At 57.6% G+C, this 69,154-nt stretch overlaps 1 protein-coding gene across 1 annotated transcript; it reads right to left on the bottom strand.

Moving 5' to 3' along the window:
• Positions 1 to 23,062: 23,062 nt before the first annotated feature.
• PKP1 (plakophilin 1) lies at positions 23,063 to 68,423 on the bottom strand. Its single transcript, XM_055144801.1, has 14 exons — positions 68,109 to 68,423; positions 57,586 to 57,689; positions 40,300 to 40,694; positions 37,505 to 37,649; positions 36,704 to 36,911; positions 34,901 to 35,078; positions 33,552 to 33,666; positions 32,233 to 32,388; positions 31,093 to 31,269; positions 30,125 to 30,278; positions 28,804 to 28,990; positions 28,030 to 28,114; positions 25,593 to 25,696; positions 23,063 to 23,221 (listed from the first exon to the last, which is right to left on the bottom strand). The coding sequence occupies exons 1-13, from the start codon at positions 68,308 to 68,310 to the stop codon at positions 25,622 to 25,624; spliced, it is 2,181 nt and encodes a 726-aa protein (XP_055000776.1). The 5' UTR covers positions 68,311 to 68,423; the 3' UTR covers positions 23,063 to 23,221; positions 25,593 to 25,621.
• Between the last annotated feature and the right edge of the window lie 731 nt (positions 68,424 to 69,154).

Genomic DNA, 69,154 nt, shown 5'->3' with positions numbered 1-69,154 from the left:
ACAGACACACACACACACACACACACACACACACACACACACAGCCACATCTCCCCAGGGATTCAGCAGGTGGGGATGGTGGGGCAATATGGGTGACCCTGTGACCCCTACCTCCCATCGCCCCCTCTGTAGCGGTGGGGTAGCTGGGCTCTCCCTAAAAGTTCCCCCTTAAACTGGCCCCCAACGGATTCTTCCTAAGGTCCCAGTGTCCAGGCCACACCTGTCTGCAGCACACACTGCCACTGTAGAGGCCGAAGGTGCTCTGGCCGGGTCACCAACCCAGCTTGGGTCCCTCGAGAGACCCCCGCGGGTGCTGTCCACCCTGACTGCTCAGCCCCATGTGGTTGGTGCACAAGCAGCTCCTTGGCTGGTGGCCTGTCCTGCCCCTCCCCCATCCCGTCCTGCTCTCCAAGGAGACAGGTCGAGAGCCGCAGGTGTGGGGGCACTGGGTGCTCAGCCCAGGGCAGGGGATTCTTTCCAAGCAGGCGGCCTGTCCCCTTCCCTTGTGGCCACTGTCCTGGGCAGAACACACATGAGTGCTCAGAAGGGCACAGTGACAGTTCCTGGGCAGCGGGGCGCCCGGCCAGCGGCTCCCAGAAACTCCGTCTCTTCCCTGAAACTGCCACTGACCATGGGCCAGGATGGCCAGAGCTGGCCTGGGCCTCCCCTGAGCAGGAACAGTGACACATTTGCCCTCACACCCCCGGGACTCCACCTACCCCTGCCCCCCATCACCTCAGGGGTCCCTCCTGGGCAAGCACGGCTGGGCACTGAGTCCTCAGACCATCCCCCAAAGGAGCCCCAGCCTGGCTCAGCTCACAGCTCTGCCGCCCGCTGGGGAGGAAGCAGCGACTCCGGATGCAGTGCTCAGGGAGCCACGCCCTCCAGTGTGGACGCCTGCCCCTCCCACGGCCCTGGGGTCCCCATCTCACTGTGCCCCAGCCTGTGCGGGCCCACTGGTTCCTCCCGGAAAGCCCCCTCCCGGGGTTTCAGTGCAAGTACGCGGGCCTGCACTGGCCCAGGTTCGAGCCCCGGCAGACCAGGTGGTAGAACCTGCTCTCGGGGCGGCCACCCCGACACCCCTGTCTGGTTTCTGGGAAGGGCGGGGCAGGACCCGCCCCGGGTGGGAACCCCAACGGGCTGGGCTCAGGGCTGGGGATCCCATGAGCCCCTGCCTTGGGGCTGGGGCCGGCCAGGAGAGCGCGGCAGAACCAGCTGGAGTGTGGCCCCGGCCCCCCGCCCCCCGTCTCTCTGGGGTCAAGGACCCCCAGGAGGGCTGTAGCTGGGCGGAGATGAGGCTGGCAGCCCCCAGGTGCTGCCCATGGACCCCTGGGCCATGCCCAGGTGGTGTTGGCCATCTGGCATGCTTCCATCTCAACCCCGTCCCCCCGCCACCTTCCACGCCACCCCTGATCCCAGGTCACCCCATGCTGCAGGGGAGTAAACTGAGGCTCTGAGCCATGTCAGTGAGCAGCAAGCTGAGACGTGAGCCCAGGCTGGAGGGTGCAGAGCAAGGACTGACCCACATGGGGCTCTGGGGTCCTCTGAGCCCCCCGCAGGTCGGGCTGTGCTGTGCCCACTCTGTTCTGGGCAGCCCCAGTGCAGCCGGCAAGGAGCCGCCGGGTGTTGGGGGGCCAGGGGTGAGGGTGCTCCGAGAGGAGCACCGGGGAAGTGGGGTGCGGACGGGCACAGCCAGGATGGAAGGGCGCAGTGAGACTGTTCCCGCTTTTCAGGAGCGATGGCAGCCTGAGCCGGGGTTTGGGGGACTTTGGGAGGCCCAGTGGGTCACGGACGCACGGGTCGCTGCCTTGCCAGTGGAGCACCCCACAAACCCAGGGGGTGCAGTGCCCATGGCTGGACAGACCCTGTGGTTGCAGGGGTGAGGCACAACCCCAGGTTGCTTCAAGAGCCCCGTGCCCCAGGTGGCTTGTCCACCCCCCAGCCCTGTCCAGCGCAGGGTCAGTTCTCCTGGCGCCTGGAAGTCGCTCGGCTTGGTGTCCGCCCCGTCCCCGTGCAGCCCGAGGCCATGGCCATTCCGTGGCGTCCAGGCCCACCCAACCGGGAGAACCGCGTTGGGATTGGGGTGTGCCGAGGCATGGCGGCAGCACCCAGGCCTGAGCGGGCAAGGCTGCGCCCCTGGGCCTGGCCCAGTGTGGGGTGGAACCTCGGTTTCCCTCTGGTCTCCGCTGCCAGCAGCTTGGATGGCCCTGGAAATCGGGGTGGGGGCTGAGATGGGCTGGGCAGGGCGTGAGGCTGCGGGTGGTGCCAGGGGAGCGGGCGGGGCAGGCCTGGTTTCTGTGAATCAGCCCAAGGGGTGGGTCCCGGGCAGGCCCCCGAGGAGCGGGAAGGAGGCTGCAGAGAGGGGCTGGACCTCGCCCAGGGGCAGTGGACAAGGAGCGCTCCCCCATGAACTTGATCCTCGGACCTGCGTGCGGGGATCCTTGGGAGAGCCGGCCCTGTGCTGGACAGGGCTGGTGGTGGACAGGCCACCTGGAGCACCACTGTGAACAATCACGTCTTTCTTCTTTTAAAATGCTGCCTGTTTTTGAGCCACACCCGGCTGTGCTCAGGGCTTACTCCTGGCTCTGCACTCGGGGATCATTCCTGGCGGTGCTCGGGGGACCATGTGAGATGCCGGGGATCGAACCATGTCAGACACATGCAAAACAAGTGCCCTCCCTACTGTGCTGTGGCTCCTGTCCATGTGGGATCCTAACCTCTCTCACCGCCTGCTGAGAGTCAGAACCTACCCAAGAGCTCCAGCCAAGCCCAGGGCATGGGGGGTGGGGGGAGGCCCAGGGTCACCGAGACTGAGCCAGCAGTATGTAGCACAGGACAGTTGTCATTTGATTCTGATTGATTGTATTTCCCCCCAATTTCCCTAGCGCACTTTCAACCGTGCTAAATTGGGTGTCCTAGGTGAAAGGAACCGAGTCTGGCTTTTTAGCCAACAGATGTGTCTGGGATTCTCTCTCTCTCTCTCTCTCTCTTTCTCTCTCTTCTTTTTTTTCTTCTTTTTTTGGCTTTTTGGGTCACACCTGATGATGCACAAGGCTTACTCCTGGCTCTGTACTCAGGAATTACTCTTGGCGGTGCTTGGGGGACCATATGGGATGCTGGGAATCAAACCCTGGTCAGCCGCGTGCAAGGCAAATGCCCTACCCACTATACTAACACTCCAGCCCCCATTTCCAGGATTTTTGACTATAGTGCATATGTGTCCATTCTTGTCACAGAAAATGAGGAGGGATCGTGGGCACTCCCAGACATTCCTGGCTGATGAGTGGGCCTGTGGTGAGGGGGGGTTCCCGTTGTTCCTTGCTCAGATTAAATGACTGAGGAATGAACATGGGCCTCACCCCACACACCTGAGGTGGCAACTTCCCTGTCTCTCTCCCACCCTCTGGGCTGGGTATTCCTGGCACCCCGGAGAATCTGCTTCTTCCTCCATATACCTCAGAGTCTCCCCAAACAGGCTGAGTGAAGAAAAGGGGAACCTATTCTCTCTCGGTGTGTCTGGCACTGATTCTGAGCATTGGAATATCAAATGTTAGCTGGGGGGTTGGGGGTTATGGCAAAAGCAGGCCAACCTTGCTGTGCTATGTTCTAGAGTTGTCAAAAATAAAGAAGAAAAAGCAGAGCAGTTCTGCTCTGGAACGTGGCCAATGTTAATCTCTCCCAAGAACACAAAAATATGAATTTGAAAAGATTGCCCAGACCTGTCTATGTTCACCGCAGTGCTCGGCACAGAGCTGGGGTCTGGGGACAGCCTAGCGTCCACCCACAGATGGACAGAGAAGCTCTAGGATAGAGACGCATGTAGGAAGAGATGGAATCTTGCCGTTTGGAGCAACGTGGCTGGAACTGGCCGGTGCCACGTTAAGTGGGAATGTGTCAGAGGAAGAACAAATAGCAGATGATCTCACTCACCTGTCATCCTTAGAGGCAGAAACAAGGGAATGAGCAGTATTGGATGGTGACAATGCCTTGGCTTTCAAGTACAAAACTGAGTTTGCTCGGTGGGAAAGGGGCCAGGAGGGCTGGGTGGGGAGAGGGGTGGGGGAAGGATGGACTAGAAGGGACGTAGGGACACGCACGTGGAGGGTCTCGGGCACTTTAGTGGTGATGAAGATGCAGTGACTTTGTCCATGAAAATATAAACTCAGAAGCCTGTGTGCAGGGGAAGTGCCCCTGACCACTGGGCTATCTCTCTGGCCCCCTTGTTTCTTAGCAAATGTTTTCCATCAAAGCCCACTCTGTCTGCCGCACCCCCAGGTCTCTGCAGCGGGTCTCTCTGTGTGTTTCCTTCCATTCTTTGCTTCGTCTTTCTCATCTCTCTGGCTTCCCCCTAAAAGCCGAGAGCTCGGGGTTGCTCTGCCCGGCTCCCTGCTGGCAGCCTGTGTCCCGCACTCACTGTTTGCGGAACGAATGAATGAATGAATGAATGAGTGAGTGGGTTGCCCTTTCTCCCTGTGCGACGTTCTGCCTGGCATAGAATCGCAGGTGCTTGCTGCACAGAAAGGGAAAGAGAGATTTGGAGGCCTTGGGCAGGAGCTGGGGTCTGGTGGGGAGTCGAGAGTGTGGAAGCACATCTGCAGCTGGGGGAGATGGAGCGGCCACCCCACAGGGTCCTGAGTGAACAGCTGGAGTCGGGGACCACGGAAAAAATTTTGCTCAGGCCTCCTGGCCCTGCCCGAGAGTGGGGTGGAGTTGGCCCTGAGCAAGGGGGAACAGTCTGCCCTGAGCAATGGGGCACAGCCTGTTCTCAGTAGTGGGGTGCAGACCGCTCTCAGCAGTGGGGTATAGCCCACTCTCAGCAGCGGGGACCGTCACTCTCTGAGCAAGGGGGTCCAGTCCCCTCTCAGCAGCACGAGCTGCACCCTGCTTGTCCAGGGAGCGGGGGGGGGGGCCTGGAATCGCTGGTTTAAGGGCACCCCCTGAATCAGTCCGAGGTTCTCTCTCAATGCTGGGGGCCCCAGAGCCCTGCCCGTGTCCCCGGAGGTGCCCACTCCATCCGCCCTGCTTCCCCTCGGGTGCCCTGGCGTGGCCCAGGGCTGGTCCAGCTGAGCCTCCAGCCCTGAGACCAGCGGGGGCCTGGCCGGTCACGGGAAGCTGCATGTGGCTGCCGACTCAGCTCCGCCCGCCTTACCCTGTGGTGCCAGCCGCCACCCCCAGGACGCCAGAGGTCTCTGTGGAGCAGGAGGGACCCACCACGCCCCTCTCCAGAGGGATCAGGCTCCCTGCAGTGTGACCTGGGCTCTGCACCAGAATCAGCTCCGGGAACCATGGCCGCAGATCCACCCCTGGTCCAGCTTCACCTGGGCCTTCCCCATCTTGAACCTGAGTGCCCGGGTGATGCCCCCAGCTTCCTCCCTGTCCCCAGGCCCTCCAGACCCCTCTCTGGCACATCCTCCTCTCACAGCCTCGCTGTTCTGTGACTCATGCTGGCTTTCTGGCTCTTGGCTGCAGTCTCCCCTTGCTGATGTCTCCGTCCCCAGGAAGCCCTCCTGGCCTGACTCTGACCCTGCTCCCTCCAATTGGCAGAAACGTTCCCCAGGACGACCTGCTATTTAGTTATTGGGGTTCCCTCCCCTTTGGGCCACACACAGTGGTGCTCAGAACTTACTCCTGGTTCTGTGCAGTGCCGGGATTCGAACCTAGGTCTGCTATAGGCAAGGCAGATGCCCGACCCCTGAGCTCCCTGCCAGGAGCTGGCACGCACTGCAGTTTGAGAGCTACTGTGAGGCCGCCCAGACCCGGCATTCCAGACCGGCCCTGGGCCGGCCAGCACCCAGCACTGCTGCAGACAGGAGGGGCATTTTCCATACTGTTCCCAGAGGCCTTCCCGAGAGCCTGTCCCGAGAGCCTGTCCAGCCTCTCCCCCTGACTGAGCTTGCGCCCTCCCTGCAGAGGCCCCGAGCCAGCTGTGGTCAGCGGTCAGCTGCCTCCTCACTGACCGTGACCCGAGAGGGCTCTGCCAGGACTCCAGACTCTCCCTTCACGAGTGAGTTTAAACAAGAAACGTTGCCCAGAGAGGCTTTCTGGGTGCGGGTTTTGAATCACCACGGGCCTCTCACTGTCACGGTGGGCACCCCCTTTCCGACCACACGCAGCACAGGACAGGGCAGCAAATCCCTCACTGAGCCGGAGCTTCAAAAATTGGCTGAGGGGCCGGAGTGATAGCACAGCGGGTAGAGCGTTTGCCTTGAACGCGGCCAACCTGGGTTCAATCCCCGGGATCCCATATGGTCCCCCAAGCACATCAGGAGTAATTCCTGAGTGCAGAGCCAGGAGTAAGCCCTGAACAATGCTGGGTGTGACCCCCCCAAAAAAATCAAGAAAAAAAACTGGCTGGCTCTGTTGGAGAACAGTTTGTGTGAACTTCCTCTAACTCCCTGTACCACGCACAATCTCACATACACATGGTGTTCCACACATGCAAACACGTACGCACATGCCTGTAACATCGCAGACTCACACATACACACATTCACATACATATTCGGTCTCACACACATACAGAAACATGCATACACGCAGACTTAGTCCCACACTCACACATATACACATGTACCCACTCACACATATAGATATGTACACATGTACACAGACTCAAACATACAACACTCACCTACAGAGATTCACACGCACTCTCCCACATACAGACACACATGCTCGCAGACTCACACATCTACACACTCACACACATACATACACAGACTCACACCTCACATGTTCGCTCACACACACACACACACACATGTCCCCACAGACTCACTCAGTATACACATGCATATTCTCACACACCTTCTTATATGTACACACTCACATTCTCTCCCCCATATACACATGTGCTGTCCACACGTGCACACACGCACACACACAGACACTGTCGCTCAGGGTTCTGCGTGCGCCCCTGCGCTGGGCCTGGCGTGGGCGGCTCCCCTGCACTCAGGCCCTGGGCTGCACCAGGGGCGCGTCCCCCGCGTCTAGGCTGCCTTCACCAGCCATGACTTGTGTCTCCAGTGCTCCCCGCGCCACCAGCTGGGCCGGCGTCCCTGCAGGGGGAGCTGTCGAAGGTGCCCAGCCGGCTCACGGGACTGCGCGGGGTGGAGGGAGGACTGGCCGGGCCAGCCTGACAGCTGACTCACTGGCTTCCAGCCGCCGGGCTGTGTGCGCCAGCCCTGCCTGGGAGCGCGGGAAGGAGCTGCCGGAGAATCGCGGGCGTCAGCAGAGCAGGAAGGGGGAGGGCCAGGCTCCCCTCCCTTGGGCGGAAAGGAGGCTGGCGGGGCCCACCCGGCACAGCTGCCCAAGGGGTTCTGCCTCTCTCCAGAGACACCCAAAGGGGCCCGTCCACACTCGAGAATCCTGGTTGTGAATACCAACGAGTGCTGGCTGAGCTCCAGCTGCAGAGTGTGTGTGTGTGTGTTTGTGTGTGTGTGTGTACAGTGTGTGTGAGTGTGTGTGTTGTGTGTGGGGTGTGTGATGTATGTGTGTGTATGTGGTGTGTGTGGTATGAATGTGAGTGTGATGTGAGTGTGTGGTTATTAGTGTGTGTGTGGTGTGTGGGGTGTGTGATGGTGTGATGTATGAGTCTGTGATGTGCGTGGGGTGTGTGTGTGGTCTGAGTGTGTGTGTGTTGTGTTTGGTGTGTGTATGTGTGTGAGTATGGTGTGAGGGGTGTGGAATGTATGTGTGTGTATGTGGTGTGTGTGTCTTGTATGAATGTGTGTGTTATGTATGAGTGTTTGAGTGTATGGTATGAGTATACACGTGTGATGTATGTGTATGTATGTGGTGTGAGTGGTGTGTGTGTGTGTGGTATGAGTGTGTGAGTGGGTGTGCGTGCTGTGTGCATGTGTGTGTGGTGTGTGTGGGTGTGGAGTGTGAGCGTGTGTGTGAACAGGATCCATACGCGGCTGGCGGCCCTGCAGTCACAGGCCCTGCACGGGCTCTGCCACTCCAGGCGCCCCGTGCTTCCCGACTCGGGTGGCCTGAAAGGGGCTCCCAGCCCCGGCCCCGGAGAGACAAGCGGCTCTGCTGGGCGCGAGGACGCTCGGGGCCCCTGGGGCTCGGGAGGGCTGTCCTGGGGCCTGGACACCTTCTCCATGGCCACAGGGGTGGAGACCGAGCGGGGCCATAAGGAGACTGTGTAGCGGCACTGAGATGCATCTGAGGGGGCCTCTGGGGGGCTCAGGGGGCCGGGGGGACGGGAGGCCTGAGGACTTTGGGGGCCCACTGTGGTGGGAGGGCCTGTGAGTCAGCACCCGCAGGGTTTCCAATTCCAGTCCCGTGGAATGTGATGTGCAGTTCACATTCACATTGAAATCCGTTTTCAACTGCAGCTGCGTTCAGGCTCGGGAAGGCCGGAGTGGCCCTGTCCTGGGTGGTGCTTCCAGTGGGGGCGCCTTCTGGTGGTCGGGAGGCCCGCTAGGGGGCGCTGTCTCCAGCAAGGGCCAGGTAGATCCTGAGTCCTCAGCAATCTCATTTCCGCGCGGTTTCCTGGCTTTCCCCAATCATCTGGCGCTCCCCTTGCAGTCCACCAGTCTCCCCCACCCCCCATTTTTTGTAAGTAGTGCCGGGGACCCAACCTAGGGCCCCACACACGCCAGCAGGTGCCCCACGCCCACTTTCAGTCCTATGCCCATGCGTGTTGGGGCCCCGTTCCGGGCTGGACACGGTGCTGCTGGTGAGAAAGGACACGGCGAGAGTGGATCACGGCTCCTGCCGCCGGGACATCCACATTCCTCAGGGAGGGGGTGTGTGTGTGGGACAAGTCGAGACCCGACCAGGGCCTCCGCACAGGTGCCAGTGGGCGGGTCTCGTGTGTGGCCTCCGAGGACAGACAGGGCTTGGACAGGCAGAGCCAGGCCCGGACACACTGGGCAGGGGAAACAAAGCTGTGATAGTGCGACTCAATGGGCGCGTTGTCTTTGGGGAGGTGCCTTGGGTGGGTGGGTGGGGCACCAGGAGGGCGGGAGTGGACAGAACATATGGAGAGGGTGGACTGCGGCCAGCCTGGGAGAGCCTTGGGGGTGGCCGGGGAATTCTGGGAGGTGGCAGCTGCCTGCAGACTCGGGAAGGCCAGAGTGGGCCTTGTCCTGGGTGGTGCTTCTAGTGGGGCCGCCTTCTGGTGGCCGGGTGGCAGCCAGGGTCGGGAGGCCCGCTAGGGGGCGCTAGCACCAGCAACGGCCAAAGCCAGGTTCCAAGAGGCCGTGGCCAGGGAGGCGAGGAGATGTTTCCAGAACCTGGTGGCCTGGATGGAAGAGGAAAACTTGAAGCTGAGGCCAGAGGTCCTTGCTTGGGCGAAGAGGTGGACGGGATCTTCCTGAACCTTCCATTTTGTTTCTCAAAAGCAAACGCACCCTAGCCATGTGGCGGGTTTTCAACTCGAGGGCAGCAAAGCAGGGAAGGCCCGGGGAGCTGGGGGGAGATGGGGGGAGCAGGGGGGTGTCTCTGAGGCCGGGCACCCCGATCTGAAGGGGGCGGGGTGAGTTTCCCCGGAGGAGCAGCCGAGATGAGCACAGTGTCTGAGTTTTAAGCCAAGCCCCGGGCCCTGGCCTTTGCCTCCTTCCCAGCCGCCTGCCTTGCTGCTTCCAACCCACACGCCCCTCTGAACCTTGGCAACTCTTCTCCGCCCGGCTGGAAGATGCCAGGGATTGTCTGCAGTGCCCTTTGGCAGCCTCACCCCACGCCGCCCTGCCCGTGAGCTCACCACCCGCCGGGCGCTGTGCTTGCTTGGCTCGGGCCCAGTGGGCCTGGAGGATGGAGGCGGCTCTCACTCCACGCTCCAACAGTGCCTGGTTCTTGGGCTCTCTTGGAGTCCCAGGGCCGGGCTCACCCTGGTCACTGGTGTCGTGGAAGTGGAGGTGAATCTAGGGAAGAAGAAAGTCTGGGACTTTAAGGAGAGAAAGAGAGAGAAAGGAGGAAAGTGCCCGCCCTAGAGATAGGCAGGGGCAGCGGGTCACAGGAGGGAGATGGGACATTGGTGGTGGAGGGACGGGTGTTGGAACTTTGTATGACTGAAACCCAATCCTGAACAGCCTTGTAACTGTGCATCTCACAATGAATCAATAAAAATATAAAAAATATTTTAAAATTTATTGAAAAGGTCTGGGACTTCCCTGAAACTCAACTTCCGCATCATGAAACTGAGAGAGATTTAATGCATCCTGCTGGACCACCACTACCCCTTGGGGAAGCCCAGCTTTCTTGCCTCATTCCCTGGAGACTTAAAAATAAATTTTTTTTTTGATGTTTGGGCCACAGCCAGTGATGCTCAGGGGTTACTCCTGGCTCTGTGCCCAGGAATCACTCCTGGAAGGCTTGGGGGACCATATGGGGTGTCAGGCATCAAAATTGGGTCAACTGCATGCAATGCAAATGCCCTCCCCACTGTCCTATCGCTCCAGTCCCTTCCTTGAAGACTCTAGTTCCAGACTGCTATCACTTGCTCAGCGCTAGTTTTGTTTCCACGCCTCATTTCCACGTCCACAAGCCTGTTCCTTCCAATTTTCAAGCCCCTGGACACCTCGAGCTCCTCTCTTTCAGTGGTTTTTATTCTCAGTCCCATCCTAGCTGTTCACTCCCACATCAGCTCACCTTCGGACCCAAGAGGACAATTACTCCATAATTTCCATTTCAAGTAACATACACTCTGACTACACTTCTTAAAAACACTTTTTGGGGGAGCACACCTAGCAATGCTCAGGGATTACTCCTGGCTCTGTGCTCAGGGATCACTCCTGGCGGGGCTCAGGGGACCATATGGCATAGCAGGGATTGAACCTGGGTGGGCTGCATGCAAGGCAAACACGCCCTCCTTGCTGTACTATCCCTCCGGGCCTCTGACTACTACTTCTAAACTCACAACCTGCCTCTCTGAGCACCCGAGCACATTGCAGCCCGTTCATTTGTGGCCACCTAGTTGCAGCCAGCTCTCCCCGTCACGTCCGCGCCTTCCTTTCCCAGGGTACAGCCTCTGCTTTGGAGTCCACACTCTCACTCCCTCGCCTTCACCCCTGCCACTCGCCTCATTGTGCCCACCTGGAAAATTCCATCCGTGCTTTCATGGTCCCCACACCTGCACCTGCATGAGAGTCACGGGTGGGCGGAGAGGACGCCAAACCCAGGCCAGTGCTCTGTTTAACCCACCTTGCCGACCCCAAGAGGGCCCCCAGCACTGCCAGCATGTCCATGGCCTGGCTCACTCTCTCAGTCCCCTGCATTCCTGGAAAGATATTTCCTACCCGCCCCTGCCCCCCGCAACACACCTCCCCAGCATCTCCCATACCCCCTCTCATCCTCACTGCAAACAATCACATTTCTTATCTCACCGAGAACATGGAAGCAAAACAAAAACCCAAATGCCGACAAACGGGCTCCCTGGCCTCTGCCCACGTCCCTGCTGGAGACTGTGGATGGGTTTGTTGACATGGTTCACAGCTGGCTGGCAGCACACAGCCCACTGCCTCCTCCCCTCACAGCATCTCTCTCTCGGCCATCTCAGCATCGCCCTCTCTGCTGGACCCGAGCCCTCCCTGCTTCCCTCTGGCCGAATGGCCTCTCCTGAGGTCTCATCCACTTCTAGACACAACTCGCTCCTTTCATCCTTCTCAGTAGAATTTCTTAGAAAACTGTTCAGACTTTCCCTTTATCCCTTCTATATTCTCTCTCTCTCTTTTTTTTCTTTGTTTCTGGTTTGGGGGCCACACCCAGCAGTTCTCAGAGATTACTCATGTGCTCTGTGCTCAGGGATCACTACTGGTGGCCTCTGGGAACCCTATAGGGTGCCAGGAATCGAACCTGGGTTGACCGTGTGCAAGGCAAATGCCCTACTCATTCTACTTTTGCTCTGGCCCCTCTTTTTACTTTCCCTCAGATGCTCTCAAATCAAGTCCCTGCTGCTCTCATGTACTTTGTCAGGGCATCCGTGAGTCTCACGTCACATTTGATGGTCAGAATGTTTTGTTCTCAGTTATGATGGACTTACTCAAATCGCCTTTCCCCTAGATCAAAACTACAAACCTGTCATGAAATAATAACTTAGAAGATATAATGGAGTGGCCCAAAGCCACAGATCTTGAAGCCGTGTTGACACTCAGAAAAATAAACTTGTGCTGGGAGGCTTTTCTGTATTTATAGATTATTTGTTTGTTTGGGGGCCATACCCAGCGATGCTTGGGGGTAACTCCTGGCTCTGCACTCAGGAACCACTCCTGAAGGTGCTGGGGTGGGGGGCCGCTATGGGATGCCAGGGATTGAACCTGGGTCAGTCAAATGCAAGGCAAACGCCCAGCCTACTGTACTATATCTCTGTATGCATCTAGATTTTTTTTTTTTTTTGCTCCAAACAGGTTGCATATTGTGTCATGAAGACAGGGAAGCTCAAATGGAAATGCATGCCTCTGTTGTACTATAGAACAAGAGGTAAGGGTTTAAGGAAATCAGCAGAGGGAAAATGTTAGAAAGTTGCAGACAATCCCTTGCATTCTGAATAGAAACCCGGCCCAAATCTCTAAAATTATCCATGCGTGGAGAATTCACTCAATCCAACTAAAAGTAAATGAACTACATAGGGATTTTGGCTGTTTCTCATTCCGAAGTTTGAATTCTGCAAGGTAAATAAATGCCTATTTCAAGACATAGTGTTCTTCAAGGAATATAACAGAATCCAGGAGCTATTCAGTACATTACTCACAGTGGTGCAGGTGAGGCAGAAGCTTCGGTGGCGGGCCTTTGTGTTCCTTTGTGATTCCCAGGTACTTCAATATTTCAAGGATGAAAATATGGAATATTAAAGACCCTCAGGCTCAGCGCAGGAAAGTCGTAAAGTTCATTGAAAAATACACTGTAGCACTGTCACTGTAGCAGTGCTACAGTGATATTTCTCAGTAAGAGAAAGAAAAAGTAACTTCCCATGTGGAGAGGAACCTAGTATCAGACTTCAATTAAAAGTAAGGGTTTTGTGAATAGGTCTTTTTAAAGGCCCTTTGCATTTCTTATCAAACAAGTACTACAGAGAATGCAGGAACCTACGTTAACAATTGTTTACTGTTTCCCTGTTTATCAGGAAAGCCCAGGACTTTGCAGGAGGGGCTCTGAGGACCCCTCAGGGGAAGCGGGGTGGGGGTGGGGGTCTTCTGCTTCCCCCCTGCTGCCTGGGAGCAGCTGCCCACAGTTCCATCTATTCTACTCAAAGATGCTGGGGCTCCGAAGGGGACAAAGGCAGCTGGCAGGAGACATCTTCGGCTGACCCAGCTCTCAGTCTGTGGCCAGCTCTCGGCTCCCAGATGCCTCCTAGTGGCTCCCATGGCAGTCCCTGGGCCCTCCCATCAAGGGGCTCTGGTTTGATGGGGTCAAGAACAAAGGCTCGGGCTGGAGCGATAGTACAGCAGGTAGGGCATTTGCCTTGCACGCGGCCAACCCGGGTTCAATTCCCAGCATTCCATATGGTCCCTTGAGCACCACCAGGAGTAATTCCTGAGCGCATGAGACAGGAGTAACCCCTGTGCATTGCTGGGTGTGACCCAAAAAGCAAAAAAAAAATAAAAAAGAACAAAGGCTCTGACCCCAGGCTCAGACAGACGTGGAGAACGTGTGGGGCAACTCTGAGCTGGCAGGGGAAAAGGAGAACTTGGGTTATGAGCGCCCCCATCCCTGCTACTCCTCTCTGTCGGGGTCCTGGCCAGCCGACCCTGGCACACTGGAGTATGATCCCCCGGAGTTGGCGAACTTACTCCCTATAGGAGAGGGAGTGGGTAGGAGAGAAGCCTCTGCCTGACCCCCACAGAGGACTCCTGCCGCCTCAGAGAAAGAACCACGCGGAGGGGGGAAAGCTGGTGGTCAATCAGCAATCCGTTTATTAGCGCTCACACAGGGGTTTTTATACATACATCTCAGGGGGCCGCTCTCAGGGCCAGTTGTATCAGCTCAGGCAAATGGTAACTGTCACATCCCACATCTTCAGCCAGAGTGCCTATGTGTGTCTGTGGGGGGGGGGGGGGCTGGAGCGAGCCCCTGGGGTCCTGTAAACAGGGCTGGCTCTTGCTTTCAGGGGCATGGGATTTGGTCAAAGTCTCAGGCTGGCTGCTGAGATCCCCAACGCCCCTCCCCCACCCCCTGTCGGACCAGTCACTTGTCTCAGAAAAGGGCTTTCTCTGTCCACAGGAGCCAGTAAGGGAGGAGGGGGCATGGGCTGGGTTCTAATTCTGTTTTTTTTTTTTTCTGCTTTTTGGGTCACACCCGGCTGTGCACAGGGGTCACTCCTGGCTCATGCACTCAGGAATCACCCCTGGCAGTACTCAGGGGACCATATGGGATGCTGGGATTCGAACCCGGGTCGGCCGCATGCAAGGCAAACGCCCTACCCCCTGTGCTATCGATCCAGCCCCTCTAATTCTGTTTTGAGTGACTTTTTGGAGGACCGAAGCTCTTTCCCTCCCCAGAAGGTCTCTTAAATTCACAAAACAAGAGAGGGTCCAGGGAACAGTGCAACATTTTAGAGCCTTGTCTTTTACTCTGTTTGTTTTGTTTGGGGGCTACACCTGACTGTATTTAGGGCTTACTCCTGGCTCTGTGCTCAGATATTACTCCCGGCAGGGCTCGGAGGGCCATATGGGGTGCCGGGGTTCGAGCCTGTTCAGTCGCATGCAAGGCAAAGAGCCCTACCCACTGAAGTGCTCTGGCCCCCAGCCTTGCTTCTCAAACTGTGAATCCTCACTCCACCTGGGGTCACAGAACCAAGTGTGGGGGGTGGTGAAAAGCCTGAAAAATCAGTTTTAAGATGCACTTCTCTGTGGCTAATTATCAGTAAGTGTTTGATCTGTCTAGCTATTTTATCTGATCTGTCTAAACATTTCTGGGGTGAAAAAAAGTCAGGAGTGGGCAAAGCTTAAGGAACCCTGACTTAGAGACACACGAACGAATCTCGGAACCGAGCAGCTCGCTGCAGAGATGCCTCTAGACTTTGCAATAGGCCACTCCGCCGGGCCACTCCAGACGGGAGCAGGTGCCGTCCCTCTGCCTGCCCCTAGGAATCCCGGTGGCCGCCATCTCCCAGAATGCAGTGAAGAGCCCAGGTACGGGGAAGCAGTAACGGTAAACGCCAGGCCTCACAGGATAGGGGAGGAGCCGGTCCCGCTGCCCCCATGGGGTCTTGAGATAATGCCCACGAACTGCCTCTGGCTACTTATTAAGCGCCTTCATGGCCTTCACGGCCACGATCCAGAGACACACAAAGGAATCTCGGAACTGAGCAGCTCACTGCAGAGATCTCTCCAGGCCCTAATGATTAAAATGTTAGAATTCCAGGAGCGACCTCATACGCTATTCATAATAAGGAATACAAAACAAATTGTCTAGCATTGCCTTTTTGGCAGGTTTGAGTGGTGGTGGGAAAATTCCAAATAATAATGGTGGGACTGGTGTCGAAATACTGAATGTAATCAAAGTAGAGAGAGAGAGAGTATTGTGGAAGCTGTCTGCCACACAGGCAGAGGAGGAGTTGGGGTGGGAGCGGGGAATCCTGGGGACAGTGGTGGTGGAGAATGTGCACTGGTGGAGGGATGGGTGGTTGATCATTGTAGGACCAAAACTCAAACATGAAAGCTTTGTAACTGTATCTCATGGTGACTCAATAAAAAAACAAATGTAGCACTGCACTGTCGCACTGTCGTCCTGTTGTTCATCAATTTGCTCAAGCAGGCACCAGTAACATCGCTATTGTGAGATTTGTTGTTACTGGTTTTGGCATATTGAATACGCCATGGGTAGCTTGTCAAGCTCTGCTGTGTGGGTGGGATACACTCGGTAGCTTGCTGGGCTCCCCGAGATGGATGGAGGAATCAAACCCAGGTCGATCGAGTGCAAGGCAAGTGCTCTACCCGCTGTGCAATCGCTCCAGCCCACAATTTTTAAAAATCCAGTTGAGCCTCTCTCGACTCTGACCTTCTGTGGAGTCTGTTCCTGCCCTGGCACACTCGTCCTTGTTCTCCCAGTCACTGACCACAGTCATTGCTGAGGCTTCAGTCAGGCTGCACCTTGTCCCCAGGAGACCTGTGGGTCCTTCTAGCACGCACATCCTCCCAAACTCCCACTATACCTGTGGGTCCCCTGCTCTCTCCTGCAAGCCAGTCACTCTCTCCCAGCCCGCCTGCGTCCTAACACCATGACTAAATAAATAAATAAATCAATAAATCACTGTCACTGTCATACTGTTGCGCATCGCTTTGCTTGAGCAGGCACCAGTAATGTCTCTCATTGTGAGACTTATTGTTACTGTTTTTTTCCTTTTTTCTTTTTTTGCTTTTTGGGTCACACCTGGCAATGCACAGGGGTTACTCCTGGCTCTGCACTCAGGAATCACTCTTGGCGGTGCTCAGGGGACCATATGGGATGCTGGGAATCGAACCCAGGTCAGACGCGTGCAAGGCAAACACCCTACCCTCTGTGCTATCGCTCCAGCCCCAACTTATTGTTACTGTTTTTGGCATATTGATTACATCACAGGTAGCTTGCCAGGCTCTGCCGTACAGGCGCGATACTCTCTGTAGCTTGCTGGGCTCTCTGAGAGGGGTGGAGGAGTCGAACCCGGGTTGGCCGCGTACAAGGTGAATGCCCTACCTGCTGTGCTATCGCTCCAGTCCCAAATAAATAAATAAAAATTAAAAAAGAAACCCTGACTTGAGTGTCTGCGTTGTAAGCATTGGCAAGTTCAGGCCCCACGCCCTGCACTGCGAGGGCTGCCGGCTGTCTGAGCCTGGCGGCTCTCCTGTCAGTGCTCCCCCATGATGCTGGCTGTTTCCAGTCACACTCCACCGGGAGGGTGAGCAGGCACCGCCAAAAGGGTTGTGAGGCCTACAAGCAGCAGAGCTGAAAAGCTGTGTGAGCACACCGTGGCCAGGGAGCACAGACCCCGGGAGAACGTGTGCGAGCATCACCTCTAAAGAGCGAGTGAGCCCCCGAGCCTGAGGGGTGAGCACCGCAGGCAGCTGTGGGTGCAGCCCATGTCTCCGCCTGCAAGCTGTGTGATCCGGAGCTAATGACTCAACCTCTCGGAACCAGGCGCTCACCTGAGAAATGGGAATGGTGGGATCTACGTGGGGGCACCCGCACGAGGAGGGAGGTCACGAGCAGGGGCCCACGTCCTAGCGGTCACGACTATCTCGGTCTCCCTCTGTGCCGCACCATCTTACTGTCTTTCAGAACATGTTCGGGCCCCAGAGTGCAGGAGGTTGAGTCTGAGAGGGTCCAGAACCACAGGCTGGGGCTCATGGGGCCTGTGGCCTCGAGGCCTGGGGGGACAGTCCTTCCCGAGAGAGCAGGATGTTAGGGGCCCTATGTGGAGATGCTGGAGTTTATGGCCCTAAGATTCTGAGCCACTTGATGAATGTCCTAATGCCTTGTAGCTAATTCACCAGGCATGAGCTTTCTTCTTATTTTGGGGACCCCATCTAGTGGCACCTGGGGTCTACTCCCAGCTCAGTGCTTGGGGAACCGTGCATGCAGTGCTGGGAATGAACCTGGACCACCTACGTGCAAAGCTGTGCCCTGCCTCCTGGGTTCTCTTCAGCTCCACGAAACTTCTTCAGAGACAACTATAGGATTGGGGGTGTTGGGGGCATGAAGAACATTTTTCCTTCTCAGACATACAGAGAAAGTATTTACGTCATTTTTTTTTTCCCTTTTTGGCTCTTCGGCCATAAGTGGCAAGTGTTCAGGGCATACTCTTGGCTCTGAGCTCAAGGATCACTCCTGGCAAGGCTCCTGGGACCATGTGGGATGCCAGGGATTGACCTGGGCTGGCTGTATGCAAGCCAAGCATCCTACTCGCTGTACTCTCTCTCCCACCCCATGGAAGTGATAAATTTTACTCTTCTTGTAATTTCCCAGGAACTACTTTGACGTCTATTATTATATTATTATTGTCACTGTCACTGTCATCCCATTGCTCACCGATTTGTTCGAGTGGGCACCAGTAACATCTCTCATTGAGAGACTTATTGTTATTGTTTTTGGCATATCCAATACGCACGGGTAGCTTGCCAGGCTCTGCTGCGCAGGCTCGATACTCTCGGTAGCTTGCTGGGCTCTCCGAGAGGGGCGGAGGAATCGAACTCGGGTTGGCCGCGAGAAAGGTGAATGCCCAACTGCTGTGCTATCGCTCCAGCCCATATTATTATTATTATTATTATTATTAATTTTAGAATCTTGATTGCAAAAATCTTTCAAAGATTTCCAAGTAATAAAGCTCAGTTATGGGTAACAAAAGTAAGTGGAATTCAGCAGGAAAATTTCATGAAAGGAGCAAATCCATAGCACTGGGAATTAGGTTTGTGATCTGATTCTTGCTCTGGGTGCTTCTTTGTTTTGTTTTGTTTTGTTTTTGGGTCACATCCAGTGATACTCAGGGGTTACTCCTGGCTCTGCACTCAGGAATTACTCCTAGGGGACCAGATGGGATGCTGGGACCGAACCCAGGTTGGCTGTGTGCAAGACCAATGCCCTGCCCACTGTACTATCACTCCAACCCCTATTTATGCCTTTAAATGAATTTAGTTTAGTTGATATTTATTATGCAAAGGATCAAGCTATGGCCTTATGCCTGCCCAGGGCTCCAGAAAGTCCCAATCTTTGTGGCTCTGGCTTCGCCTTCCTGACCTGCACTTGCTGATCTGCTCAGTGATGGCCAGAGTCCCTGCATCAGTGGCAGAGGCCTGTGGATGATCCGGCAAGGTGGGGGATGCCCACTGGGCAGGTTTTCGTCCTGTGGCTTTGTTCTGAGCTCGATCCTCTGGACCCAGCCTAGAGGACCACCCGGTGTCTGCCCGTATGTGGAGTCCCTGAGTCAGAACTGCCCGTTTCCTGGTGTATCTGCATAGAGCATCCGTTTGCAGCCCTGGGCTGCCTGAGGGTTGCATGAGCTTCTGATGCCAGGGATTGGTGGTGCCCAGCAGCTGATCCTGGCCAGGCCTATCTTCTCTTGCTCAGGCTGCTGGGCAGCCCCCCCGCCCCCCGCCCTCCGTGAGTGCTCAGAACACACTCGGGCTGCATATAGCAAGTTTGGGTCCCGCCTGGCTCTGCCCCAAACTTGCTATAATGATGCTCTGGGCAAGTAACTTTCTCCCTTGGTGTCTCAGTTGCTTCATCTATAAATTGAAATTTATTTATTATCATTTATTTTATTATTATTGGTTTTGGGGCACACCTGGCAGTGCTCAGAGCTTACCCCTGGCTCTGAGCTCTAGGACCCCTCCTGGTGGGGCTCAGAGTATCGTATGGGGTGCTGGAGATCGAACCCAGATCAGCCACACCCAAGGCATGTGCCCTACCCACTGTACTGTCACTCTGGTTCCTCAGAGGGACACCCTTGACTCTATTTATATCATAATATCAAACATTAGTTGATGACCTTGGATAGTCACATTGGGAGAGTTGGGGGAGACACTGAGGCACCTGGGGAGCAGACAGTGCTCTGTTCTTTGTTGGGGTTCTGGTGTACCTGTGTACATTTCCCTGGAGCTGCCTGCTTTTGAACTGACATGATCCCACATGTCTGCTTCATTGAACCACAGATTTACGATGAAACACAGGAAGACTTAAGTGTTCCTAATTGTGTCTTGTTTTTTGTGGTCAAACTATTTTTCAGGTCTCAAAAAAATTTTGGAGGCCCCTAGACCATTGAAGGTGGTCCTGTAGCCTCAAGCCTTCAACCTTCAACCTTCCTCCCTCTAGGAGTCCCCACTGGCCTCTAATCTGACCAAACTGCCAGGAAAAGACAAAGGCAAAGATGACAGAAACACGGAAGCTTTTAGATCACCAGTTCCACCCAAAAGGAGAGAGAGATATCAAATTGGAATGCCCTGCCACAGAGGCGGGGGGGATGGGATCAGGGGGTGGGAGGGATACTGGGTTTATTGGTGGTGGAGAATGGACACTGGTGGAGGGATGGGCTCCCGAACACTGCATGAGGGAAAAACAAGCACGGAATGTTTGAATCTGTAACTGCACTCTCACTGTGACTCACTAATTAAAAAATTAAAAAAAAAAATAAACTAAAAAAATAAAAATAAATCACCAGTTCTGGGCCAGGCAATAGCACAGCAGGGAGGGTGCACTTGCTTCGTGCACCCGACCCAAGTTCCATCCCCTGCATCCCATGTGGTCCCCTGAGCCTGCCAGAAGTAGTTCCTGAGTGCAGAGCCAGGAGTAACCCCTGAGCCTTGAGCATTGTCGGGTGTGACCATACCCCAAAAATCAAAAAACTAAATCACCAGTTCTCAGATGCCACATTGGAACAGTGGCGTCCCCCTCCCGGACCCTTCCCCACCGTCCGCACAGCTGAGCTCAAGTCTTTCCCGCCATGAGTCCAGTTGGCTTCTAGCAAACGGAATGGGAAAGCAGTTCTGCCTCTCAGCCAGTGGCCCCAACTGCAGGGGTCAGCCCAGCCACTGCTCGGATCTTCTGTCCCAGAAGTGCCCATGAGCACTTTGTCCCTTACGAGCCTTTTGGGGCCGGGCCATGACCTGCTTTTCTGGCAGTTCCTCTGGGAGGACACAGGGGCAACTACATTCGGGAAAGGGAGGACACAGGGGCAACTGCATTCAGGAAAGGGAGGACACAGGGGCAACTGCATTCAGGAAAGGGAGGACCAGGGGCAACCACATTCGGGAAAGGGAGGACCAGGGGCAACTGCATTTGGGAAAGGGAGGACACAGGGGCAACTGCATTTGGAAAAGGGAGTTCACAGGGGCAACTGCATTCGGGAAAGGGAGGACCAAGGGCAACTTCATTCAGGAAAGGAAGGACCAGGGGCAACTGCATTTGGGAAAGGGAGGACACAAGGGCAACTGCATTTGGAAAAGGGAGTTCACAGGGGCAACTGCATTCGGGAAAGGGAGGACCAGGGGCAACTGCATTCGGGAAAGGGAGGACCAGGGGCAACCGAATTCAGGAAAGGGAGAACCAGGGCAACCGAATTCGGAAAAGGGAGCTGCAGTTCCCCCGTGGAGGGCTCCTGTGGGGATTCTGAGTTCCGCTTCAGGCTTGCTCAGTTGGTCCCTCACATGTCACCACCCAGTTGTTGCCTCTTCATAGCTGCTTGACTCAGTGCGCTGGTTTTTTCTCCAAGCCTCACATGACTTACTGGTACGATGGCAAAGGTGACAATGCTGGCCGGCAACACAGAGCGTCCATCGGTGGATCAAGGCTTCCAACACAAACATGTATGCAAGGTTCTGCCCCCTCCTGCCCTCACCACCCTCCCGGCCTCCTCTGGTGGTGCTCTGAGCCTGGCTCGGCCCCCGGAGTCCCTGGCCTCGGAGCCGCCTTTGCACCTTCATAGGGACCCACAAGAATCCATTTCTTGCAAAAGCTCAAAGAAACGCCAGCAATTTATTGATTTCTTCCATTTCCATAAAAAGCAAATACACAGTGTATCCCGCACGGAGTCTGGGCCTGGCCAGCATGAGGTTCTTGTACAATTCGGGAGTGAGTGGGTTGTACAGTTAGGAAGTGAGGGCGCCCTTCCCCGCTCACCCTGCAGTCCTGCCTGGGCCGTCCTGGCCCCTTCCCTTCTCAGTCAGGTCTTGAGGTGGACAAGGCAGCGTCGCCCCCTCCCCAGTCCCCAGGAGAAGTGTGGGGAGCTGTGGCCAGGTGGGGGCTTATGTAGGAGCCCAGGGGTCAGGGCAGGGAGAGGGGGCAGGGCTGCATCCTTCCCCAGAGGGTACCAAAATGGTGTATCTTGTTGGGGGTCTCCACCCTGCCTCAGATACATAGAGATGATGCCCCCTACCTATCCCTAGCCTCTAGACTCCTCCGCTAGTGACCGTCCTGTGTCCAAGACAGGGAACATCCTGCCTCCGTGTCACCCACTCCCTTGTTGCTACTATTCCCTTTTGCCCTGATTAGATGGGACTGATTTTGGTGGGACCCCCAAAGTCCCTGAGTCCGGGTGCCCACTTTCCTCCAGGAGAAGGAGATCCTATGAGGACAGAGGTCAGGGGACCTGAGCAGGGGGCTGGGGGAGGATGGGAGACCCCGCTGGCACAGATAGGGACCCCAAACACTCTTGGAGAATAAGCAAGTTCTGCGTCAGTGGCCACTGCACAGCCCACATCAGCAGACAGCGGGCCACACCTCTGACTGTGGTGTGGCCTTGTGGGTGCCCTAGGCTGACAGTTCCCGCCCTGCCTACCTGAACCCCCCCTCCAAGTCTCTGCAGGTTATACTGGTGGGGGGTGTATTGATCTGATTGTCCAAATGGCCTTAGTTATCCCACTGGGAGCTGTTGCAGGCCCCGCCAGCACCACCTGGGTGTCCAGGGAAGGCGGGCTTGGGACAGCCGAGCCAGATGGCTTTGGCTTTCACTGGCCCCCTTTCTCAGTGCCCAGTGAGTCAGGACACACCCCGTGCAGGCAGGCGCTTTCCAGCCTGAACTGCTCTGATGGGAACTTCGGGGGCTGGTGAGTCCCGCCCCGGGACTGACGTGATCTAGCAAAGCCAGCCAGACTGCCCCCTTTCGGAGGACTCACCACCCCCTGTGCCCTGCTGCCTGCCAGCCTCCGTCCACGCACGGAGGGGGCTGTATTAGAAAGTTAGCTGTTTCCAGAGAGATACACTGACGCCCATGCTGACCTCCCTTCCGGCAGGTGTGCCTCTGAAGGCCACGGCCGCCTGCTGCCGGCGTCTGGCGCTCCTCCCCCCTCGGGGGCTCGGGGAGGAGGTGGCCGGAAGCCCACCATCCTTGGCCTCTATGGGTAGCTAAGAGAAAGATTCGCCGTACTTGCCCGGGATTAAGAAAGGTGGGGAGGGGGGGGCCCGCCAGTCCCACCTGCCCTGTCCCATGTGCTATGGCGAGCTGCTGCCCTCCGGTGCTCCATACACGCATGCACACGTCCTCACACTCACGTCACACGCGCGCACACACACACACACACACACACACACACACATATTTACCGGTTCTCAGCGAAAGAAGTATTGACATCAGACACAAGCCCCTTTAACTCAAGAAAGCCCCCCCTGCCCCCCACTCACCCTCCCACCCCCATCGCTTGCCAGTTCCCACTAAGGAAAAAAAATATAGAATCTAAAAATATTTCCATCAGCCACAGTCTTCAGCGTTGCTCTGGGTGCATTTGAATTCTCCAAATACTGCACAGGGTCGACACAAAAACTCCTCCAGTGAGGCCCGAGGGCCCTCCAGGGGGCGGTGTTATTTCTAGAAAAAGAGAAATCCTTCAGTGAGCACTTTTAGGGAGACATGGCTGTTCCTAGGAGGCTGGCCAATACCTTTGCCCCTTTCCCACCTCCAGAACTAACATCTTTTTGCTTATTTGAGACACCCAGCAGCGTTCAGCGCTTACTCCTAACTTGCTGTTTACGAATCACTCCTCGAGGGGCTCAGAGGACCATATGGGTACTGAGTACCAAACCCCAGTCGGCCGCATGTAGGAGGCAAGTGCCTCGCCTGCACTATCTCTCAGCACATACATCTTTTGGTTTGTTTTATGTTTGGGGGCCACACCCGGCAGTGCTCAGGGGCCGGTCCTGGTTGTATGTGTGGGATTATGTGTGGCGCTGTCAATCAAACCTGCATGCAAGTTTCTTGATCCTAGAATACACATCTTAACAATCATGGACTCAGCCTGACCCAGCTTTCAGGTTTGCCCCAAGCACCTTCCCAGAGGAGTCCCATGGATTCAGTATCTTGTCTCCTGTGTCTCCCCAGTGCTGTGTCTGCCCTGTGTCCCCAACATAGAGCCTGGCACAGGACTGAGCACCCAGGCTGTGCTCCAAACCCCACTGGAGTCAGATGGGCGTGCTGAGAAGCCCCTTGTACCCAGAAGGTCTCATCTTGGCCATCTGCAGATGGACCATGTGACCCTGTCTCTGCAGAGTCCAGGTTTGATGATGTCCAGGTGTACTATCAAATTGTGGCCATGTCTTCCCTATATCTGAATTATTTTGGAGACTTGTTTTAAAAATGCACTTTCCAGGGGCCAGAGAGACAGTATAGCGCATAGAGCACTTGCCTTGCAGACGGCTGACCCAGGTTCAATCCCTAGCATCTCATATACCCACTGAGCATCACCAGGAATGATCCCTGAATGCAGAGCAAGGAGTAAACCCTGAGCATCCAAGTTTCCCCCATCAAATAAATGCACTTTCTTCAGGCTGGAGAGACAGAGGAGGGAGTAAGGCCTCACCTTGCACATGGTTAACCTGGGTTTGGTCCCTGACATCTCTGCTCCCCCAGGGAACACCAGGATCCCCGAGTACTATGGGGGTATGGCCCAAATCCCCTAAATGAAATTCTGGACCCTGTTTCACAGCTGCTTTGTCAATATTTTTGGGCTTGGGTCCAGGAGTCTGATCCTGGGAGACTTTAGCAAAAGCTAAGGCTCGTGACCCTTTGTCATTGAGCTGAGTGCTCAGCCTGGGGACTGAGGGTCACTGGCTGGAAAAAAGGCTAGACTGCATTGGGCAGCTGCAGAGATGGGTGTACCAGAAACAGGTCATTTTGGGGTCTGGTTTGGTTTTGGGGCCATACCAGGCTGTGCTCAGAGAACCACCTGGGGTACCAGGAATCAAACCCCAGCTGGCGCGTGCAAGGCAAGTGCCTGCCTGCTGTACCACTGCTCTGGCCCCTATCAATAGTCTTTACACAAGCAAGGGGTTGGGAGCAAGGATGGAGGATGGAGCCAGGATGGTGGTAGGTGTTGATTTTGTAGAAAAATAAAAGAAAATATTAGAAAAGCAACAATAGAATGAGCATTCTCAGCGTCTGGAAGTCTCCCCTAAGTTTTCGGGAAGCAGCAGCGTGGGAATCCCAGTAAACAACAGCTGCAGTGACAGTTGGCAGGAAGCGGCAGGGACTTTCACTTCCAGGGAATTCTCTCAATGGGCTACTGTTGTCTGTCTGCAGTTTCTTCCCAGGAGGGCCAGACTGTCGTAGCCGCAGCCAGTGGCTGCAGATAACAGAGTCTTAAAAAATTTCATGGCAAGGCCAGTACAAACTTTTCTGAGTTGATCACGAAACTTCTAAACTGGAAGGCGCTGGAGCAATTCAAACTCCTTTTTCAATGTTACATGGAAAGAGAGATCATTTTATAGAACCCAATTGTAAATCAAGAACATTTTTCCAGGAAGAGAAGATTTCTCTGTTTTTGAGGAACTGTGGAGTTTCCGACCCAGATGGACACAGGCCCAAGTCCAGCTGGGCCTCACACTCTGGTCCAGGCAGGACTCTGTTGGCTAGTGCAGTGTGCAACCTTGAGAGCTGGACTTGGTCCTGCCCACACCTCGAGCCTGCTGATGCTAATGGGACATGGCACATCCCTTCTGCCCTGTAGCTAGACAGCACCTGGCGCCCCAGCCTGGCCTGGTCCACGGCTGCTCCCAGGCCTCGCGTCATCCCAAGCCAGGCTGCCTGTCAGGCCAGAGGCTGCTTCTCAGGCCTTGGGGAGAACCAAGGGGTCTTCCCTCTGAAACCAGATGAGGCTGCTGCAAATATCCCAGCCGCCCCGGCTGTGTGTGTGTGTGTGTGTGTGTGTGTGTGTGTGTGTGTGTGTGTGTGTGTGTAGACTCACCTGCAAGCAAACGTGCCTGGCACCTCTTCTTAGAATCGGGAGGTGAAGTTCCTGAGACTGTTGGCCCCGGTCAAGGGTCCCAGCATGTTCCGGTCGAGACCTTGCTGCAGGGGAAGCGTGAGCTGCAGGGCAGGTCGTGGGCGACAGCGGGCCCCACGGCTGCCCAGAGCACCCTGGCCCCACGGACATGCGCGTAGGTGAGCGTGCCCGCAGACAAGCGGCGAGCGGAGAGCATGGCTACAGCCGCTGCTCCTTCCTACCGGCACGGCTGGAGCCTGGTCAGGACGGGGCGGCTGAGCTGGGCCCGTTGTTCACGAAGCAGAACCACCCCCCAAGTCGGAGAAGAAAAGATCTTATTCTGCCCCGACTGCTCCCCCACTCCTTTTTATAACCAACAGTCCCTCTCTGGAAGATCATGCCCGTGATCCTCGAACCCCGGGTCAAGGCTGGCGTTGCCCCCAGGCTGCAGGGTGCCCACTATCTCCTCCCACCCGCAGCCCACTAGCGCCTGGGCTTGGAGGGGCCAGTCTAGTCCCCACTCTCCTTCCGCTTCTTTCTCACCCTCCTCTCTTCATCCTTCCTCTTCCTCAGTTCCTCCCTCCCTCCCTGCCTTCCTCTCTCCCTCCTTTCCCTCTCCTCCCTTCTCTCTCCCTCTTCTCCCTTCATCTATCACCTCTCCTCATTCCTCCCACCCTCGCTTCCTTCCTCCCACCCTCGCTTCCTTCCTCCTACCCTTCCTTCCTTCCTTCCTTCCTTCCTTCCTTCCTTCCTTCCTTCCTTCCTTCCTTCCTTCCTTCCTTCCTTCCTTCCTTCTTTCCTCTTTCCTTCCTCTTTCCTTCCTTAGTCTCCCCTCCCTCCTTCCTTTCTTCCTCTCCTCTCCCTCCCCTCCCCTCCATTCCTCTTCTCCTTCCCTCCTTCCTTCCTCTCCTGGCACATCCTTCCTGTCCTGTAGGAGTTCCTCCCTCCTTCCCTCCGCCTCCTCCCTCCCTCCCTCACTCCCTCCCTCCCTCCCTCCCTCCCTCCCTCCCTCCCTCCCTCCCTCCCTTCTCTTCCTTTTCCTTCTTTAACAGGAGCCCCTCTCAACAGTGTTGGGGGTGCTGGGTCCACTCTTAAGACAACTCCCTGGATTTCTGGGCCTAATGGTGCTGGCAAGACCACTTGGTGCCTGGGAGCCCCCAGGTCCACCCCAAGCGGTACTTGGGGGCCAGGCTGTGCAGTGAGTTAAGCTCGGGCCCTGAACTCATCTCCGGTCTGGACCCTTTATTTCCCGGAGCAGACAGCGGGGGCTCACTAAGTGCCTTGGGGTGAATGAGAACAGTGGCAGGTATGCGGGGGCCCTGAGAGGAGACCCTTGGGAGCCCCGCGAAGCTCTGGGAACCTGTGAGCTCTCCAGGCCTGTGGGGACAGGAGGGGCCCTGGTAGTCAGCGTGGAGCTTGGGCATGCAGGGCCCGGCTCGGGGTGGAAAGGGCTGAGCCGGGAGCCCACTCCCGCGGGGTCCTGTCTGGGGCCTGGCTCCTGAGTGTAGGGTAGCTGGAGGCGTGTGGCCCACCTCACCATGGCTGGAACACCCCAAAGGAAGGCAGGGGAGCCGCTGATGCCTCTGAATTGAGCGGCCACCCACAGCGGGGGTCAGGGTCCCCGAAGCACTGCACAGGGAGTCTGAGACGGGGCGGGGGGGCGGCGGATGACTCTGCACATACCTGGGGGTTCGATGAATCCCAGAGCAGCTCAAGGAAGCTCGCCCTCCTCCCCCCTGGCGTGCCCCAAGTCTCTGTCCCCCCAAGCCACTCTGGGCTGTCCTCTCAGTGACCTCCAGGCCCCTCCCAGGCTTCTCCTTCTGCAGGGGACCCCCGGCTGCTGGAGGTGTGCTGGCCCTCCCCCACCCTCTCCCTGCGGGGCTGCTCTCCCCCCGGAGCACGTGCCCTCTCTGTCTGGCCCTTGTTCTGTCTCTCTGGGACAGCCAGAGGCAAACCAGAATCTCCAGGCTCCCCTCCCTCCTTCCCCACACCCCCCTGAAGGCTCCATGGTACTCCCTGGCTGCACCAGCAGTGCTCCAGAGGTCACCCTGTTGCCCAGTCCCCATGTCCTCCCCTCTACCCCTCAGAGCCCTGGGAACCGAGCCACTTTCCCCAGGCCCCAGGCCTCACTTCATTCACACTCTGGGGGTCTCGTGGGAAACAGGTGGGGTCTCAAATCAGGACCTGAGGGTGGTGGGACAGGTTAGGAGAGGAGTCCAGTGTGGTCGCCCATCCCTCGGGCAGATATGCAGAACAACACCTCCCCCAGCCCCGCACCTGGTGCCTGAAGCCAGTGCAATGGCCTGGGTTGCTTTCACCTTGAAACCCTCCCTCAGGACCCCAGCTGCTCCCTGAGGCCTACGCAAACCCAGGGCTATTCTCTGGACCACGGGGCTCAGGGGTCAGTGGGGGCCCTTACCTGTCTGAGGAGCCCCTGCAGCTCCTTGCTGGACCACATGTCAGACAGGAGGAGACGGGCAGCTTCCGCAGCCTTGGGCGAGGCGCTGCGGGCAGGAGTGCGCATGCGGTGAGACTCACAGCAGAGCCCCTGCTTGCCTGCTCCCCCCCTCGCCCCCAGAACCTCGGGGAGACTGGGGGGCAGAGCCCCAGCCACCTAGAGGTGGCAGGACAGGGAAAGCGCACCCACGAGTGCCCCACCCATCCTCGTCCTGGGAGGAAAGAGCTGAAGGTGCACAGTGAACTGATGTCCCGATGGGTCTGCTGCCCCTGGCTCCTGCCGGCCTCCCGCCCCCTAGGACTCCACAGCCCCCATGGCTCCCTGTGCTGTGGCTGGCTCTGCTGGGAGGCCCTGGATATGGACCCATAGTCGCCCCGCTGCCCCCTCCCCACTCTAAGACTTCTAGAACCTCTCTGCTCTAGCCTCCCCCATGCTGGCTTCCCAGCACGGCTCTAGGGCCTGCTCCTTGCTGGAGCTGGGGGCGAGAGGAGCTGCAGTGGATGTGCTGTGAGATCCGCCCCACCCCTCACAAACCCCCAGACTCACTATCCCTGCTACTCATTGGCCCCGCCCACACTCACTGGCCCCGCCCACACTCACTGGCCATGCCTACACAAGCCATGCCTCTCACAGCCCCACCCACACCCAGTAGCCCCGCCCACTCAGTAGCCCCACCCATGTCCACTGGCCCCGCCCACAAGCCCCGCTCACCACGCAATGCCCCACCATACCCACCTGCTGCGGCACAGGTTGAGGACGTTGTTGATCATGCTGCTGGAGAAATGCTGCTTGGCCACCTGTGGCTGCGATGCCATCAGGTTCCTCACAGTGTAGCAGGCTGAGGACAGGATGTCTTCCGAGCTGCTGGTGTTGCCAGTGTGGCTGGTGAGGAGCCTGGTCACCTCTGGGAACACTTGGTTCCCTGGGGAGGGAGGTGGCAGGTCAGGACTATGGCTGAGGACTTCCACCTGGGACCCCGCAGGCCAGGATCCACGCAGGAAGCCCTGGTGGACTTCCTGATCCAGCCCCAACTCTGCGCTCTGGGCTTTGCCCCCTCCCAGGAGACCCTCCACAATCACCATCTCTCAGTCCAACTTCCTTCCTGGAGGGTGCCCCCTAAAGGGGCTAGAGGGTGCCTTTCCACTATAGAATGTGTGTGTCTGTGTGTATGTGTGTGCTGAGTGTGTCTGTGTATTTCTCTCTCTCTGTGTATGCATGTGCTGAGTGTGTGTGTCTCTCTGTGAGTATGAGTGTGCTCTGTGTACATGTCTGTGTCTCTCTGTGTGTCTCTCTTTGTGTATATGCGTGTGTGTCTGTGTGTGTGTGCGTGTGCTGAGTGTGTGTTGGGGATGTATGTGTATGTGTGTGCTGAGTGTGTGCATGCTGAGTGTGTGTGCTGTGTGTGTGTGTCCATGCTGAGTGTGTGTTGGAGATGTGTGTGTATGTGCGTGCTGAGTGTGTGTGTTTGAGTGTGTGTTGGGATGTGTGTGTATGTGTGTGCTGAGTGTGTGTTGGGGATGTGTGTGTATGTGCGTGCTGAGTGTGTGTTGGGGATGTGTGTGTATGTGCGTGCTGAGTGTGTGTGTTGGGGATGTGTGTGTATGTGCGTGCTGAGTGTGTGTGTTGGGGATGTGTGTGTATGTGCGTGCTGAGTGTGTGTGTTGGGGATGTGTATGTATGTGTGTGCTGAGTGTGTGTGTTGGGGATGTGTGCGTGTGTGCATGCTGAGTGTGTGTGTTGGGGATGTGTGTTATGTGTGTGCTGAGTGTGTGTGCTGGAGATGTGTGCGTGTGTGCATGCTGAGTGTGTGTTGGGGATTGTGTGTGTATGTGTGTGCTGAGTGTTTGTGTTGGGAATGTGTGTGTATGTGCGTGCTGAGTGTGTGTGTTGGGGGTGTGTGCGTGTATGTGTGTGCTGAGTGTGTGTATTGGGGGTGTGTGCGTGTGTGCATGCTGAGTGTGTGTGTTGGGGGTGTGTGCGTGTATGTGTGTGCTGAGTGTGTGTGCGGGGGGCTGCATCTGCGCGCCCTGCCTGGCGGGAGCAGACGGCCACTCACCCATCACTCTGTGCAGTACGGGGTGCCGGGACATGTTGCTCAGCAGGGAGGCGCCCGACCGCACCACGTCGGCGTTGCCAGACTGCAGGAGGCGGGCGATCTGGGGCAAGCCCTTCTCCTTCAGCCCGATCAGCTGGCTCATGCCGCTGGACATCTGTGGGAGAAGAGCCCAGTGAGGCCCGAGCCTGGCGACTGGACACCGAGGCTGCAGGGCAGGAGCGCGTGTTCCCGAACAGAGTCCCCCCGGCCTTTCCCCTATCATGCGCTAGCAGACAGACAAAAGCTCAGCCCACGTGAGCACAGCGACCACCAGGCTGGCAGTGGCAAAGCACCCTTTCCGGTCTCCATCCCGCTCCCAGCACTGGGCACCCTCCCTTCCTGTGCTCTGCGGGGACCAACGGGGTGTGTGCTGATCAGAGACGGGCACCCGAGCTTGGCGTTCTCATGGAGGGCCCGTGCAGAATGGCTGGGATGGGGCAGCTCACCCGACCTCTGGCTACTGATTACAGCCTGATCTAGGTGGGCTCCCAGCTCTCCGAGATCCCCCGGCCTCACTCCTCTCTGCGGCCAAGACTTTTCTCTAATCTCGTTACCTCTGGGTCCCCTTCTCTTTAGAATAAGTAAATGAGGGTCAGTGGACCTTGTCTAATCTCGTTACCTCTGGGTCCCCATCTCTTTAGAATAAGTAGATGAGGGTCGGTGGCCCGTGCCCCCATCTAAACCTTTCTTGGCTGCAGACAGGCCCCAGATAGCTGCACCCCATTTGTCCCGGGTGGACAAGCTGTACTTGGCCTCTGCATCTCTCTGGCTTCTCAGTACACGCCACCTCTATTTGCTCCTTGGCCCCTTCCACAAATGAGGGAACTGCCCCCTTGGCAACCTCAGCCCATCAGAGCCGAGGGCAGTAGGTGGAATCAGGGAGCTCAGCTCCTGGGGCGCAGATAGACGCGGGCAGGGCGGGCCCTCACCAGTCCCTTGCTGGCCGTGAGGTTCTGCAGGGCACCCGCGCAGGCCTCCAGGGTGGCGTCTTTCTTACTCTTGCCCATCAGGTTCAGGTAGGTGCGGATGGCATCCGAGTGGTACAGCCAGCTGCTGCCCTTGGGGTTGGTCTCTTCCTCCGGGAGGGGGCAGTCGTAGTTGTTGTTCTGAGGAGGAAGGGGGCTCAGTGAAGACAGGAACCCCACTGTACTCAGGGGGGGTGGGGCCCTGGAGGGGCGGGGCAATGGGCGGGGCCACACTAGCTGCCACACCCCCTCCTCTGCAGCTGCTCCTGTCAGTTCCAAGGATGAGGGTCTGGGTTCTTGACGGTCTTTTTGGCTTCTGGGCCACACCTGGAGATCCTCAGGGGTTACTCCTGGCTCTGCACTCAGGAATTAGTCCTGGCGGTGCTCAGGGAGCCATATGGGATGCCAGAGATGGAACCTGGGACCGACAGTGTTCAAGGCAAATGCCCTGAACTATACCATCTCCCTGGCCCCGAGGGCTGGTGACTTGCATCAACCTGTCTCCAGGGGAGCCAGGGAGAGTGGAGTCTCCAGGTGTGTGCTCTGCACCAGTCTGCCAAGCCCCAGGGCAATGTCGGGGCTCACTCCCCTTGGGGACACATTCTTCCTTCCTAGGACCAGATCCTGGTCTTGAGCCACTCTGGACTATTGGGCTGTCCAGGCTCTGGCCCCCACAGGCGCGGATTAAAGCCTGGCAGGCTTCTTCCTGGCTCCTGGACACGCCAGGGGCTCAGCAGGCAGTGGGAGCCAGGCCATGGGAGTGCTAGGGTTCTGGCTGTCCCCCGAGCCCTCAGGGATGAGGGTGAAGAAAGGGACCCCTGAGCAGTATGTAGCAACAGAGAGTAAGGCCTGCAGAGGGCTGCTGCTTTGACTTCTGGGGGGCTCTGAACTCCCCTAGGAGCACAGACCCCTCTGGGTACAAGATGGGAGCTCCCAGCCCTAGTTCTCAGGGTGCAGGACGGTCTCAGGGCCCAGGCTGCTATGGGCACCACCCCTAGGGCTGGACAGCGAGGGTGGGGAGGGAGGCCCCCTGAGCTGCTCAGTGGGGAGTGGGCCCTGGCTCTGCCCATGCACCGACAGATGGACGCTGGCCCGTACCCTTACCATCATCTTGTCACTCTTGTTGCTGAAGCAGCCGGTGGAGGACTTCTCTGTATAGGCATTGCGGGCGTTGTACTCCAGCTGGCGGTAGCGGGTGGGCACCTCGGCATCCAGGCGGTAGGAGAGGTTATGCAGGATACACATGCAATTCTCCACGGACTGCGGGCCGAGCAGGGTGCGGTGTGAGCCTCTGTTCAGCCCCACTGGCTCCCCAGTCCTGGCTTGGGGTGGGGAGAGGCAGGCCCCTCAGCTGCCCCGAGAGATGGCACAGGGAGAAGTCCCCTGTGGGACATACGGCGCCCAGCCACAGACCCCGAGTCCCGCTGGGAATCCGCCCTGTCCTGCCACTGGCTAACAGCTGGATCAACCTCGTCACGTGGGGCGGAAGTCACCTACTGCAGCGGGAGGATGGGCCACAGAAAGGACCTTCCTGGGGCCTGGGACACAGCAGAGAGTGGCCACGATAGATGGGGCCACAGGCCCACTCGGCCCATCCTAAACGCCTCAGGACCACCTGGCATGAGGGCTAGAGTCCCCCAGGTGCTACAGTTCCTACCCTCCCCTTTGCCCAGGTGCACCCCCCCCCCATCCCAGGGAGACGCTAACCAGCCCCATCACATGGATGGTGATGTGGGCACTCCCCCTCCCACCACTTCACAAGGCTGCTGTCCCCATGTGTGGCCATTTGTCTCGAGTGAACCCCTGGGTGAGGGTCAGGCCAGCAGATGGCTCAGACTCCTGGCACTGCTGGCTGGTGGGCCTGGGCTCCTGGGGTGTAGAGGGAGAAGGTTTAGCTTGAGGGCACCAGAATGAGCAGCCCCAAGGCTCCCTCCGGAGGTCCTGCTGTCACTGCCAGAGGAGGGAGGAGGACACAGTCTGCCACGGGCTGACTGTGATGCCCATAATGGTCAGCAGAGCCCTGGTCCTTCTGGAATAGCCTGGCCCACCTCCTCCTGAGACGCTGCTGCTCTGTCCGTTCTCTGTCCCATGTGTCCGTGGGTCCAGAGAATGCAGGACCATGGAACAGTCCCCCACCCCACCCTGCACAGGGGCAGCCCCCACATGCCACCCTGGGCACCCCCTGCCACAGGGCTGCAGCTCAGCACTGAACACCCCCAACCCCTCGGACCTGCCTCCTGGCTCTGACCCTGGCACCAGACCACGCTCAAGGGCTTCCAGGAAGTGCTGGCTAGCCTGATGGCGTCGGGCAAGAAGAACGTCAGGAGCAAGAGGCCAGAGAGAAGCTCCATGATCAGGGCCCTGGCGGGGACTGTGCACACAGGGGACATGGGGCTGCTGGGGTCACCTAGGGACACCCTCACCTTGTCATCACAGCGGCTGGCAGCCACGCAGTTCTGGACATAGGCCACCAAAGAGTCGATGAGCCCCGTGTAGTTCCGCATGGTCTGGCGACCCATGTCAGCTGAGCTCAGGTTCCTGGGGTGGGTTGGTGGGGAGGGGGGCGGGGGAAATGAAGTCCGGAAGCAGAAAGTGAGCGTGCAAGAGGGAGGGGGAGAGAAAGGGGTACGGGTACGGGGGGAGGGGAGAGAAAAGGGGGTACAGGGAGGAAGACAGGGAGAAGGGGTGCGGGCAGGGGCAGAGGAGGGAGCAGGTGGAGGGAGGGAGGTGGGGGACAGTGTTGGAGGAGAGTGAAGGTTGGAGGTGTGGGAGGAGAAGAAATGAATAAAGAGGTTTTTTAAAAACGCAAGGAGAGAAAATCAATCAATTCCACTGGCCCGGGGGAAAGCCCAGCGTGCCTCCTTTTCCCCGGGGGTCCCAGCCAATAGCTCAGGATCGCGCGCGCAGCAGGTGTGCATCCTGCCACTAGGGGGCGCGTGTGGAGCTGGACGCCCCCGGGCAGGAGGAAGGGGGCGGCGCTGATGTAGGGAGATGGGGACAGGGTGGGGATCAGATGCCCCTCCTCCTGGGGTCTGTCTGCCCCGGGCAGAGCCCCATTCTCAGCAGCCTGGACCCCTCTGCGGACCTCGCAGGTGGGGTGTGTCTCTCCCAGCGGCTGAGCCCCTGTGAAGTCCTTAATTACCCGCCTTTTCATCTCCCGCCTTGCCACCTCTCTACCTGCTGGCGGCTGGCGGCTGGCACAGAGGAGCACAAGTTGAGACACAGAAGCACATACCAGTGCCCCCCCTCCCCGGTTCTGGGGGTTCCCAGGAGTTGGGGGAAGAGAAGCCCTCTTAGAGTCCCCTGCTTGTAAACCTCTCAGGTCCCTCCCCTGCAGCTGCCCAGGGGCCCTGCCCCACCCTGCTGTGGGACTCGGGAAAGTTTGGGCGAAGCAGTGCCATCTTCATGCCAATGAGTGCAGCAAATGGGTCTCAGCATCACAGCGGGAAGTGACTCATGGGGAGACAAGCTCTTCAAGATCGTACAAGAAATTAACTTTGGGGGGTGGAGGAGGGGAAGCAATTGATACCCAGGTTGGAGAGTTAGTTAGACCCTCTTAGATTCCTGACCAAGTCTTTGGAGGCCCCTCCTGGGAGATGGTGGGGGGCATGAGCCTCCTTCAGAGCTGGGGGGCTGGCCCCTGAGCATGGCGGTGCCTGCTGGTAGATTTCCCGGTAAGCTCCCTTCTTGGCTGCGGCACAGTTTCCCTGAGGAACTCTGCCCGGGAAAGGGTCTGCAGGCAGAAGACCCCGGGTCTGTCGCCGTTCCTCACCTCAAGCAGCCTGTGGCATTGAAGAAGACCTCGGGGTCCACCACCTCCCGGGACACGTTGCTGTTGCCGTCACACCAGCCCGAGAAGGGGATGATGACGCGGTCGGCCAGCACGGGCAGGGCGTCTGAGATGAGCTCCTCCTTCAGCTCATCCGTGGAAGACAGGTTCCAGAGCAGCCCTGTGGCGGGACAGCAACACACGGGGCTCGGAGAGGGTCCGGGGATGCGAGCCCACCCGGCTCCGCGAGGCAGCTCCCTGCCACCCCCCTCAACCCCCGGCTATGCTCTCTCTGCTGCCAGCCCCTATTCTCAGCGTGTTCATGGACGGGACGGCAGCTCCTTGGGCCCGGCCCTGTTCTGGAGCTCTCGGTCCAGCTCCCGATCATCCACGTGGGCAATGACCACAAAACACTGCAATGTGGGATTCGAGCAGTAGTACAGAGGATAAGGCATTTGCAGAGGACCCACGTTTGATCCCCAGAACCCCATGTGGTCACCCAAGTCAATCAGGAGTGAGTCCTGAGCACTGCTGGGTGTGGCCCGGAAAAAAATTAAGTGTTCGGTGTTTTTCCTATAGATACCTTTTCCTACAGATATATTGTTCTGTCTTTTTTTTGGGGGGGGTCAGGGGGAATGCACGCCCAGCTGTGCTCAGGACTTACTCCTGGCACTCAGGGATCAGCCCCGCTGGGCTCGGAGTCAACAATCAAGGCAAGCGCCTAGCCGCAGTACTATTGCTTCGGCCGCTCTGCTATTCTGTCTTGCATTTGAAAGTGGTTCCAGAAAACTTGTCTTTGTTCCTCTGTCTAAGACTTGGTCTTCACCTCTGTGGCAGTCGTAGTGATTTCTACCTCTCAGGTTCCCACCCCAAGTACTTAGTATATTTTCGTAGACCCATCAACGCTGCCTCTCCTCATAACTGTACCCTGAAGGCCACAGGACCAGAGGCTGCTGGGCTAATGGACACCAGCACCTCTGCCCTCTCTCCTTACAGGGGCCTTGATCCCTGGGTCAAGTGTGCACAATGCCCAGGGTCACCATCTAGAAGCCACCAACTAATCCAAAGTCAGTGCTGGGTGCGGGGGGGGGGGGGGGGGGGGAGGGTGTCCCGGACATTAGCCTGAAGGCACATCTGCATCTCATTCCTGGGCCCTGCCTGGAGAGATGGTCACGAGACCCCCGCTGGGAGGCAGAAGGCTTCCTGGGGCTGAGTTTCCTATGTTCTGACTCCCTGTGGCTGGGCTCCCCGTGGACAGGCGCCCTGTGGCTTAGATTCCATGGGCTGGCTCCAGTGGTCAGGCTCCCCGTGGCCTGGATCCTGTGGCTGGGCTCCCCATGACCTGGATCCCACGGGCTGGGTCCCATAGACAGGCTCCTTGTGGTCCTGGATCCCATGACCTGGATTATGTCTCTAGGCTCCCCGTGGCCTAGATCCCGTGGCTTGGATCCCATGGCCAGGCTCCCATGGTCTGGATCCCATGGCCTGGATCCCATGGCCAGGTTCCCTATGGCCAGGCTCCCGTGGCCTAGATCCCATGGCCTTGATCCTATGGCCTGGATCCTGTGGCCTGGATCCCATTGCCAGGATCTCATGGCCTGGATCCCATGGCCAGGCTCCATGGTCTGGATCCCATGGCCTGGATCCTGTGGCCTGAATTCCGTGGCCTGTTTCCCATGGCCTGGATCCCATGGCCAGGATCCTGTGGCCTAGATCCCATGGCCTTGATCCCATGGCCTGGATCCTGTGGCCTGGATCCCATGGCCTGGATCCCATGGCCAGGCTCCCTGTGGCGTGGCTCCCTACCGGTCAGCTGTTTCTGGATCTCCGTGCACCCGGTTCTCCTCAGGAGGCTGACGGCCTCGCGGATCCCATTCTGCCTACGCGTCTCCAGCTTGTTGGTGGAGCTGCGGAACACCAGGTTGCGCAGAGCCCCCGCCGCGGCCTGCTGCACGTTCTGGTTGGGGCTGCGGAGCAGGTCCACGAGCTTGCAGATGCCTCCCAGCTGGTAGACCTTCGGGACAGGGCGACACGCCGTCAGGGGAGCCTACGCTGAGAGCCTTTCCCAGACCCACGTCCACGCTGGGCGTGGAAACACGGATGTCAGTCAGAAACGAGCGGCTGGAAGGCCGGACAAGCTAAGACAGACCTCGGGCCCTGGCTGGACGGGGCTGCCCCTGAGCCCTGCGTTTCTCCTCTGGACGTGAGGGAAATGGGCCTAAACGCGCCTGGGACACAGACTGCCCCGGGAGCCCTGTGTCCTGCGGCCAGTGCTGTTTGACACAAACGTGCCCTGGGCACTTCCCCTCGGGCTGAGCTGGAGTCTGACAGGTGTCCCCTCCCCACCAGGCACACGTGGGGCCCCCTCAAGCCCTGTTTTCTACCACAGGGGCCTGGTCAGAGGAAGGTCCATAATTCAGAGAGACTGAGGAAGGGGGTGGCTGGGGAGTGTGGGGGACAGTCACCTCCTTGGGGGGTTCCCTCTTTCGTGTTCCTAAGGGGAATCACATCTGACCAGTGTGCCCCAACCAGAGATCCCGTCACCCCTCACTCCAGGCAGCAGCCGTGGCCCCTGTGTCTCACTGCCGTGTGCCCAGGCCCCGTTACCTGCTGCTTGGCAGACTCGTCCTGGAAGCAGGTGTGCTGGATGTAGTAGGCCCCGATGGCCTGGTACTTCTCGTCCTGAGCGCTCAGGTACTGCACGGCCTTGGGGATGGTCAGCCCGCTACACTCTATGTCCTCACTGCAGATCCTGCCAGGGAGGGTGGAGCTGTGTTCCATGGGGGGCACGGGGACCCCTCCCTTACAAGCCTGAGGGACCAGCAGCCCTGACCCCTGTGGAAAACACCCGAGCACCAGGGAAAGGTTCAGCGCACAGTAAATGTGGCTCAGAAGGCATTCTGATCAGGGGTTCATGCCAAGAAAGTGGGTCTCTGCACCGAGAAAACCCGGGCCTCTATCTGAGGGGCTGCTGTGGCTCTCTCACAAATCTGCCAGGACTAGGGGGATGGAGGAGATGGGCTATGAGCCCTTCCTACACCATCTTCCTCCCTCCCTCCACCACCTGTCTTCCTTCCATCCCTCCGTCCCTTCATCCATCTATCCATCTTCCCTTCCTCCTGCTATCCACCATCCATCCCTCCATTCGTCATCATCTGTCCATCCTTTTCCCGCCCACACCCACCATCCATCAGCCCAACTCCCCTCCCTCCATCCAGATCATCCCTCCATCCACCATCCATCTGCCCCTTTTCCCTCCCTCTCCCCACTCATCCCTCTGTACGCCCAGTCATCTTCTCTCCATCACCCACTTAATCCCCTTCATTTCCCACCCTCATTCTCAAGTTCACTTAATCCTTCCTTTTGCTCCCCGTTTTCCTTAGGCAAATTCTTCTTGCACAAAAATTCTCCCTCCTCCTTCCTTCCACCCCATGCTCTCTCCCCAGGGCACTCTGGCCAGTGTCCTCACGCTGGCTCTTCTCCAGGGCCCTCCATTCAGCACTGTACCCATTGGCCAGGCTGGCTGTCCCCTGATCACGCTTTCCCTATTGGTGGCTTCTCTGTGCTGCAGGCTCAAGTTCAAACTGCTCAGATTCATAACCCCGACCCCTGAAATTGACTGAAAATCAGTTGTTGTTTGAACCACAAAACTAAAATCATCTTTTTATCTTCTTTTCATTTTTTGGGTCACACTTGGCGATGCTCAGGGGTTGCTCCTGGCTCTGCACTCAGGCAATTACTCCTGGTGGTGCGCCAGGGGTGCCAGGGATCAAATCCAGGTTGGCTTCGTGCAAGGCAAGTGCCCGACCCACTCCCAACCCCCCTTTCCCAACCTGGCTCGGGTCTGCTCAGCCAGTGCCCTTTGTTCTGCTTCCTGTGGGGCTCAGTCTGTGCCTAAGCTCTGTCCCCTACTATCCCTGGGCCCGGCTGTGACCCCATATCTGAGACTGCCCAGGAAGGGCCTGTTCCTTCAGGACACCCCACCCTTGCTCCCGTGGGGTGGCCCTGCGGCTGACATTCCATCTGCCTCTATCCCCCAGGCCACCCCCCATGAAACCCGCCTGACACTTTGGGGTGAGCTCCCTGCTTCCGTATTGGCCTCTTATCCTGTCAGAGTAGGTGCTCAATAAATGCCTGTGGTTTCCCACTTCTGGAAAAAAACCCTTAATTCCCAGCTTCACACTGAGACCACGTCACCTCATGCCTGCCAGTCAAATGCCACATCTTGGTGGCCACTCACTCTCCACCTCCTCCTCCAGGCCTCCCACTGTCTCCAGCCTGGGCCAAGGGCTGCCCTCAGCTGAATCCAGGGAGAGAAATTTCTTCTCAAATCAGTCCACAAGTCCCCAGTGCTCTCTGGCCGTTAGGCGCCGCTTGAGAATGGGGCTAAGTAGGGAGGAGCCTGCATAGTGCATCAACTGTGTGGCCCTGGGCAGACGCCTTAACTTCTCTGTGCCTTGCTTTCTTCTGGGGAATCCTAGGCCTTCCGGAAGGGCATGTGAGGATCACAGAGGAGGGGGATGGAGAGAGGCCGACCTGCCAGACCTCTGCTCGCCTTACGCCCTGCCCGCTCAGGAGGGCTGGGCCCAGGGCAGGGCCCAGGAGAGGGGCTGGTCACTTCACAAATAGCAATGCCCGTGAGGCAGTGATGAAGATAGCCAGGAGGGCCCTGGGGCACACAGCATCCTGGCAATGAGGCCCGAGGCCCCTCGACACAGTGGCCCCACGTCTCCCCACACAAGGACCTCTTTATTGGGGTCCCAGGCTGTCTCCTTCACTCCCCCGGGCCTGCCCCAAGCTGGCAGCCCTGGCTGTGGGCACTCAGCAGCATGAGCCAGAGGTGGAGGGGAATCGGGTGGAGGTGGGGGGCTTCCACACCCTGGTACTGCCCCTCCCAGTGTTTCTGAGCAAGAACTCTGAGCGTCCAGAGAACTAACAGTGCTCCCCAGTGCCCCCCCCTCCCCCGATGGGGCTGCTGGTCAGAAAGACACACGTGGCGGACCCCCAGCCCTCAAGCCAACCTTCCCTAAGGCTCCTTCTCTGCTCCTAACTAGCTTCCTGGTTTGGGGGCCACATCTGGCCGTGCCCAGGGCTTCCTCCTGGCTCTGTGCTCAGGAGTCACTCCTGGTTGACCTTGGGGGACCCTCTGCAGTGCCAGGGATTGAACCCAGGCTGCGGTAAAAGCAGCCGCCAGTCAGAGAAGTGCCTTAACCCTCGGTCCCATCTCTCCAGTCTGGCATCTGGCCTCTACCTCCCCTGGACACTGAGAGACTGGGACACCAGGGGGCCAGAAAGCCAGTGGGGACAGGCGACCCCTGGGGACGGAAGCCATGTCACTCCCACCAGGGGGATCTCGGATCCCTGCTGTCCACCCGTTCCCGCCTGCCCGCCGCGGGACTCACTTGGAGCTGGCCCTGGAGTGGCCGAAGGACAGGTCCTTGTTGCAGGTGAGGGGCGGCACGTACACGGGGTCTTGCTTGGAGGTACAGGACGGCGGGCGGCCCGGGCACTTCTTGACGGCCTTCTGCCCGCTGCAGGTGCTGTAGAAGCTGTAACGGTTCTGGGTGGTCTTGTGGCCCTTGCTGCTCAGGGTGCCCTTGCGCAGGGTGCCCCGAGGGTCGCAGTAGAGGTCAGGCTCGCTGCGGCTCGCCTTGATCTTCTGCAGGAAGCAGATGTCGCTGCCCGCACCCGTGGTGTTGCAGCCGCCGCGGGGGTAGTGCCGACCCCAGTTCTCCATCTGGCTGTAGGAGCTGAAGCGCCTGTTGTCAGTCTCACGCTTGAGGGTCCCGTTGTAGATCTGTCGGGGGAGGGGAGGCTCATTCAAGGCTACGGATCAGGGATCCAGGGCCCCCCACGCCCCCCCAGGCCCCGCAGTGCCAGAGCCTCAGTGGGCATGTCGGAGAGGATGTTTGTCACCAGAATGGGTTACAGGGCCAATGGCCGCCCCTTTCAACACGAAACTTCACAGTGGCACATGGGCGCCAGGAAGGTCCATGCTGCTGCGGCCAGCGGCGTGGCTCGGGGCTGGAGCACTGGCCTGGCATGTGTGAGGTCTTAGGTTCGATTCTCAGCACTGCGTGGTCCCCTGAGCTGGGAGGGATTCCTGAGTAACGAGTTGGAAGTGACCCCTGAGCACCCTCAAGCCAAACCGAAGGGACAAACAAAAGAAGGTTCGTATTGTCCTGTGAGATGGTGCGTGGGAGCTGGACAGCCATGGCCGTGGGTTTCTGCCTGGGGGCCACTGGCTGGGACCCACATGGACCTCTCTGGGTGGGGGGAGGTTGGAAGTCCAGAGAGAGGGACTCCGGTATGGTCACTTGAGGTGGGTGCTGATGCTGATGCTGACCCTGCCCAGGCCCTGTAGTCCGTGCCACGCGCGGCCTGTCAGCGGGTGCCTTGTACTCAGCGGGCGGGACTGTCAGCACTTGTTCCCCTGGGAATAAGCCCAAGCTCACCCCCACAAGCAGGAATGGGGGAGAGCGTGTCTCGGGCCTTCTTTGTGGGGTGCTGGCTTATACGGGGAGAGTCTCAGGAGACCGCGAGGTGGGGCCCGGGCTTCACTGCCAGGCTCGAAGCGGGTGGTGGGGGCGGTCAGCTCAGCGGGAAAGGGTCCTCCTGTGAGGGCTGCGGCGGTACAGCTGGGAGCCGGCTGAGATGGCGCTGCCCGCGCGGGCCCAGCTCTCCCGGGCGTGGCCACGGCCTGCTCTGACTTGCCCCTGGACCCGAGAGCAACACTGAGCTTGATAAAGCCGACGCAGGGCTCAGCTCCACTGGGGCCAAGCACCACTGCCCAGAGGGTGGCTGGCCTCGAGTGTGCACGAGTGGCAGGACTGTGTGGCTCCGAGTGTGGATGCTGAGGGGGTGGGCCTCTCTCTGTGGGACTGTGTGGGTGAGTGTGTGCGCATGCCTCTGTATGTGATTCTCTGTGTGTACATCTCTGTATTGTGTGTCTGTGTGTGCGACTGTCTGTGTATCTTTATGTGACTGTGTCACTGTCTCTGTGTGTGACTCTGTGTGACGTGACTGTCTGTGTGTGTGTCTCTGTGTGACTGTGTTCTATGTGTGACTGTATCTGTCTGTGTGTCACTGTTTCTATGTGTGTCTCAATGTGTGACTGTGTGACTTGGTGAGTGTGTCTGTCTGTGTGTGAGTGTGTGTGGGGCTGTCTCTGTGTGTGTGTCTTTATATGACTCTGTGTATGACTCTCTCTGTGACTCTATATACGAGTGTGTGTGACCGCCTCTGTGTATGTCACTGTCTCTGTGTGTATCTCTGTATGACTCTGTGTATGCTTGTGTGTGACTGTCCCTATGTGTATCTCTATATGACTGTGTGCGATTATCTCTCTGTGTGTCTGTGTGCTCTGTGTGACTCTGTGTGTGACTGTCTCTATATCTGTCTGTGTGACTCTGATTGTGTGCGACTGTCTCTGTGTGTCTCTACGTGTGTCTGTGTGTGACTACGTGTGTGACTGTCTCTGTGTGTCTATGCATGGCACTGTGACTCAAAGAGTGTGTGTGTCTCCGTGTGTGAGTGTGTGGGCTGTGGGTAGGTGCATCCCTGTGTGCTCTGCAGGGCAGCAGCCACCAAGGTTGCACCCATGTGTGTGTTTGGGGGAGGCATGGCCCAGAGGCAGGGACACCCGTGGGACTGCATTTCCCAGCAAGCCTGCCCCTGCCAGTCACACCCTGGTGGCATCACCCATTCCTGGGAACCACACCCTGTGTCCCAGCTGCTGGGGGCCATGGTGCGATGGCTGAGACCGGCCTCCCGGGCTCGCCCATGACGCTGCCACCAGGTCTCAGCCAGGCCCTGAGGTCCCCTCGAGGCAGAGCCACCGCCCAGGCCTGTGACTCTCCCTTGCGTTCTCAGGGCTGTGACGGCAGCCCTAGCGTTGGCTCCCTGGACGGAGACTCCCCACAGAGGGACCTGTGGGTCCAGAAGGCAGACCAGACTCAGAAGCCAGAGGGCCTGGCCAGGTCGCAAGGAGCCAGCGTGGGTCTCTGGGAAGGGCCGAGAAAACCTGACGGAGGTGTCTGCCCCTGGGGTCGGCTCTGACTCTGAACCTCCTCCCCCTCCCCCGCCCCGGGAGCGTCTGCTTGGCTTCAGCTCCAGGCTGAGGGTGCTCCATCACTTGGGCCACACCCCCAAATTGGCCTGTGAGGAAGTTAGGACAGCCTGGGAAAGGAAAGGGGGGCATATGGGGCTCAGAGCCCCCTGGGGGTTCACTCCCTGTCAGGCCTCAAGAGAAGAGTGAGCACTCTCAGAGCCCCTGAGGAGTGCGGCCTGCCAGTGGGCTGCCCCGAGTGAAGCCTGGCCCTGTGACAGAACTTGGGGTGTGTGTTTCCAGGGGTGCCATCAGCTCTCGGGGGAGAATGAGTCTTCACCTGGAGGTTGTCCAGACCGTGCAGTTTCAGAGGCCTTGGTCCTTAGGCCCTGCAGGCCAAGAACGCCTCCTTGTCATGCGATGAGCAAGAAGCCCCCTCTTCCTCGCTGCCCCGCTCCCCAGGTCCTGGGCCGGCAGCCTCGGGCATGCGCACAGGTGCCCAGAGCAGGTGGGGGAGCCAGCTGCCAAGCCGAGGCCCAGCACACACCCACTCTCAGATAACATCAGCTGGCAGCGCGCTCTGCTTTGAATACAAAGACAGCGAGACACACACGGGCCTTGTCTGGCTGTCCGTGCTTCCCTGGGAAACTCTGGCTCCGGGTGGGATGACCCAGGGATGGAACATTCCAGACACTGGAATCTCGTCTGGGAACGGGCCAGGCTCAACCAGCAGCTGGGCTGGACTGGACAGCAAGCGGGGAGGCCTGGGGTATGTCCGGGTAGACACTCTCTCTGCTTGGGACACCAGGGGGCCGGGGGGGACAATTTAGAAGCAAATTCTGTGATGGGCCAGCGCAGAGCCCTCGCCCCTCCGCTACAGAGGACTCAGGGCTCAGAGCCCACCACCTGCTCCCCCACTTCCTTTCCTTCCTGGAGAAGTGTGGGGCTTCACCTCCCCAGTTAGAGACCCCTCAGATCTGCCCGCATGCCCACCCCTAGCTCCCATCTGGACGCTCTCCAAGGACAAGCCTCTCACTCTGCGGTGCAGACACAGATATCCAGGGGTGACCAGGCCAGGGTCCAAGGAGCCCAAGTCCCAGAGGCTCCAAGAACTACAGTTGCCCCTTGCAGAGGCCTCGCCGGGACGGTCCCCTGTTTGCCCACTCTCCTGGAGGGACAGGAACATGGCATCCTTCTGCTCCTCTCAACTCCGCCCTTCCCAGGCCCATATACAGACGCTCATTTGCTCCACGGGGCCTCATCCCGGGCCCCCCGCCAGGCCCCCGCCCAGCCTCCGGGCTCTGGTGCTTGCCTGCCTGGCAGTGTGGTCGCCTTGACCTTGCTCAGACAAAGCTCTCATTAGCCCCGGCCTTCCTTGAGAGCCAGCAGTGTGCCCGTGCTTCCCGCCCCGCCCTGCCTATCCTCTCATCTCCGCCCGCCCCTCCACACCTTGATGTGTGACCACCGCCCGCGTCGGCTCTCGGTCTCTGGCCATCCCGGAGCTCCCCTTGCCCACCTCCGCTCAGACTGTGCAGTGCCCCAAGGCCCTTGGCGAACCTCTCATGCCCCCAAAGCCTTCGCTCGGCTGCCCCCGGAGGAGTAGCCCTCCCTCGCCCAGTGGCCTGTGGCCTCTGGGCTGCAGCTGCTAATGCTGGTTTCGGTGCTTCCCCAGCTCGCCAGGGCGCAGATATTCTTTCTCAGGCCAGAAGCGGGGCTGGGCCCGCAGCCAGGACTCAGCGGAAGGGCAGGTATAACTGCCTTGGGAATTAGCACTGATTCAGCTGCCGGTGGGCACTGCGGTGCCACTATCGACCAGGTAAACAGCCGGAAGGCAGGGGCGTGGGTCCATCTCTGATGGTGTGGGGAGCCCCCTGTCCTCCGTGACCTGGCTAGCAGCTGGCTGGTTGAGCCCCAGGAGCTGCTGCCGCTCTGCTGTCCAGCTCCCCGTGGCCCGGCTCCTGGGGGCCGGGTGGGTGCAGGCAGGCCGAGATGAAAAGCTCGTCTGTGTCCCCGGCTATTAGCCCATTTGGAAACTCAGCTTCAGCCAGGAAGGTGGGGCCTGCCGAACCGGCTCTCCCGTGCTACGCCTGCTCCCCCCGCCCGGCGCTCGGCCCGCAGTGCTCACAGGGTCATTTCCACAACACACTGCCAACACTACCATGAGAGTGAGGTGCACACACGGACATGCAGACTCACACTCATAAACACACAGATACATACACACATATATATATATGTATATATATATGTATATACACACAGACATATATATAGACACAGAGAGACACAAACATGCAATGAACATACATAAACATACACTCACACACATAACACAGAGACACATACACACATGCACAGAGACTGACACATATACACACATGCAACACACATACAGACACACAGAGACACATACAAACACACATGCACAGAGGCACACAGACACATGCACACACATACACAACACACATACAACATTCAGATATGGACACACAAACATACACACACACACAACTTGACAGGGCTCAGCCTCCAGGGCCTAGAAAGTTCTCCTGAGAAAAAGCCTGGGCTGGAATCCCCCAACACCCGCCCGCAGGTTCGGTTGCCATCTCCCAGCTCCCAGTGCTCCCCATCCCGTGTCTGTCAGACGCAGCCAATCACAAGGCAGCATGGGGGGGCACTCCTGCAAGGGGCCACCCTGCTCTGCACCCCTTCCTGAGAGCAGAGCCCCCCAGCGTGCCCAGGGATCCAGGCCGCGGGGCGCCCTGAGGGGACTGACTCACTCTGGAGCGAGCCTGGGAGCCGCGAGTCTGAGTCAGCGGGTGGGCAGGAGTGTGCCTGTCCCTTCACTTCCCGGGCACTGCTCCCTCGGGCAGGCCCAGAGAGGCTGCCTCCCCCTCCCCCTGCCCGAGCAGGGTCCCCGTGCCCTTCGTGGATCTCCACTGGGGGAAGCCCGATGTCTGGTCTTGGGGGTGACATTTGGATGCCAACTGGGCTGCCCTCCCCCCAGTGGCTCCCACTCCCAGGACCTCAACTGTGTCCACTGGCCCAGGAGAAAGCCCACCTGGGATGGGTCCCAGTGTCTCAGGTGGGGCGACCCCGATGCGGGCAGACACCTCTCACCACCTGAAGAAGACCGGGAAGGTTTGGACGCTTGTTCTGGGTGTATCGGTGTCACCAGGGAGCTGGTTGACAGCAGCTTGTGGCCCCCACAACCTCTGAAGGGGGGATGCGCATGGCACACGGCTTGGCTCTGGGACGCAGGTACCTCAGACGGGTGCTCTACTCACTAAGGCCAAGATCTCGGCACGCTCCAGACGGGGCTCAGGGCCCTGCAGGAAGGGGCGCCCCTGTCCTGGGGAGGCACCTGGGGGTGATGCAGCTCAGCCTCTGATGTCAGGGGTGGGGTGAGCCCTGCTGTGCCCCCCTGAGCTTCCTGGGGCATCCCAGCACCTGACAGGGAAACGCTGCAATGGCTGACTGTGCTCCCCCAGCACCATGTCCCTCTCCAGAGCTACCGAACGTGGGGAACATCTCTGGCAACTGGGCCCCTCTTCTCCCCACCTGAGAAGTGGGTCTTGCTTCATTCCCGACACCCCACGGGGTGGTTTGAGGACTGCAGGCTTCATTTCAGAAAGGGACCCACTGGGGAGGTGTTTGTCACTTGGGTGCCTCTCCCAGTGGCCCAGGACCCCTCTTCATGCTCACCCTGGAGCCTCACGGACTCATGCAAGGCTGAGCCCTCCAGGCACCCGGGCTCTGGGGTCAAAGCTCAGCCACACCGTCCCCACGATGGCTCCTCCTCAAAGTGGCAAGTCCTAGGCTTTCCAAGGTCCCCAGGGGAGGTGGCTCCTGGCATTTCAGACAATGACCAGCTGCTAGAGGACCGTCCTGCTAGGGACACAGCAAAGTCCACAGGGCCAGGCAAGCCCTAAACCTGCTCTGTGCTAACATCTTGGGGGAGACCCACTACTGACCCCTGCCCACCCACCTTCCCTTCCTCTCTCTGCGCCGGACCCGGGGGTGTGTTCCAGTTCCTGGAAGAGAAGGGCCCAAGGCTATAAGGGGGAGGCATCGGAGGGCGGAGGGCGGTGAAGGCTTAGCCGCAGATGGGACCCGAAGTGATAGCATGTCACGCACGGAGGGAGGCAGAGCTGGCAGGATCTTGGGCATCCCAGAAAGAACCCCCTTTGGAAGATGAGTCTCTGTGACGCCCCTCCTCACCCCCGCCCCGTCAAGACGTGTGCTCGCCTCGCCTTGCTGGTGTGAAGTCAGGAAGAGGAGGTCCTGGAAAGCTCCTTGAGCACATTCTAAGCACACTTTCGCCTGGGGCTCGGCCACTGGCAAAAATCCCCCTTTGCTGTCCAGGGCGGCCTCTCAGCAGCCGTGTCTCTGTGGCCACTGCTATGGTGGTCAGCAGCATCCTCCTTCTCTCTGGGAGAATCTGAGGCTCAGAGAGGTCAAGGCTGGACCAAGGCTGCGCAGCTAAGCTAGAGTTGGAGGACTCTGGTTTGCTTTTCCCCTTCCCCAGTTTGTTCACCGGAAACTGGGGTCCTGACCCAAATCCCAAAGGACAAGAGTTTCTGCAGCTAGGGGGCGCTCTGCAGGACCACCACCAGCACCTCTGATTGGTTGCTGGCCCAGACTCTGGGCCAAGTGCTGCCCCGGGATACTAGCCCTGCTCTTCTGGGCTGACAGCAGGAGGGCCTTTAAGGAGGCTCAGAAGGACAAAGGTGTTCAACTGTGTATCACCTCACTGCCCAGACACCCAGGGCTACCTGAGGACAGGGGGCCTTGTGGACAGGAGAGGTGCGCGTCCAGGTCCACAGGGGAAGGGTCACTGACACAACTCCCTGACTCTCCCTCTCCCTCCCGTGGCCCTGCAGTGGAGTGGGGAGTTCAAGAGCTGCGTGGGGGTGCAGGGAGATGTGCAAGAGGCCTGGGGTCTCCTGCAGTGTCTCTCCGGGCACAGCGGGTGGTGGACAGCTCAGAGGAAGCATCATCTGGAAATGCTCCTCCTCAAGGCAGGTGCTCCCCGGGGCCCTCGGCTCTCCCTGCCCTGCTGGCCCAGCCTGGGGAAAGTGACGTGGAAAAGTGATCCTGTAGGAGAGGCTCAGAGGCACAATCGCCAGAAGTGGTGGTGGTGGTGGGGGCACACTTGGGGGCAGTGGGGAGGGACTTTAGGGCACTGACGGATACAGTAGCAGCTAACATTGCTCTTCCCTGCCCACCCCTGGCTTCTTCAGGGAGTCTCATGGCAGCAAGGACGCTCCTGACACACTGCCCAACCTCCCTTCCTGAGCAGGATGAGGGGGTGGGGGGGCGGGGGGTGCTGGGGCCGGGGAAACTTTATCTCCAGGCAATTAAATCATGGGTCACGGGCTGGAGTGATAGCACAGCGGGTAGGGCGTTTGCCTTGCACGCGGCCGACCCGGGTTCGATTCCCAGCATCCCATATGATCCCCCGAGCACCGCCAGGAGTAATTCCTGAGTGCAAAAGCCAGGAGTAACCCCTGAGCATAGCCGGGTGTGACCCAAAAAGAAAAAAAAAATCATGGGTCACTTTGTGTGTGTGTGTGTGTGTGTGTGTGTGTGTGTGATTGCTGCTTAGAAGTCAGGTCAGCCTTCATTGACCTTCATTGGTGGCCAAGGACACTGGTTTGCCCGTGTGAGCTCAAGGTAGAATAGAAAGTTTCCTTTCCAGGGGCTGGAGTGGTGGTACAGTGGGGAGAACATTTGCCTTGCATGCTGATCTGGGTTTGATCCCCAGCATCCTATATGGTCCCCAGAGCACTGCCAGGAGTAATTCCTGACAGCAGAGCCAGAAGTAACCCCAGAGCATCTCCAGAGGTGGCCCCCAAACAAAAGAAAACAAAACAAAAATGCAAACAACAACAAAAATGTTTCCTTTCCAAACAAAACACATGCCATTGGCAAGGTGTTCCTTACAAATCTGGCATGGCGGGAGGTGGTGTGGCGGGGGCAGGTCTGGAGTCATTGCTGGCTCTGATGGCAAAGGTGAAAAGGTGTGAGGCTATGACAAGGACCCTCAGACACAGGTTGGCTGGTCAGGGGTCATCTACTGGCTCTGCCCTGGCTTGCAGTGCAGTGCGGGGGCTGCCACATGACTTCTCTGAGCCTCGGTTTCCCCCATACCAGGGAGCCCCACAGGGCTGCTTTTTGCCAGTCTGCGATTCTGCCCCTTCCCGTCCTGCTCCGGGCTGCCAGGCTTGTGTCCCAGGAGGTTGTGTGTGTGTGTGTGTGTGTGTGTGTGTGTGTGTGTGTGTGTGTGTGTGTGCGTTGTGTAGAGGGGGTTAGTGGGCTCCTCTCCCCTCTGGGTCCCGACCCCCCCCCTACCCCCAGCACCCCTCCTTGCTGACGGGATTTTGTTTTTCAGCTGAGTTTGCTCTCTGGGGCAGGAAGTCCTCCCGTAGAGACTTGCCGGGGCCCTGGGGGTGAATGCGGAGCCCCACCCTCGCCAAGGGTGGGGACAGCGCTTCCGCCCACTGGGGAAAAGCTGCTGCCTCCATCTCGCTGAGCCCAGCGACAAAAGGAGCCCTGGAAAGAGGCCCCCTGTCTGCCCAGACTCCGGAGCCGTTCTCAGGGGTTTGGCAGAGACCTGACTCATGGCTCTCCCTGCCACCTCCTTTCCTCCACGCCCACCGCCCAGCCCACCCAGCTCCCCTTCCAGCGCTCAGACTCAGTTCTGACAAGCCTGCCCAGGAGGCAGCGGGCAGGCCCCAGCACTTGCTGCAGATGCGCCTTCCCTGCAGATAAAAGGGGAAGGGCAAGCCCAGCTCACACAAATGACCCAGCACTGAGTTCCCATGCTGGATAATTCCGGGGATCCGTAAATGAGAGGGGGGTGGAGCGGGGGGGACTGGAATTCTTCCCCTGTGAGTTAGGACCTCGGTCCCCCCAACTCTCTGGTCCTCTGGGCAAAAGCTAGGAAGAAGGCTGGGGGTCCACATGGGCCCGCCATAGGCTGGAGGGAGCTTGGGAGGGATAAGTTTAGCATTCGATGCCACACTCTCATCCTCTCAGCACTTTGCTTGTTCTCACAGTCACCTGAGGACTCCCAGGCTTACGTGTTGAGCAGAGAGGTTCTTGTCAGGACAAGAAAGAAAAGCAAAGGTCAAAATCAAACTTCCACTCATTTTCTTCAGGTGCAGGAAATAGAGACGTCACAATGCTCCCTCGCACGCTCTCATTTGAGTACGTGTGTGAGGAGGGAGATTACTGGCCAACCCCTCCTTTGGGAAGACCCCCGAGCCCCTTCTCCCTCTATGGCCTGAGGCTTGTGATTCAGGTTCAGAAGATCTCAGGATGGCAGGAGCTGAGGCCTGTCCCCCCTCCCCCCCTCAGCCTCCCATAGGCTTGGAGCTTTGCACAATGTGGAGTGAGTGACCCAGAGGTACTGAGGGGTTAAGCCGGAGATGCTTGGGCTGTGAGAAGCCCCCCACGTCCCACCATCTGTACAGCCCAGATGTGTCTTCGTGAACACTCAGACCAAACTGTTCCTGTCACCAGGGTCCACGCATCCAGAGAGATCCTGCCTTCTCCTGGGTTAGGAGGAAGTGGCGGCCCTGTGGGTTCAGTCAGCGCTGAGGGGCAGTATAGGGTCTGTGCCCTCAGGAATTGGCTACAGGAGGCCCAGGAGGCTGAGGAGACCTCTGGGGCTACTGACATGGAAGCAGTTCCCCCCCTTATGAAGCAAAAAAAATCTGGAAGGAGGGCCCCAGGCTGAGGCCCGAGTTCCTCGGCTCTCTCTGGGGTGAGAGTCTCACCCTGCTCAAGTCTCAGACCCCTCAGGCCGCAGTGCATGCTGGGACAGGCCTCTGTCCCCGAGAGCGCCCGGTGCTGATAGCAGGACAGAGGGTTGTTCACCAACATCCCCCTGCTTAGCTGCAGTTCTGACTCGCTGACGAGGTCGAGCTCTAAAGGTCTCAGCAGCAATCACCAGGGCTCGGGCCACCAGATCCTTCTGTCCTTCCTGACTCGCCCTGGCCCACTTCAGCCAGGACAAAGGGCCTCTGGCCCTACGAGAGGCTGAAGTCAGTCAGCCAGGAGGGAAAACAAGTCAAGGAAGGCAGCGTCTCATGTGGGACCCCAAGCCTCAGCCACCCAGAAGTGCTCACAGGGAAAATAGCGCCTCTTCAGGGAACTGGAGCTCCCAATGCAGGGCACCTTTCCAAGGAAAAAACTAGACCAAACTCTGCCCCTGGCCTCTCTCTCCTCTGGAGCTTAGGGGTGTGGAATATCTCCAGCCCAGAAGGTCGAGGGTGAAAATACCAGGAGGGGCCTTGACCCCAGGCCCAGTACTGTCCTAGGGTCTGGCTTGGTGATGCGTCATTTCACTGAAAAAGCGCCATTTCCAAGAGCTTACCACCAAGGGGAATCTCGCTGCCTCCACTCATTCCATCCTCGGCAAGTAGGAGGGTTGTTTCTTCTTGTTGGGAGAGAGCCGGGGGCCTCGTGGGGCCCCTCCTATCTCCCGGGGCCAGCGGGGGTGAGTCACGGGCTGGCAGCAGGAGCTCTGAGTCGGCATTACACCCGTCACTCCCTCTCGGGCCAGGAGCCTGCGTCCACTCTCGCCCTCCCTCCAGACTTTTCAAGAACGGCGGCCCTGCAGGCACTGCCCACACTGTGTGGCTGGCACTCTGAGTGCTGAGAGACAGATGCAGGGGAGAGGCTGGGCCCGGGTTTCTGAGCCTGGGCAGCAGGGTGGTTACTAGACAATGCCTGTTGCCCTTCTTTTGCTGGTTTTTTTTTTTTTTTCCTTTTTGGGTCACACCCAGCAATGCACAGGGGTTACTCCTGGCTCTGCACTCAGGAATTACCCCTGGCAGTGCTCAGGGGACCATATGGGATGCTGGGAATCGAACCCGGGTCAGCCGCATGCAAGGCAAACGCCCTACCCGCTGTGCTATCCCTCCAGCCCCTCCTGTTGCCCTCCTTAACACGGTGTGGCCAGCTTCTCCATCCTGTGGCAAGGGCTAATTAGCGGCTGTTTTCCTGGTGCCTGGAGCGGCCCAGCAGGAAGCAGGGAGGAAATACAGAAGGCCTGGAGGCCTGGAGCCCTCACTGACCCTCACCGGGAAGGTCACCATTCAGGCCTTGGGGTCCTGAAACTACCCCACTTCTGCTCTTGAGACTCATAGAAATCTGAAAAGTGGACTGGACCTGACCCCAGTGGACCGGCTGGGTCCTTGGTCAGGCGTCTATAGACAGAGCGCCAAGGCCTTGAGGGATGAAGACCATGCCGAGACCCTTCGTTTGAGGCAGTCCCACTGACACTAGAATCCAGGCCCACCCCTGATCTGAATCTCCATGTCCACAACCTACTGTCCTTCAAAATAGAAATTTCACCCTCGCCAGAAGCGGACAGGCTAAAAAGTTGCCATGTCTGATTAAGGGACAGAGCTGGGATTTGGACTTGGAGTTCCTGGCCGAAGTCCAGAACTTGTTCCTCCTTACTGGGCTTTAGGAGTGCACTGGATTAGCTGTACATTGATAAATATGTCTCGGGAATATTCAGCACAGCTGTGTCACTCAGTATGGCGGCCCCCATAGTACACCTGGCCCAGACCTCCATATGGCGCCCCCCCTCCATGGTACACCTGACCCAGACCTCCATATGGTGGCCCCCCGGTACAACTAGCCCAGACCTCCTGGTTGGCGATGTCAGCATGACTTCTCTTCTCTATGGGCCCCATCTTACACAGGATGGTCTCATCCAACCCAAAGAACAGGTCATATCAAAGCATTCCTGGAAGAACTGAAGGTTCTAACTATGCTTCTCGACACATCCATAGGCAAAACCAACAGGAAAGGAGCTTGTCGTCTTCATCCAGATATACTCGCTGGAAATCAAAGTTTTTCCTTGCCTCATTTTCCTTGCCTTACATTTAGTGTAAATCCAAGTAACGCAAAGCCCGTTTCAGCTGTGAAATAGAAGGACTGTGCTTCCAATGCCCCCTGCTCCTCCTGCCCCATCCTCCTGCCCCATCCTCCTGCCCCATCCACTCTCTGCAGAGGAAGATGCAGGGATCCAGGAGGAGGACCCCAGACAGGTCAAACCACACGGGGCTGTGCTCTGAGGCCATTCTTGAGCTCCTTGTCTACACGGAGGACAAAGTGGGTACTGTTTTGTGTTTTGTTTTCTTTTGTGCTCAGGCTTACTCCTGCCTCTGTGCTCAAGGATCACTCCTGGCAGGATTCAGGGTACCATATGGGGTGCTGGGGATTGAATCCAGTTTGGCTATGTGCAAGATAATTACCCTAATTTCTATACTATCTTTACAGACAGTACTTTTTTTTATATAAGAAGGAATAAGTGGAGAGCCACTGGTCTAGAGTGGACAGATTTATCAAATAAAAGCATGGGACACGTGTTAAATGTCAATTTTAGATAAGCAACAAATAACTTTTTTACTGTAAGGACATTGGCACGTGCTTTATCAGGTAGCTCTCTCCCAACCCTTTCCATACTTCCAAGCACCCAGCTCCAGCTCAAGTTCAGGGAGAAGGAACAAAGCCACTCCCTAACTTTCTGCTGAGTTAGTTTGACTCCTCAAGTAAAGAGTAGGCTTGCTTGTAGGCCAGGAAGGGAGATGATGGGATACAGATTCACGGGCCTTGGGGCCAGAGTGCTGGTATAGCAGGGAGGGCGCTTGCCTTGCACGTGGCCGTGGCCGACCCGGAGTCGATCCTCAGTATCCCATATGATCCTCTGAGTACGATCCTGAGTGCATATCTGGGTGTGGCCCCCAAACAAAAAAGCAAGCAAACAAAAACCAGAATCTTGAGCCTCTTGCAAGTTCCCTCTTGCAAGGTTGAAACGTTAAAATACTGAGATGACAAAAACAGAGAGAAGTCTGAGGTAATGGAAACAAAATCCCATTAGGTGAGGAGTGGGGAAGCCGGAGGTCCAGCTCCTGTCCTTTTAACTGATGGTGTGACCCTCAATGATCCTTTTAGGGGTTCTGGGAAGGCTGCACAACTGTACACAGCAAACCTCGTGGGGGCCCTGATACCCCACCTCCTGTGTCTGGGACCTGGAAGAACAGAGCTGAGTATCTGAGAGGCTGGTGGCAGGGTTCCATACCTCACCCGTCTCCTCCCGCTCCCCCATGCCCATGGCACCTGGGGACTCTGCTGTCACCACTAAGGAGGAAGAAGTGGGGTGTCTCTGAAGGAGAGCAAGAAGTTGGGACAGCCAGCAGAGAGTAAAGAACTGATTGGACCTACAACTTTCTTTGGACCAATCTTTCTTTTCTTTTAAGCCTTTGATGTCGTTTATGGTCAACTCGCTTTGTTTTGAGTTTTACTTATTACAAGTGTCTATCAATTTCCTTAATTTGCCATGTATGTGCTCATAGAAACAGCCTATAGGAGCTGGGGCAACAGCACAGCGGGTAGGGCGTTTGCCTTGTACGTGGCCGATCCAGGTTCGATTCCCAGCATCCCATATGGTCCCCTGAGCACCGCCAGGAGTGATTCCTGAGTGCAGAGCCAGGAGTAGCCGGGTGTGACCCAAAAGGCAAAAAGAAAGAAAGAAAGAAAGAAAGAAAGAAAGAAAGAAAGAAAGAAAGAAAGAAAGAAAGAAAGAAAGAAAGAAAGAAAGAAAGAAAGAAAGAAAGAAAGAAAGAAACAGCCTATATTTGTCATTAGAAGCGTATTGGAATATTGCTGACATAGAAGTAAAACCAGATGGTAACACCACAGCTTTTTGGAAGCAGTTCATAAATGTCCATTTGGAATGACCTGTACACCCTTTACATATGTACATAAAACATATCCTCAAGGAGACCAGTCTATGATATAGACATGATATGTGGAACCAGGACCAAGACTCAGGTCTGAGGTTTGCAAAGCAAAGAGTTTCTTGCCCAACACAAGCCACAGCAGTGGATAAATGGGATGGTTTTCTAATAGGGCCCCTACAACCACTCAGTTCTAGTTAACAAAATTTTAATTATTTGTTATTATGATTATTATCTTGGTTTGGGGATCACACTCAGCAGTACTCAGGGCTTAGTCCTTTCTCTGCATTCAGGGATCACTCTGGTAGAGCTCGGGGCAAATATGTAGTGTCGTGGTCAACCATACGTAAGGCAAGCACCCTTCCCTCTGCACTATCGCTCCAGTCCCTTAATTTCTGACTTTTACAAGGTTGAGAAACATTTGGACCCATGGGGACTCTGATGCAGCCTTTCGGTGTGGCCACTCAAGCCTGCTTGGATTCCTCAGTTGCCCTCCGAGCTTCTTCGCTTTGGTACAAGTTCACCTAGGGCAGAACCTCTTTCCTGGCTCGGCTGCCGTGCGCCCCACTCCCTGCCATCTCGTTGCTCAATCCGACTTGTTTGATGGAGAGAACGTAAGGTTTCTGCAGGAAATGGGCCTTGAGCGCCTTTCAGAAGTTCCGGAGACCTGCTGACGAGGCCTTTTCAGCCCTGCCGCGCCCTGCTCCCTCTCTCTTGGGCTGCCATATTGGGTTTTCCCAGAGGTGAAGTGCCAGGAGTGCCAACTCGGGGGAAATCCCGCAGACACAGGATTATCACCGTGGGCCCATCTCAGTTAGCCTTTCTCCTTTGCTTCTTCCCTTCGAGTAGGGACCCCAGCGGCTCTGCCAGGCCGAGTCCAGGCCTGGGTCCCATCTCAATGACTCCGATTCTTCCCCGCCAGGCCCCCTCCCTCTGCCAAATCCTCGTGTGTGCTCGGCGCTGAGCTGTTCCCATCGCCTCTCCTGAACTGAGAGGAGACAGAACGTGCCTCAGCAGCTGCCCTGACCGTGAGTCATGTCTCCAGTCCTGCCAGGGGGAAGGAGCGAGGAGGGTGGGGCCGCGGGGTTTGGGAAAGGAAAGCATTTGCGCTGCTTGCCTGCGAGAAAGCACAGGGTGGGGGTGCTTGTTCTTCGGGGGCCTGGGAGGTGGTGGTGAGATTACAGAGCGTTGAGTAGTTCACCCCAAGAAACGGTCCGTTTGCCGCTTTTCATCCGAGTTCCTCTCACAAAGTTCCTTTAGAACTTCCAGTGACATGTTCTCATGTATCAAAACTCACCAACCCCCACCCCACCCCGACCCTAACGGCCCCTTCGATAACACTTCACAGTTAGTGCAATGTGGTAGGAAGTCGACACACAGGTAATGTGAATGCAGTCGACACACAGGTATGGAAGTCCCTGGTTTACAGAGAATACTGACGCTCAGGAGAGTTTCAGAGGCTTACCTAACGTCACAGAGCCAGAGAGAGGCAAACAGGGCTGGGGTTGGAGGAACTGAGTCTTGGTGAGGATTTGGTGACATAATGGATGTAAAGAGAACAACCGTGCTTTGTCAGCATGGTTATTCACTCACTCATCCTCACTGCTGGTCCCATCCAGGGATCTGTCTTCCTTGGCCTCATCTAATCTTTGACACTGCATTACTAAGTCGTTTCCCCAGATTCTGTCTGTTCATCACTGTGTCAAAGCTCTTTACTCATTCATCTGCCAGCTAATTGGTCTTAGTCAACTGTATTTATGTTGCATGGAGGGGAGCAAAGAAGATCAAGAATCAGGAAAAGAGGAAGGGAGGTAAGTTTGTGGTGAGCTTGTGAATCCTTTCAGGTGCAACAAAATCATCCAAGATTCGTCCAAGGGAAGGAAAGAATGAAACCATTGACAGAGCATACCTGATTCACCTCCCCCTCACTCTCCCGTGCCCAGAACGCTGACAGCTGGGGGTGATATTTGTGAGCAGTACGCATTTGAAGACGGTACTGCTGAGATCCTGGAGCACCCCCACTCCCAAAGATAGTACCCAGTTTTCTGTCGCAAGTGGCATTTATCCCCTAAGCAAACGTCTGCAGAGTCTCACGAAAGAATTCTCCAGAACAAGTACAGACAAGTGTTGAAATTCATAAAAATAATAGGAAGTCAGAATTTGGGGACCAGGAGAGATCTTGGGTGTCATCTAGCACAAAAGCTTTTAACAATAATTCCACAAGACATTCTCTGCCATGCATTTTTTTGGTAGTTGTCCAGGAAGAACAGAAGCCAAGCAGGAGAACACCTTACCCAAGGCCACACGCAAGGCCAAGGCACAGCAGAGCTAGAATCTGAACCCAAATTTGTCCAACTTACAAACTCAACCTTACAAACTCAACCTTTTGCTCCAGCATCACATTCTCCTGGTCTCAGGGAAGAACGTTCTAGAGCTCCCTCTTTAACCAACAGCTCATACTAAATGAAGAGTGAGGTCCTATCAGGTATTTCCTAGAAACATCAAACTTTATTCACAAACAGACTTGAATCCCAACTTCTCTCAAATCCATCATAGAACCAGATAGAGTGAGAAATGGGCTGGGGGGAAAAGATTCTCTTTTTCTTTACTCCTTTTATAAAATGGGCTCGTTTGAGACATTCAGAAAGAGCATGACTGGAGCCCTCAGTAAGAGCGGTGCAGTGATCTAGGTCATTATCTAGGGAATCACACCCAGCCTAAAAGCTGAAAACCTAGTGAAAGTGGCCAAAGCCCCAACGCCAAAGCACCACCATCCACCTGTATCCTTTTTCTTGGCCACTGTGGCTCTTTCCCCCACCGGGCCCCCCCTCTACCACTCCCGGAGCACCCTAGGTCTTTGAATGGAAGCAGCGCCTTACCGGATAGCCCCAGGATCCATTCCCCGCCTGGAACTTGGAGAAGTAGCTGCTGCGGCTGGTCCCGTAGTTGTTATAGTTGTCGGCCAGGCCATCGTACATGGAACCTTGAGGACAAAGGCAGCGGGTTAGGCAGTGCTGGCCATGAGGGGCACCCAGGCCTCTCTCCTGGTGAAGTCACCTCACTCGGGTTCGAGAACCCACAGAGGCGAGGAGGAGAAGGAGGGTGATGAGCACTCCACTCCCACCCAGATGCTACTTCCAGACAGAGGCCGGCATCCGGGAGCCTCGTCCACCCCGCAGCGGGTTGGGGGGGCGAACACCTACAAGTCAGGACTTGGCCTGGAGAGGCGCGGAGCACTGCCGTTCCATTGCAGGGGATCACCACGCCACGGGGCACAAAGATCAGTTTCCCGCTGGGGGACTGCGGGCAGGACCTCCACATCCCAGGTGCAGAGCCAGGTCAGCGACCCAGAGCAGCAGCAGCCAGGACCATCCACTCTGGGCAGGACTCTCTACCCAGTCTGCCGTGCCCCGCCCGTGGCCGGGTGACTTTCCACTCCTTCCTTCGTCTCCTAGGGGCTCCCGCTGGTGAAGGGGGAGCGGCCGTCCGTCAACCTCAAAGGCCCCGCTGAGGATTAATGAATGTTTTCCGAGTGCTTGGAGACCCACAAATGACAGGCTCCGAAGGAGGACAGAGTCATTAGGATTATTAGCTGCAAAGCGGCCCTGAATCACAGAAATCAGACCTGCCATTGGGGCTCCTGGAGGGGCTCCCCTGTGCATGCAATCGATGGTGAGCGGGTGCTACAGGAAAGCCCCATCTCTGAGAAAGCTGGCCTGGTCTCTGTTCTTTTGTCCTCAAAGCATGGTGGATGGTCATACACCATGGTTTGGCTGGCCCCGTGCCCTGGCCAGGCCTGCGTTCCCCCTGGACACAGCAGTCAAATCTCATCTCCGTCACTGGCCAAGATCAACACCTCCTCTCCTTCCTCCAGGAACACCTTTGTTTTTGGAGGGGGATGGGGAGTGGGGTGCTTGCGCCACACCCAGCTTTGCTCAGGGCTCATGCCTGGCTCTGTGCTTAGGGCAACCTCCTGTGCTTGGGAGGACATATATGGGGTGCCGAGGACAGAGCCCAGGTTAACCGTGTGCAAGGCAAGTGCCCTGCCCGTTGTCCTCTCTCCAGTCCAGGAGACCTTTTCTGAGCAGCCCCTCAAGGCAAGCTCTGTGTCCTCTGAACACAGACCAGGCTGCTCTCGGGTCATGCCGTGCTGGTGTCTCCTGCCCCGCGCTGGGGTAGGGGTAGGTGTGGGCACGGGGAAGTATGGTCCAGGGTGTTTGCCCCTCCTTTCCCTACAGCCATCGAGCCCTGCACCAGAACTGTTCCAGGGGAAGGTTTTGGTGGGGACAACTCCCCAAAGTCTGTCACACCCACTTCAGCCTTGCCGACTTAGCTGGGGTGAACAGGAGGAGACAGGGCACACTCCACCAGAAAGGAAGGGACAGCAGGGAGCCCTGGGAGGCAGCAGCAGTCCCTGCCTGGTGTCACACAGGGGCTGGGGGTGCTGCCCTGACTTCCTGTCCACCCACCTCCATATCACGGATAGGCAGTCAACTGGCCATTAGCACCCTCTGCCTTGCCAGATACCTGCCCTGACCTGGCCTTTGGGCAGCTCCTCTGCCCTCTTCTCTGCAGCTTTCTCTGGCCTCGATGCCCACCCCACCCAGGCCCCTTCCTGCTCTCCCGTTCTGGCCTGGGCCAGCAGTGACCCAGTGGCCAGTGACTTCTGCGTGCTGGCATTCAGCGTTCTCAAGAACGGGGGCAGCTGAGAGGGAAGGAGGGCAGACATCAAAGGCCCCTTAGCGGCCCGCCTCAGGGCCCTCCCAGAGCTGTCTCCTTCCCCGAAGGCCCAGGCCAGGCCCCACCCCAACTCCCCAGGGACCTCCACAGGTTCTCTGGAAAGTGCCCCCCCACACCTTGCTCCTTGCCCTTCCTCAGAAGCTGCCCCTCTGCCGCCTCTGTGGGAGCCTGGAGGCAATCCAGGGACTCAGACACACCCCCTGCGCTCAGAGAGGAGCTGCCGCCAGCCCAGGCGCGGGCAGGCCCCCCTCCAGGGTCCCTCCTGGGGCCTGGCTGGCCCCAGTGCACTTGGTGCTCACCCCATGGGTGGAATTTCTCACCAAAGGGCATGCAGGGGTCAGCCAGCTGCTTCCGGATGGAAACTCTGAGGTGGTGAGAGAGAGTTCCTGGGAGCTGCAGCCGCGGGGTGGCCTCCTGCGTGGGGAGGCTCCCCGGAGGGGCGCTGCACGGTGAGGTCACCCAGACGGAGGCCGTGCTCCCACACCCTGGCCTCCCTAGCTCCCATTCTGCTCCTCCTGTGGGGTGGGCGTCCTTGGCATGTGTGGGGGTTCACCAGATCCCACGGCATTGCACAAAGCAGATCTGTGTCCCAGTGGGAACTTGGGGTGACAGGAGTCACCTGCAGCTCCTACTTCTGGGTGGTTCCCGAAGGCACCCTATGATCCACCTGAAGTTGGGGGTCAGGTATCCTGACCGCACCCTGAAGCCGGCTGCTCAGCTTTCTGGTGTACCCCCATGGCCCTGGCAGCTGCTGAGATGGGGAGGGGGCAGGAGAGTGACAGGGGGGACCTGAAGACTGCACACTGGAATCACACCCTGCATCGGGCCTGCAGGAAAGGGCCACAGGACAGAGAGACGCGGTTAACAAGGGCATCAAATGTGGTCTCGCCCCATTCTGACCCTGGACTGTGTTTTTGGCAGTAAGTGCTCCCTTTGAAAGTGCTCCGCAGAGAGACCAGACCCACAGCCCTGGGCGACTCTCTCCACACGCAGGGGCTGGTTTGGTGCGGCTGGTTCTCGTCTTATGGCAGCCTTTGTCATCATGCACCCCTGCACCCCCTAACCTAAAAGCAGGTCTTTCCTGGCTGACCAGGGCCTCTCAGGGCCTACCAAGACCTTCCTATCAGCCACATCTCCCCGCAACTGCCTGGAGGAAGCTCTCAAGGGTCGAGAGACTCAACATCCTGGAACTGCAGCGGGTCCTGGGACCGCCACTCCACCAGCTGCCTCCCACCCTTGGAGGCGCCCTGAGGGTGAGATACACCACCGGAAGGGGCAGTAGCTGAGAATTTGGCCCGAAGGACAAGCCTCCTCCTCCAGAACAGACACTGGCAGCTTCCTCCTGGAGGAGGCTTGGTCCCCAGGCCAGGTGACCTCAGCACCAGCTCCCCGCATCACCTTTAACCCTTCCAGCCCGGCGTCTGTGCGCCCACAGTTCCCTCTCAGAGGACGCAGTTGCCAGGAGCAGGCATGGTGGCTTCTGAGAGATGCTGGCCACGCGCCCGATGTATGCACTTCCTGGGGAGGCGTCTGGCCGCCCACAGAGCCCCCAGGTCATAGAGCAAATGTCTCAGGAAGAACGTTGTTTTCCCGCGTGTTCAACCAACACCAGCTGCTCCCTCACGCGCCCAGCAGTGCACCTCTCCGAGCCGCCCGCGTGCCTGGTCCCTGTCTCCAGGTGCCGCCTGCTCAGGGCCCCTGGACCTCATCTCCAACGCGGCTGCGGAACTCAGTGTGAGGCTCTCAGAGCACTGGCCGCAGTGAAAAGTTCCTGAACGTGAATCAATTTAAAATCAGTCCTGTGGGGACTCCAAAGGTGCTTCCGGCAGCTCTCCGAGGCTGCATTTCTCAGGCGCAAGGGGGTCGAGAGTGAAAAGGGTTTCGGATGCCCCATCCTTGTGTTCTAGGGGCCATGCTCTGTATCAGGCCCAGGAGGTCACTGCAGTGGGGCAGCTAACCTTTGCGGGTGACTCATCCCATCCACTGCCAAGCTTTAAAGTGGGTCACACCCATCGCACCTGGAACGTTCTTTCTCTTCTCAGCCAAACCCTCTGTGGCATTCAAAACCTTGAACAAAACCAGCTTCTGCCAGAACTGACCCCACCCTGTCTTGGGCACCCCAACCCTCTCTTGTTAGAAAACCCAGCCCTCCACTGCTCTACTCCCCCCCCACACACACACTATCACTAGGTGTGAGTGCAGCCTTTGTGCAGTGTGTAGTGTGAGTTCCTGACTGTGAGTGTGTGAGTTTGTGTGGTTGAGTATGAGTGTATGTGACTGAATGTGTGTAAGTCAGTGTATGTGTGGTGAAGTATGAGTGACTGTGAGTGTGTGAGTTTGTGTGATGGTGTACGAGTGTATGGGATTGAGTGTGGTGAGCCTGTGTGTGCGTGTGTGGTGAAGCGTGACCGAGTGTGTGTTTGTGTGACGGTGTGTGAGTGTATGTGATTGAGAGTGTGAGTCTGTGTGTGTCTGTGTGTGGTGGAGGGTGAGTACTGAACATATCTATGAGTGTGAGTGTGAGTCTGTGAACACGTAAGTGTGTGAATGAACGTGTGTAGTATGTGAATGTGTGAGAGAAGGTGTATTATGTAGTATGAAGGATGTAGATGTAGTGAGTATATGTGATTTGAGTATATGCGTGAGCGTGAATGTGTATGTGCACACATGTGTGCATGGATACACATACATCCACAGACCCTTCCTCCAGTCAGGCCAGAAACGTCCTGAAACAAGCGGCCTGCAGTTACACGTCAAGGATTTGGACTTCAGGACATTGACACTGGCTGGTCTGGCCAACAGTTTCCCTCAGGGACTGAGGTCTTCTAGAACCCTTTTCCTCTCCTCTGCCCTGCCCCAGGCCCCTCTCACTGCTAGTCAGGAACACCGGGTACAGGTGGGCTGTGGGAAGACACTGCTTTACCCAGAGACTCGGATGCCCGTGGGCTTAGCTGGGACTCACACTACGTTTGCTGTTTCTCACATCTCATCCAGCTTCTTCTGACCCCAGCAAAGTCCATCTGCTCCTCAGCATGAAAAACTCAAGGACAGACCCTTGGTCTCTCTTCCCATAAGTGCTTTGACTTCACTGCTGAAATCTCTCTCCCCCATGGTGCCCGGGAAAGCAGCGGAATTAAAATGAGCTAAGACACAGGAAAACTGAGTTTACGTGTCCTCAGCTCTGTGAGAGTCTGTGAGAGCTGCAGGTCCCTGGGGGAGCAGAGAGTCAACCCTGGTCCCCTCCTTTCTGCTGGGCAGGAGGCGACAGGGCACCAGCGCCCATTCTGCAGCCTCCGGAAGCCCAAGGAGGGCACGGGGTTCGGCGTGACCTTGCCAAGAGCTTTGCTGCGGCTCTTGCCCTTTCCCTGGGCATGTGAGCAGAACAGAGAGGCCTGGATAACCCGGCTGCTCGCCTCTGTTCTCGCTTCTCCCTCAGAACCGCACGTGACTCCTGAGGGCTCTGCTGGGACATGTTGGAGCCAGGGCCTCGGGACGCCACCCAACCTACAGTATTGGGCAAGGCTAGGAGGTAGGACTGACCGAGGCTTGGGTTATGGTGGGGGGCAAGGTCCAGAACAGGACTCAGCTGCCTGGCTGGGTATCCAGGGTAAAAAGCATCTGCAAGCCAGAGAGATAGGACAGCGGGAAGGGCGCTTGCTTTGCACAGAGCTGACCTGGGTTTGATCCCTGGCACCCCATATGAGCCCTAGGGCCTGCTAGGAGTGATCCCTGAGCACAGGGGGGTGTGGCCCTAAAAATATTAGCAACAAGCATTCACTATATTCAATGTAGAGATAGAATGTGCCTGTTTAGGGAGTGATATATGTGAGCGAGGATGATGGGAACTAAGAAATGATTCTTGAACTTTGCTGCATATTCAGAAGAGCCCCAGAACCTTTAAAAGCCACCCACCAAACCATAATGCCAAAAGGAGAGAAAGAGAGAGAGAGAGAGAGAGAGAGGGAGGGAGAGGGAGAAAGAGAGGGAGAGGGAGAAAGAGGGAAAGAGAGGGAGAGAGAGGGAGAGAGAGGGAGAGAGAGAGAGAGAGAGAGAGAGAGAGAGAGAGAGAGAGAGAGAGAGAGAGAAGAAAAGTGCCTGCCATAGAGGCAGGCTGGAGTGGGGAGGGGTCGGAGGGAAACTGAGGACGCTGGTGGTAGGAAGTATATACCAGAGAAGAGCCGGATGCTGAAACATTGTATGACTGATACCTTGAAACCCAGTTATGAACAACTTTGTAACTATATCACTGTGATTCAATTGAAAAAAAAAAAAGTCACCCACGCACCCATATTAATTCAAGCAGAATCTCCTGGGGGAGGACCCCAGTCACTGGCCTTGGCTTTAAACTGCAGAACGACTCCCCCCTCCCCCGCACCAACCAGTGTCTCCCAGCTTGAAGGCTGTGGCTTAGAGGCGGGATTTGGAGTCCTGGGGTGTTGACTAGGGAGAAACTCTGAGTGATGAGCCTTGAGGGAAGGGCCTGCTGAGAGGACAGGGGCGGACAGTTGGGGCTACAGAGGTCGGGACTCATACAAGCTATTTCCACAGAGTGTTCCCATCGCAAAATACTCAGGGGTGATCTCATGCAACCTCTCACAGCCGCAGAGACTGAGAGGGGGCAGTGACTTGCCCAGGATCACGCACTGCAGACAAGAGCTGCAGATGGAACTGGGGTCCCTTCCAGCTGACCTCCTGCAGTGGGGTGTGTCTGAGCGCATATGTGTGCCTGAGCATGCATGTCTGAGCGCTCACGTGTGTGCATGTGTGTGCCAGGCCACAATGACCATGTGTACCTGCTCGAGCCTGCACGTTCTAACATTCTTCTCTTTTATTTTGTTCAAGAATCACCCCCAGGGCAAAAGTCACTCCCAGATTTTTTAAGGTCATAACCAATATGACTTATTCATATTTGGTGTGCGGGCAGACGGACTTGGCTTTTGTTGTCATGTGTTGGAATCTGCCGTTGGGGCTTCCCAAGGTGAGGGAGCCAGGGGACAGTGCTGCCACGAAGCAGCCCAGAAGAGTCAGAACTTTTTGCCTATAACAGGCCAACGGAAACTGCCTAAAACCTTAACTGCAAGCCAAGCTACATTGTAAAAAAAACAAGAATTGGTTCATTTAAAGTTTAATTAATAGGTTTCACAGCGGGAGTAGGTGGAAGCACAAAGCGCCTTTATATCCAGTGGCCAGCTTTGCTTCGGCGCTGGGAAAGTCACCCAGGAGTGATGTCTGCTCACGGGCCATGGGGTTCGTGCTGAGAACACAAATCCAGATGAGACAACAAAGCAGAGGGGGGTGCCACCCTTGGCCACTGTGAGCCCCACATGGTAGCCCCCTGGGAAGCCTCTGGTAGCACCCACCAGTGAGGACACAGATGGGGGACACTGGGAGAGGAGATAGCACCCCTCTAACCCCACGCCACCCAGACACCCTCTGTATCATCCCTGTATCATCACTGTCATCCCGTTGCTCATCAATTTCCTCAAGTGGGCACCAGTAACGTCTCCATTGTGAGACTTGTTTTTGGCATATTGAATACGCCACGGGTAGCTTGCCAGGCTCTCCGAGAGGGGCGGAAGAATCGAACCCAGGTTGGCTGCGTGCAAAGTGAACGCCCTACCCGCTGCGCTATCGCTCCAGCTCTCTGTAACTGCGGAGAAGTACAGGCTTTGCAATTTTAGATGGAAAACTTCTGAGCAGAAGGGAAAAGGAGGATGTCCAAGTTGAAAGTAAAAGTCACATACGTGGAGGCAGATCAAGAGCGGATACAGTTCCCATTGCAGGGAACAAGAAGAGGGGAAAGAAAAGACACGGGTTTCACTGAACTCCGGGAAGTGTGGCTTTATGGTGGGGCAGTGGGAGGCGGGGGAACTGGAACAAATGGGACTTGGGGAGAGATTGCAATTGAGGGTACAAAAGCCCTGGACACATGTGGCATATGCAGTGTGCCAGCTCCTATCCCCAAGACAGTTCACGGTCAACCCTGCAGGGAGCAACTTAGCCTGCTGGGGGGCGTGGGGGTGCTCAGCTGCCACAACCCCTGGTTTTCCTCCTCCCCACAGCAGCCTGAGTGACAGCTGGGGCCACGCAGGGACACTCTCAAGCAGGAGCGGGTTATGGTGGGACCAGCTCAAGCAAAGAGGCATATTACTCATCTCAGACTCCCTCTCGCTCCCTGGGGGCCACCTGGCCGGAGGGAAGCCCCTGTTTCAGATGCAGGGAGCACCGAGGCTGCTTTCTGGGGTTCTGTCCAGCCCTCGGAGGCGATGATGGAGACATCTTGGCCAAGCTAAAAATAATACCAAAGCAAGGAGGGCTCTGAGCACAGCTACTTCTATTCCCAGCACCAAGGGCAGTGAATTCCTGGCTGTCCTTCCCGTAGCAGCAGTGGACTCTACTGGGCACCCCATGAGGATATGGGCATGCTGTCTTTCTTTAAAGTGGGAGTTCTGTTTTTTTTTTTTTGAGGGGGGAGCAGCTTCTCTAGCAGTACTGAGGGGCCCTGACCCACTCCCAGTGATACTCAAACCCAACTGTATGTGCTGGCGATGCTGCTAAGACCTGAACCCGGGGGTCACTAGAGCCACACCCAGCAGTGCTCAGGAGGCTGTGGGGCATGAGGGTTTGAACTAGGGGCCTCACACATGCCCTGTGAGCTGTCTCTCTGGACCTGAAGTGGGGTTCTACCCGGAAAGGACCTGAATGACACTGTGGCGGTGGGGGAGGCGACGGAGATTTTGGGCGTATTTGGGGTCGGAGGGTGGGAGGCATGGTGCGGAGACACAGACCCTCCACTTTCACCCGCTCTCCCCTCCCGGTGGCAGAGCAGATACACGGGAGGGGTGCCCCGATGGGAAAGAGGAACCCATGAGTGGAGGTGGCCCTGGAACAAACCAGGGAGTGCTGGGCGGCTCTGATGAAGAGGAGAAATCTGATGAAAACAAAGCCAGATAAACCAGAAACACCAGCTCCAGCGGCCTAACCGCCTCCTCCACTCAGGATGCCGCTGGGAAAACTGGCCCCCGTGGGAACCTTGCCAGACTGGGCGCCAAGGGGCCACGCCCACAGGGCCAGTCCTGGAAAGCCCAGCTGCTGGAGAGGGGGCATCGGCCCCGGGAATCCCTCCTTGGCCCCGGAGGACCTCACACTAGGAGAGTGGAGAGGAAGAGAAGGAAGGAGAGTCGGGCAGATGGAGGCCACCCAGGCCATACCGGGGGGGGGGGGGGGGGGGCTACGAGGCACACCCAGCCCATGCCCGAGGGCTATTGGGGAATGGCGGCCATTTGAGATGGTGGAGTCGTGAGGCTGAAACTCAGGCCAAGGGTGGAATGGGAGGGGAGAGGGGTGGCGGGGTGGGGAAGTTGAAAGTTATGGGAGGAGACAGCCTTGGCTGGGAGTGGGGCAGACTCCAAGCAGCAGTGGGTCACTTGACTATCCCATAGGGACTTCACACCCATGTCTAGTAAGCAACCACCAAGGCCCTCAGTCAAAGGGAAGAAGGCCAAGGCTCCGGGGGCCAGGAGGTTGGTGGGGAAGACCCAGGAGCCCAGGCAAGGCCAGGAAGAGAGCAGTGGAAGCCTTCGTCACTGGGGGCTCAGCCCGCCATTTGCTCTCTGAAATCCCTCGGCCTCGGCGTGTATGTGTGTATGTGTGTGTGTGTGTGTATGTGTGTGTGTGTGAGAGAGAGAGAGAGAGAGAGAGAGAGAGAGAGAGAGAGAGAGAGAGAGAGAGAGAGAGAGAGAGAGAGACTAGCAGAGATGGAGACAAAACCACACAGATGCACAAGGGCGCTGACCCACTCCTCTCTCAGGACCCCCAGACTCAATGAACAACTCAGGGCTGTCAGCGAAGGCTGGTGACTTGGATGTGATTCTCGGGCTTCCTGTGCCAGCACTTGACCACACTGTTCTCCCGTTCTCAGCACAAGCCCCTTCCTGGTATCACACCTTGATCCTTAAAGTTCTGGGGTCCTACCCAGTCTCCTGCGTTCCCCCATGAGGGGGCGATCCTCGGGGAGGAAGGGGCTCTCTCCGCAGAAGGTGATGTGAGTCCATGCCCCAGCCCTGTCGATCCCCTCTGGGAGCTGAGTGGGGAGGGAGCGGCCTGGGCGTCTGGGAACCAGCAGCAGCGCATCCCTTCCCTTTCCAGCCTCGGGAAGCACTGGCCCGGGAGTGACCTTCGAACCAGCCCTGCCTCTTGGGGCGCCGAGGCTTTCAAGGCGCATCTCCGTCCTGGTCCATGCCCTCTCCCCTCCTCATCCTGCCACGCCGGCCCGACGACCCAGAGACCCGCTCCCACGCGTCAGTCCTTCCTGGACTACACTCCCGCGCCCCTGGGCGCCTGTTCGCCTGGCCGAACCCGCAGCAGGGCAAGTCGGCTAGGAGCGGGTGTAGGAGAGGGGCACACAGCGCCGTCTGTGAGCCCCGAACCCTCGCCCTTCCCCCAGGGAACCCGGGCGGGAACCCGGAGAACCCTCAGCCTCCTGGCTGTGCCCCCACGTGGGGACAGCACGGGGCGTCCACTGCGCGCTTGCCATTTCCAGGGACCACGGAACCCATGGAAACCCGGGTCGCAGCGCCTGGACGCACCCACGCGCTCCCGGCACCCCGTCGCCAGGTGGCCGAGCTGGGCGCGCACCCCGCGGGCGCCGGCGCGCCTTTACCTCGGTTGGAGTGACTCAGGGTGGACGACTGCGAGGACTTGGACTTCTGCCGCTTGACGGTCATCATCACCTGCTCCTGCACGCGCTGCCGGCCCGACGTGCCCGTCTTCATCTTCTGGTCGGACGGCAGCGCCAGCGTGGAGTTGTCCTGCTCCTGGAAGCACTCGTAGGCCAGCGCGGTCTTGAGCGGCGAGGGGTTCATGGTGGCGTTGCGCGGGGCCCGGAGAGCAGCGAGGCTGGCGGCGGCGGCGGGGAGCGGCTCTGCTCGCGCTCAGCGGCTCCCTATGGCCATAGAGCGAGTGTGTCGGCTGCGGGAGCTCCACCCCGGCTCGTCCCTCTCCTGGCACTGGCGAGGCCCGCCCTCCGTCAGACTGGATATACCACCTGCCCTGCGCCACCCACTGCTCTCAGAGGCACGGCTGCGGGGCACCCGCCGCGGGAGTGGGCGCGCTGGGGGCAGGGCCCAATGCGGGGCGCTCCGGGGCTTTCCCTGCTCTGCGCTTGCTCCCCCTTCCCGCTCTCCACGGGGGCAGGAAACGTGGCCCCTAGGAGCCGCCCTCCGTCCTGTTCCTGCTTGCTAAGGTGGAGTCTGCGCTCAGCCCAGGCACCCGGGAGGCGTCTCTCTAGGAACAAGGCCCCCAAGATTCCGAGGAGGATCGTAGCCTTCTGTCCCCAGGCATCGCTGGCTGGGGACGGGGGTTAGCCCCTGTCCAAAGAGAATGCTCTGTGAGTGCTGGTACCCCCCCACCTTTTTTCCCTTATAAGACCACTCCCTATCTGCAGGGATTGGCGTGGGGGCCTGAAACCCACCCCCAGGCACAACCGAAATCCCCACCCACAAAGTCGAGCCCCTGTCCCATTGGGTAGGACAGGAAAATCCCAGTATAAACAGAACCGGACTTTGCCCCTAGACAGGATGGTGCCTGGACAGGATTCGGGGCTCAATTAAAAAAAAAAATGTTTCGACTGGTTGAATGGTTGGCAGCTAGTTCGCTTAAGATGAATTAAGTCTGATTTGAACCCTACCCCCATCCTTAATGAAGACC

The sequence above is a fragment of the Sorex araneus genome, chromosome 7, assembly GCF_027595985.1.
Source record: "Sorex araneus isolate mSorAra2 chromosome 7, mSorAra2.pri, whole genome shotgun sequence".
Taxonomy (NCBI): domain Eukaryota; kingdom Metazoa; phylum Chordata; class Mammalia; order Eulipotyphla; family Soricidae; genus Sorex; species Sorex araneus.
This window is presented reverse-complemented; position numbering and strand designations above follow the sequence as displayed.

Bases quoted from the DNA above. Each gene is read 5' to 3' on its own strand.
- PKP1 (XM_055144801.1), bottom strand. From the start codon at position 68,310: ATGAACCCCTCGCCGCTCAAGACCGCGCTGGCCTACGAGTGCTTCCAG. The intron at 40,695-57,585 runs GTAAGGCGCTGC...CTCCCCCGACAG, and splicing joins ATGGATCCTGGGGCTATCCG to ATCTACAACGGGACCCTCAA. The intron at 36,912-37,504 runs GTAACGGGGCCT...CCTGTCCCGAAG, and splicing joins ACGAGTCTGCCAAGCAGCAG to GTCTACCAGCTGGGAGGCAT.